Genomic DNA, 72,089 nt, shown 5'->3' with positions numbered 1-72,089 from the left:
AAACTTGTAAAACTCCATTTTAATTGTAACTTATAATAAAAAGTAAAATTCAAACTAAAATTTAAAAATAAAAACTCAAGCTAAATTCACTAAAAAAAATTTTATAACCTGAACGCTGCTAAAAAACTTCCAGAATTAAGCTTCGTATATATATAACTAACTTGGATAGAAAAAAATGAGATTTAACTTACCACTGAACAAACACTTTTACATAGAATACTTTTAAAAGATCTCTTTCGTCTTTGAAAGCATGACAAGAATCATCTGAAAAAATACTGTTGTAAACACTTGTATTGTTGATCTTCTGCTCTTAGTTTCTCCTTAAAGCTTCATATAAAAATTTCAAAAGTTAGCCTAGCATAATGATAGTATCAAATTTCAGATAAGTTTTTTTGCTAAAAAAAATTGTGTGTTTAATAAACCATTAATTTTTTTTATATAATCTTAGCTTATAGTTTTAATATTGCTAATTGGATTTGCCATAGATATTATCTGAAACATTTCTATTTTAAACACTTGTATTGTGATTTTAAGCTATTTAAGATGTTGTTTTCTCCTTAAAATATAATATCAAATTTTCAAAAGTCAGCTAATCTTAGGGCGATTTTTTGTATCATATTTAAGATAAGATTTTGCTAACAAGATTCGTTTGTTAAATAAGTAAAGTGAAGAAATGTATAACCTTAGCTTACAATTTTAAAATTGCTTATTAAATTTGCCAAAAATAAGCATGAAAAAAAGGTATAAATTTTTGTTTAACTTTAAACTATCTTATTAGATTAAAATTTCCTTTGTATTTTGATCGGTTTATAAAAAATTCAATTTACCATAAACGCTTATCAAATTTCTATGTTACTCACAGATAAACGAACTTTTAAAAAATTTATGCGTTAAGCATTAACAGTATAGAACAACGTAATGACTATTCAAATGTAATGAGTCAAAAATGTGCAAGTCATTCAAATCTGACATTAAAATTTGTAGATTTAAAGTATAAAAACCTGATAAAAAACCAAAAATGTATATTGTAAAAAGAAAAATAGTAACTAAGGTACAGAAACATTAGAAATGCAAAAAAAGATTTAAATTTAAAAAGTAAGTTAGATAAAAAATGAGAACAAAACTTATATTAGTAGAGCGTAAATTAGCACCCTCGAAAGGAAAATGGTTAAAAAAAGTAATAATTTATTAATGAGGTAAAAACAATAACAGATAGTTTATCACTACAACATAGGACTAAAGAGTAAAAAAAAAATTAACACGACAAAGAAGACAAAAACCACCGAGACTTTAACAACGCAGCCAATGCATAAATAAAAAACAATAACCATATAATATCAGGTTATCAGTATTCAAAGATACTTTTAAATTTTTTGATACTTAAACTAAATAAGTTTCAAGATTTTATGATATTTACTTAAGATAAAAAAAATAATAATTTTAGAAATATAAATGTTTTTTTTTTTTTTAAATCAATTAAACTTTAAGTAACAATTTAATGTCAAGTTTAATTATAAAATATAAAAAAGGCATACCTTAATTTCAAAAATAAAATTGTAAAACTCTATTTTAATTGTAACTTATAATAAAAAGTAAAGTTCTATCTAAAATAATAAAAAAAACTCAAGCTGAATTGCACTAAAAAATTTTTATGACTAGCAAGCTGCTAAAAAAACTTCAAGAATTAAGCTACGTATCTATATAACTAACTTGGATAGAAAAAAATGAAATATAACTAACCACTGAACAAACACTTTTACATAGAATACTTTTAAAAGAACTCTTACGTCTTTGAAAGCATGACAAGAATCATCTGGAGAAATACTGTTGTAAACACTTGTATTGTTGATCTTGTGCTCTTAATTTCTCCTTAAAGATTCATATAAAAATTTCAAAAGTTAGCCTAGCATAATGATAGTATCAAATTTCAAATAAGTTTTTTTGCTAAAAAAAATTGTGTGTTTAATAAACCATTAATTTTTTTTTTACAATCTTAGCTTATAGTTTTAATATTGCTAATTGGATTTGTCATAGAAATCATCTGAAAAATTTCTGTTTTAAACACTTGTATTGGTGATTTTAAGCTATTTAAGATGTCAATTTCTCCTAAAAACATAATATTAAAATTTTCAAAGTCAGCTAATCTTAGGGCGATGTTTTGTATAATATTAAAGATAAGATTTTGCTAACAAGATTTGCTTGTTAAATAAGTAAAGTAAAGATATGTATAACCTTAGCTTACAATTTTAAAATTGCTTATTAAATTTGCCAAAAAAAAGCATGAAAAAAGGTATAAATTTTTATTTAACACTAAACTATTTTTATTAGATTAAAATTTCCTTTGTATTTTGATCGTTTTATAAACAATACAATTTAACATAAACACTTATCAAATTTCTAATTTACTCATAAATAAAAGAACTTTTAAAAAATCTTTGCGTTAATCATTAATAGTATAGAACAACGTAATGACTATTCAAATGTAATGAGTCAAAAATGTGCAAGTCATTAAAAGCTGACATTAAAATTTGTAGATTTAAATTATACAAACCTAATTAAAAACAAAATTGTATAATGTAAAAAGAAAAATAGTAACTAACGTACAGAAACATTAGAAATGTAAAAAAAAAAATAAAATTTAAAAACTAAGTTAGATAAAAAGACGAGAACAAAACTTATAATAGTAGATCGTAAATTAGCACCCTCAAAGGAAAATGGTTAAAGAAAGTAATCATTTATTAACGAGGTAAAAACAAAAACACATAAATTATCAATACAACATAAGAATAAATAGTAAAATAAAAATTAAATAAAAAACGACAAAGAAAAGAAAAACCACCGAAACTTTATCAACGCGGCCAATGCATAAACAAAAAACAAAAACCATATAATATCAGTTTATCAGTATTCTGAATTTTTTTTAAATTCTTTTATATTTAAACTAAATATGTTTCAAGACTAAATGATATATACTTAAGATAAGAAAATCTTAATTTTAGAAATATAAATGTTTTTTTTATTTCAAATCAATTAAACTTTAAGTAACAATGTAATGTCAAGTTTAATTCTAAAATATAAAAAAGGCATACCTTAATTTCCAAAATAAAATTGTAAAACTTTATTTTAATTGTAACTTATAATAAAAAGTAAAGTTCTATCTAAAAAAAAAAAAAAACTCAAGCTGAATTGCACTAAAAAATTTTTATAACTAGCAAGCTGCTAAAAAAACTTCAAGAATTAAGCTTCGTATCTATATAACTAACTTGGATAGAAAAAAATGAAAATAACTAACCACTGAACAAACACTTTTACATAGAATACTTTTAAAAGAACTCTTACGTCTTTGAAAGCATGACAAGAATCATCTGGAGAAATACTGTTGTAAACACTTGTATTGTTGATCTTCTGCTCTTAATTTCTCCTTAAAGCTTCATATAAAAATTTCAAAAGTTAGCCTAGCATAATGATAGTATCAAATTTCAAATAAGTTTTTTTGCTAACAAGATTTGTGTGTTTAATAAATCATTAATTTTTTTTTTATAATCTTAGCTTATAGTTTTAATATTGCTAATTGGATTTTTCATAGAAATCAACTGAAAAATTTCTACTTTAAACACTTGTATTGTGATTTTAAGCTATTTAAGATGTCAAATTCTCCTAAAACATAATATTAAAATTTTAAAAGTCAGCTAATCTTAGGGCGATGTTTTGTATCATATTTAAGATAAGATTTTGCTAACAAGATTTGCTTGTTAAATAAGTAAAGTAAAGATATGTATAATCTTAGTTTACAGTTTTAAAATTGCTTATTAAATTTGCCAAAAAAAAGCATGAAAAAAGGTATAAATTTTTATTTAACATAAACTATTTTTATTAGATTAAAATTTTCTTTGTACTTTGATCGTTTTATAAACAATACAATTTACCATAAACACTTATCAAATTTCTAATTTACTCATAAATAAACGAAGTTTTAAAAAATCTATGCGTTAAGCATTAATAGTATAGAACAACGTAATGACTATTCAAATGTAATGAGTCAAAAATGTGCAAGTCATTAAAAGCTGACATTAAAATTTGTAGATTTAAATTATACAAACCTAATTAAAAACAAAATTGTATATTGTACAAAGAAAAATAGTAACTAACGTACAGAAACATTAGAAATGTAAAAAAAAAATAAAATTTAAAAACTAAGTTAGATAAAAAGACGAGAACAAAACTTATAATAGTATATCGTAAATTAGCACCCTCGAAAGGAAAATGGTTAAAGAAAGTAATCATTTATTAACGAGGTAAAAACAAAAACACATAAATTATCAATACAACATAAGACTAAATAGTAAAATAAAATTTAAATAAAAAACGACAAAGAAAAGAAAAATCACCGAAACTTTATCAACGCGGCCAATGCATAAACAAAAAACAAAAACCATATAATATCAGTTAATCAGTATTCTAAAATTTTTTAAAATTTTTTTATATTTAAACTAAATAAGTTTCAAGATTTTATGATATTTACTTAAGATAAGAAAATAATAATTTTAGAAATATAAATGTTTTTTGTATTTCAAATCAATTAAACTTTAAGTAACGATTTAATGTCAAGTTTAATTCTAAAATATAAAAAAGGCATACCTTAATTTCCAAAATAAAATTGTAAAACTTTATTTTAATTGTAACTTATAATAACAAGTAAAGTTCTATCTAAAAAAAAAAATACTCAAGCTGAATTGCACTAAAAAATTTTTATAACTAGCAAGCTGCTAAAAAAACTTCAAGAATTAAGCTTTGTATCTTTATAACTAACTTGGATAGAAAAAAATGAAAATAACTAACCACTTAACAAACACTTTTACATAGAATACTTTTAAAAGAACTCTTACGTCTTTGAAAGCATGACAAGAATCATCTGAAAAAATACTGTTGTAACCACTTGTATTGTTGATCTTCTGCTCTTAATTTCTCCTTAAAGCTTCATATAAAAATTTCAAAAGTTAGCCTAGCATATTGATAGTATCAAATTTCAAATAAGTTTTTTTGCTAAAAAGATTTGTGTGTTTAATAAACCATTAATTTTTTTTTTAATCTTAGCTTATAGTTTTAATATTACTAATTGGATTTGTCATAGAAATCATCTGAAAAATTGCTGTTTTAAACACTTGTATTGTGATTTTAAGCTATTTATGATGTCAATTTCTCCTAAAACATAATATTAAAATTTTAAAAGTCAGCTAATCTTAGGGCGATGTTTTGTATCATATTTAAGATAAAATTTTGCTAACAAGATTTGCTTGTTAAATAAGTAAAGTAAAGATATGTATAATCTTAGTTTACAGTTTTAAAATTGCTTATTAAATTTGCCAAAAAAAAGCATGAAAAAAGGTATAAATTTTTATTTAACATAAACTTTTTTTATTAGATTAAAATTTTCTTTGTATTTTGATCGTTTTATAAACAATACAATTTACCATAAACACTTATCAAATTTCTAATTTACTCATAAATAAACGAACTTTTAAAAAATCTATGCGTTAAGCATTAATAAGGATTAATTAATAGAACAACGTAATGACCATTCAAATGTAATGAGTCAAAAATGTGCAAGTCATTAAAAGCTGACATTAAAATTTGTAGATTTAAATTATACAAACCTAATTAAAAACAAAATTGTATATTGTAAAAAGAAAAATAGTAACTAACGTACAGAAACATTAGAAATGTAAAAAAAAATAAAATTTAAAAACTTAGTTAGATAAAAAGACGAGAACAAAACTTATAATAGTAGATCGTAAATTAGCACCCTCGAAAGGAAAATGGTTAAAGAAAGTAATCATTTATTAACGAGGTAAAAACAAAAACACATAAATTATCAATACAACATAAGACTAAATAGTAAAATAAAAATTAAATAAAAAACGACAAAGTAAAGAAAAACCACCGAAAATTTATCAACGCGGCCAATGCATAAACTAAAAACAAAAACCATATAATATCAGTTTATCAGTATTCTAAAATTTTTTTAAATTCTTTTAAAATTTTATTATTATTATTATTATTGTTTATTGTGCAATGTTGGACTCAGGCATCAAAACCTGAGCCACTTAAACAGGACACACAAAAAGAGAAAAAGAAAATAAACTTATATTCAAAAATTTAAGATAAATTATATATATATACAAACATAATTTAAATGAAAATACAAAGTTAAACACAATACGATAAACAAATGAACTAAATTGAAAATTCAGTTCAAAAAATTCAAATTTATATATTACTTAGTACACACAGTAAAGAAGTTTGTCTAAAATCATGGCTTATAAAACAAAATTCATAACTACAAAATATATAAGTAAACTAATAGTTTGTAGGGGGGAGGCGTAGGGAAACGAATATTTTTTCTTTTGTTACAGTGGAAAATTAGTGAATTTTACTGGTATTTATCGTATTTAAATCAAATCTTTCTAGCTTTAAACGAAATTGTTCTACCCTTTCACAAGATACTATATCCTGAGGTAGTCTGTTCCACATAGCTTTTGCTCTGTGAAAAAATGCGCCTTGCCACTGACTGTTTTGAAAATCATGTTTACATTATATTTTCAAATTATTTCCTCTTAGTTGATATTTATTTTAAGAAAAATTTAAAAACTGGTTAAAAAAACTTTTATATTTGTCATTGATAATTTTGTAAAGAATTAATAAATCAAATTCCCATCTTCTATATTCCAGTGATTTCAAGCCAAATTTAATCATTCTATCATTATATGACGTGTAAGATATGTTGCAACGACTACAAATATGACGGGTAAAACTCCTTTGCACACATTCAATTTTGTTAATATCCTTTTTTAAATGGGGTGACCAAATTTGGGTACTAAACTCAAGTTTAGGGCGAACGTATGTTTTAAATAGTTTTGTCAGAGTTGAAGCAGAATTAGTTTTAAAACTTTTCAATATTTGATAACATGTAGTTTTTGCAATCTTATATAAATAGTTGATATTTTCATTCCATTTCAAATCTTTGGAAATATAAATTCCTAAATCTTTAAAAACTTTAATTTCTGGTAACTTGATGTTATTGATTAAGAGGTCAGTTGGAGAAGATTCTTTTTTGTTAATGGTTAGAATTTTACATTTGCTAGGATTTAAGTTTAGTTTTCTTGTTTTTAACCATATGTAAATATTATCTAAAGATAGTTGTAATGAAGTATTTGACTGACTAAAGATTTTGGCATCATCTGCAAATAAGCTTAACTCACTTTTAATATCAATGTTTGAACAAATATCATTAATATAAATTAAAAAGAGAAGGGGACCAACTACACCACCTTGTGGTACTCCACTGTAGATTGTTAAAGAGTCAGAAAGCGTATTATTGATGAGTACTCTTTGTGATCTATTATTTAAAAAGTTATCAAACCAATCAATTAAGCTTACATGTAGCCCATACTGATTTAAAAATTTTAATAATCTTTTGTGTGATACTGAATCAAAGGCTTTTTGAATATCCGTATAAACTACTTTAGTAAATTCATTTTTGAGATAAGGAACTAACCAAGAATGTAAGCATGTTAACAGTTGAATGGTTGATGAGCGGTTTGGAACAAAACCAAACTGTTTGTTAGTTAATAATTTGTTATCAAAGAGGTGATTGAGAATTTTTACAGATACAATATGTTCATAAATTCTTGAAAAGCCACTTGTTAGAGATATTGGTCTGTAATTTAATGCATCGTGTATATTACCTTTCTTGTGCACAGGAATAATAAAATATGTTTTCCATTGTTTAGGAACATCAGATAGTTCTAGAGAGCAATTAAATATTAATGAAAGTGGAAAAATTATTGATTGGATAACATGCTTGATATAATAGGGTGGAATGTTTTCTGGCGTTCTTATGATTTTATCTTTTAAGTGGTTAATTGAACTTATAATGTCTTCATAGGTTATGAAAAAATTTTGCATCTTACTACAATTCTTTTGGGGTAACTTAAAAGACTGGTAACTCTCGTCTTTTTCAAAAACTTTTTGAAAATTTTTGTTAAAAAGTGTTGCTATTTCAAAATCTGAGGTTACTGTTTTGTTTTTATCATTATCATATAAGAGATGTATGGAATTATTTAACTTAAGTTTAGATTTCACGTAGCTATAAAACTTTTTTAAATTTGGGTTTTTGCAGAATTTGTTTTCATATTCAAAGTTGTATTTTTTAACAGCTAATTGATATTCTTTAGACTTGTTTTTGTATTTTATCAAAAGTGATTTATTTGTCTTACTTTTTTTGTATAGATTCGCTTTTTCTTTTAATAACTTTTTAATATGAGATGGATATTTTTTACTTTTGTTATTTTTAGAAAAAATTGGAACAAAACGTTTGATTGAGATTTGAATTGAGCTAATGAATTGATCGTAGAAATGCTGGAGATTTTCTGAATTTTTAAACAAAGAGGTCCAATTAATTTTTGACAGGAAATCATTGATGCTTTCAAAATCTGCTTTTTTATAGTCATATGAGACTTCTTTAGCAATAGGTATTATTTTGTTTTCAATTTTAATTGTTAGTGAAAGCAAGTTATGATCACAAGTGTTTGTTAATGGAAAATTAGTTGAGTGTGATATGATTCTATCTAGACCAAAATGATTGCAAATTATGAGATCGAGAATGTTACCATTCTTATGGGTTGGATTTTCAATTATTTGGGTTAAAAAATTGTCTGTACAAAAATTAAGAAAACACTCATGGGGTTTATTGAAATCTGTGCTAGGAATCCTCCAATCTATACTTGGCATATTAAAATCACCAAGAACATAAAAAGAACACTCTTTTGGAAAAACCATTTTAATCATTTTGATTACATTTTGAACAGTCAGTGCGCATCTAGCAGACAGTGGAGGAAGGTAGACACAACAAAATCTTAATTTCATCTTTTTAAAAATTACATCTACACATAGGTATTCAAAATTGATGTTGCTAGTAGAGATAGAATCGTTTTTAACTTTAATAACTTTAAGCGAATTTTTGAAAAGGATAGCAACACCTCCACCCCTACTAGACCTATCACTTCGGTAAATGTTATAGTTAAAAGGACACACTGTGGCATCGTTGACCTTATTAGTCATTTAAACTAAATAAGTTTCAAGATTTAATGATATTTACTTAAGATAAGAAAATCTTAATTTTAGAAAGATAAATGTTTTTTTAACTCAAAACAATTATACTTCAAGTAACAATTTAATGTTAAGTATAGTTGTAAAATATAAAAAAGGCATACCTTAATTTCCGAGATAAAAATTTTAAAATTTTTTTGTAATTGTTACTTATAATAAAAGGTAAAGTTCTATCTAGAATTAAAAAAAATAAATACTCAAGCTAAATTGCACTAAAAAAATTATATAATCTGAATTCTGCTAAAAAAACTTCCAGCATTAAGCTTCGTATCTATAAAACTAACTTGGAGAGAAAAAAAGAAACATAACTAACCACTGAAGAAACAATTTTAAATAGAATACTTTTAAAAGATCTCTTACGTCTTTGAAAGCATGATAAGAATCATCTGAAAAAATACTGTTGTAAACACTATTATTGTTGACTTTAAGCTCTTAATTTCTCTTACAAACTTAATATTAAAATTCTCAAAGTCTGCTGAGTTTTGGGTGATGGTTAGTTTCAAATTTCAGATAAGTATTTGCTAAAAAGATTTGTAAAATAAACTACTTAAATGAAAAAGTGTATAATCTTAGCTTACATTTTGTTGTATACTTTTGTTACTTAACACAGAAATTTATAAGTGTTCGTTTATTTATGAGTATATCATGGTTTCAACAAGTTTTTAATGTAAATTGCCTTGTTTATAAACCGAACAAAACACAAAGGAAATAGTTTTAATCTAATAAAAACAATTTTTATATTTTTTTTATACCTTTATTTCATGCTCAACAACATCCTGACTTTAAAATTTTTCAACATCCAAATGTAACAAGTCAAAAATGTGCAAGTCATTAAAAGCCGACATTAAAGTTTGTAGATTTAATTGAAACAAATCTTATGAAAAAAAAGAATTAACAATAAAAACAATACATTGTTACTAATGTACATAAACTTGGAGACTAATTTAGAAAAAACGATGAAAAAAAAATTATAATAGTAAAGCGTAAATTAGCACCCTCGAAAGGAAAATGAATGTAAAAAATAACAATTTATTAATGAGTTGAAAACAAGAAAAATAAATTATCACAACAACATAGGACTAAAGAATAAAAAAAAAATTCAAACAAAATACGACAAAGAAAACAAAAACCACCGATACTTTATCAACGCAGCTAATGCATAAACAAAACCCAAAAGCATAGCATTGAGTGGATGATTAAAACAACTAGTCATTTAAAATAAGTATAAAAACTTCAAGCTATTACTAATGGAACCATAGTATAGTAGCACTTGAACAGGACAAAAAATAAATAATACAAAAGTAAAAAAGAAAAAGGTAAACTATTTATTATGAAAATAAAAAAAATACTCAAATAGTAAGTATTTTGTTTAATATTTTTATTTATATTGTCTTACATTTTAATACTGTATTTTGAGCTTTTTATGCTTTTTTAAACTTTGTAAATTTTGTATATTTCTGTTAAATACTTTGCAAAGTAATGAAAATAAAAGAATGAGGTATAAGTTAAGCCTTGAAATCCAAAATTCTAATTGATATTTACTATGCTATTAGATGAATGGTAATTTTTCACGTTTAAATAAGTTTTAAGTTACCCTTAAAAACACAACAAAAAAAGGTTTGTTAGTTTTAAGTAGACAGCTCTAAACATTCTCGGAAATTTGAGTTTATTTAACAAAAACAACTTCTATAGCGTAATTTAGACTAAATTTTCAACACATACTTAGATAAGGCAAACTATAAAACAAACTATAATTTATATAATCACTAAAAAAACTGTTCATAAGCTGTTTTTGCTAAGTAGGACATAATCTCTTCAAATGATATTTTTATTCGATTACTGACATATATATCTCGGGTCCGATTGTAAAATAACCCGGGTTTTCCCTAATATTTGCTAAGTCAGCAATATATTTTTCTTTAAATTTTTACTTAAGTTATACCCTAATCCCTAACCCAGCTTACTTAAACAAATTAAAGTTTTACTAAAAAACAAATTTTTAATATCTTAAAGTTAAAAAATTCTGAACTAATTTTTTGCTGATTCAGCAAATTTTATGGAAAACCCGTCAGATTAGAACAAGACTCTAATATCACTCAGTAAGTTTGTTCTATTATATATGTTTGTATTTATTCAAAATTGTATATTTTTTCTTGAATTATTTCTTAAATATAGTTTAAAGTATATTAAATTCCAATTTAAATTTCTTAGTACTAAAATTTTTGATCAAAATATTTTAGACTTGTCTTTACTGCCTCTGAAAATTAAAAAAACATCTAATAGTAGCACTCGTTTTATTTAACTGCTATAATGAGCATGAACTTGGCTTGAATGTTTTTTTTTTGTAATTTCTTTTTTAACCAAACTTTAAAACCAAATATTTTAAAATAATTTAATGCTAACTTTCGATTTTTTTTTATTCTAAAGAACAGTCCTTTATCTTTATTTAAAAAAAATCCATCGAATTGGTGTTTGACTTTTTTAGTGGGGCAAATTTAACAATTTTGCGTTTTTTTTCTATTTTTTTAATTTTACAAGTTTTGCTCTAAAGTTAATATATATATTTTCAATTTTTTTTTCTAATATATTTGTTAAACTTAGTTTAAACTTGTAATTAGTTTTTTTTCAGTTTTTTTTTACCATAAGCCTAAATAATCATTTCAGAAAAATTTCAATTTTGCTCGATTTTCGATTTTTAGGTTTACAGACTTTTATGCAAAAGTATTTTTTTTTTTACTTATTTTCATTTTAACAAATTTGTATAGTTAAATTTTATGATTTAGTTATATTTGTCTCCCAATTAATTATTGTTTTTAAATATATGACCAATACAAGTTTTACCTAAATTCTTAACAAAGCTATATGAGGGATTTCTTGCTTAAGTGCTAAGAGCTTAAAACTAAATTAAAGAAAAAAACTATTAAAAAAGAATAGTTTTGCATAAAAGTCTGTAAACCTAAAAATCAAAAATCGTGCAAAGTTGAAATATTTTTTTTAAATTTATTTAATTATTTTTTTAATTTTATAGGCTCATGGTAAAAGAAAAACGAAATTGACTAAAAAAATTCAAGTTCATACATAGTTTAATAACTATGTTTAGAAAAATGTAAAAAAAACATTTTTGGAGAAATACTTGTAAAATTAAAAAAATTGAAAAAAACGCAAAATTTTTAATAGGGCTCCACTACAAAAGTCAAACCCCAATTCGATGGATTTTTTTAAATTAAAGACAAAGTATCGTTCTTTAGAATAAAATGAAAAGTTCCAAGTGAGCATTGAAGAATTTGAAAGTAATTGGTTTTAAAGTTATTAAAAAAAAAATTACAAAAAAAGCCATTCAAGCCAAGTTTACACTCGTACTGCAATAAAGGATGTAAGCTTAAGTATTTTTTGTCGAAATAGATATATACTTTATTTTGTATCGAACAACATCATATAAAAATTCAGAATTTTATTTAGGAAAACTGCTATAACATATTTTGTTTTATCACTTCATTAATCTGTACAGATAATTTAGGCTAGTTTTGATTCTTCTTAAAACTCATGATTATTTAAGCTAACTTGGTTTCTTATTAAAAAACTCAAGACAATTTTAATCATTTAATTTTATCTTAGCTAGATTTTTTTTTTACCATGATATTTAATTATTCTAGTTTCATTACTTTCATATTTTATAAAAAATATCAAAAACTTAGTTTTAAATCATTTTGGAAAGTGTTTCTAAAAAAAAAAAATTAAAATATCTTCATAAAGGATTTAAAAATCACAGGATTATAAAAAACAGTTTTAATCATTCAGGGTACTTTTTGACAAAAAGCATAACAACTATAACTTTAGAAGTAATAAAGTTAAATAAATGACCAACTTTAACTGAGTTAGTTCAGATGACAGTTTTTAAATTGTAATTGTGGAATTGTATTTAAATATTAGAATATTGAGATGACATGGTCTTTAATTGTTAAAGTATTAGATATTAAAGATGTACAGACTAAAGATAGATAAAATTTAAAACATAATGCTTAAATTTATGTCTGTACCTGCTTTATTTTATTTGAATATGAAATCTGCTTTTATATTATACCTTTTTGAAAATTTTACAACATATTTCATTTAATTTTGATTGTATTATTAAAATATTCTTTGATATGATTATAAATAAATTGATTATAGAACTTAACTGTTTTTCAAGCCGAAGTTTTACAAAGGTTTAAACATACTTTTTTTTTTTTTGATAATTTAATTTATTAAGTAAATAAAAAAATATTTTTATTATTAACAAGGATAAAAAAGATTATAGAACTTTACTATTTCTCAAGATGGACATAATTTCGTGTAGTTTTTTTTTTATCACTGATAGGCCATCTCAAGCTAGTTTGAAATATTTTAAAACCCAGGAAAACTGAAGAAAGTTTTTATTGTTTCACTTCAGGATGAATTTAATAATTCTGCAAAATCTTAGTCTAGTTTTTATCAAAACTTGGAAATCTCTTGATTTAAAATGCTTATTTATTTAAAATTTACATAAAAATTTTTGAAATTAAATCTATTTAAATGGATGTAGAAAAACTTAAGGATCACTTAAAATAATTTAAGATGACTAAAGACAGTTTTTAGTAATTAATTTTATTTTTTGCCTTAAAAGTGGGAATCCTGACTTATGTAGTGAAAAAACAACTAAAACAAAAACAACTGGTTTCTAGTTTAAGATCATATGACAGTTTTTGTCGCAATTATATGTTAAGTATCAATTCAAACTATATTATTATATAGAATTAATATCTAAAAAAAAATAGAAAAATAGAAAACTAAAAAACTAAAAATAAATAAACTAATAAAAATGCATTCCTTTTTGTTATGTGAACACCTGCTTTAATCTATCTGAATATGAAGCTGACTTTAACAAATATTTTTTTAATATTTGCTTTAATAACACAATTTTTAGATAAAAGTCATTAAAATTGTTTTCTTTATCAGGACTACAAAGTTATAAAAAAACTTTACTATTTTTCATGCAGAATATAGTTTTGTGCAAGTTTTTTTTCTACCATTCATAGAAAACATAAGCTAAAAAAAATTTATATCCCAGTAATTTATGTTTTTAAACACCTGGTAGTGAATAAAGTACTTGCACTTATATTCTTATTTGAATAAACTTTTTTATTTCAGTAAATTAAACAATATTAAAAGTTAAGACAACTAACCAATATATATATATAATATAATAAATATAAAAAAATACTGCTTTTTGTTCAATACAAATATTTTTAAGTATCGATATTAGTTAGCATTTCATACGACTTTTCCACATTTTAAACAGTATATTTTTTTTATGGTATTAATATATGTTTGCCATTTTAATTATAAAAATCCAGATAAACCTCTAAGCAGAGTATAAATTTTTTTTGTAATTTTTAATAAGTTTTTAAAATTTAAAGTTAAAGAAAAGAAATACTTTAATGGTATTTCAAATGTATTTTAGAGTGAATAATACTCACAAAAATATTTAATGTTTGATGTGTATTTGATTCATTTCCTTCACAATTTCAATTTTCTCTTATTAATACTAATATTATAAAAAATCCAGATTTCCTATAATTTTTGCTCAATATTATAACTTTTTTTTTATTTTTTGAATGGTTTTTCTTTACCAAAATTTCTAAATGTTTAAATTATTATTTTTAGGTATTAAGTTCAGACTACGTACATTATACATATTAACTTTAAGTATACTGGTATTTTTCTGAACTAAAAAACACTTTAGTATGATAAATTTTATTTGAAAACTATTAACTTTATTTAAATTTCATTATAGTGATAGAATTGCCACTGGTTTTTGAGAAATTACTTTCAGGTTTTCTGAATTTTCTTTAGGTTTTTGAAAGTACATGTTTTTAAGTCTATTTTTAGTTTAAAGTTAAGTAAAAGTTAATAAACTGTGTTAAATAGTAAAAAAACATTATAAAGATATTAGAAAGCTACATCAAATGTGTTTTTTTAAATAAATTTTTAGGTGATGACTTAATTTTTTTATCTATATGGTAAATTTTTTTGTGTCAAATTAATATTATTTACTTAACATGTAAAAATTGTTATAGTTCAAGAAGAAAAATTTTAATTTGACACAAATAATTTACCTTATATATAAAAAAAATTGTGTCATCATCAATAGATTTATATTAAAAAATAAATTTGAAGTAGCTTTACAGTATCTTTACAATGTTTTTATACTATTTAACACAGTTTATTACAGTTTATTACCTTAAACTTAACTTTTGAATAAAAAAAGACCCAAAAACATGTACTTTTAAAAACCTGGAAGAAATTCAGAAAACCTGGAAGTAATTTCTCAAAAACCAGTGGCAATCCTACACTATAATGAAATTTAAATAAAGTTTATAGTTTTCAAATAAAATTTATCATACTAAAATGTTTTTTAGTTTAAAAAAATACCAGTTAACTTTAAGCTACTATATACCGGTAGGACTTTTTATGTGTAGTATTTTATGGGTACTATTTTATGTGTAGAATTGCTGCATTCAATTGTGCCCATAATTTGATGTGATGTCATCAAAATTATGGGTAGTATTTAGATGTTGCTGCAATTAAGTTGCTGCAATTAAATGAAAAATAAAATACTGTCCAGGCCTTATATAAACATTATGGATAGTTTTTGTAGTTTTAAGTTTATAAACAAACAAATAAAATATAACTTGAATAACATAAACTAATAGTTTGATTTATTTTTGCATTTATTTGAGTTATGTTTTGTAAACTGACAGAAGTAGTGGCTAGACTTATTAAAAGATTATGGACAGTTTTTTTGTAATATTTAATAAAGAAAAAAAAACTTGAACACACTTAAACAAATTGTTTGATTTATATGTATATTTATGTAATTATTATTTTTTATACTAACAGAATTAATGGCTTTTCATACAATAAGTAATTTTGATATTGTTTTTATTTAATATTTTTAAACAAAAATTAAAAATCAAACTTGAACACACATTAACTAATTGTTTGATTTATAGTTGTATTTGTATTTATATATTTTTTATATGTAATTTATATTTAATAAACTTATAGAAGTAGAGGTTCGGCCTTATGTGTACTACTCTATGGGCAGTATTTTATGTGTAGAATTGCTTCAATCAATTATGCCCATAATTTGATGTGATTTCATTCAAATTATGAGTAGTATTGAGATGTTGCTGCAATTAAGTTGCTGAAATTAAATTAATAATGAAATACTATCTAGATCTTATATAAATTTATGTATAGTTTTTGTAATTTTAAATTTATAAACAAACAAAAAAAAATAACTTGAATACACATAAACCAATAGTTTGATTTATTTTTTCATTTATTTAAATTATGTTTTGTAAACTGACAGATGTATTGGCTAGACTTCTTAAAAGATTAGGGATATTTTTTTACTTAAGATTTAATAAAAAAAACTTGAATAAACTTAAACCAATTGTTTAATTTAAAAGTATATTTATGTAATTTATATTTTTTTATATTAACAGAAGTAATGGCTTGGCATATTAAAATTATTTTGGCTAATTTTTATACTTAAGATTTTATAAAAAGAATTAATATTGAAAACATATAAACCAATTATTTGATTTATAGTTTTATACATGTAATTTATATTTAGTAAACTAATAAAAGTAGTGGTTTGGTCTTATGTGTACTATTTATGGGCACTATTTTATGTGTAGAATTGCTTCAATCAATTATGCCATAATTTGATGTGATTTCATTTAAATTATGGGTAGTATTTAGATGTGGCTGCAATTAAATAAGAATAAAATACTATTAGGCCTTATATAAATATTATGGACAGTTTTTGTAGCTTTAAATTTATAAACAAACAAATAAAAAAAACTTGAATACACATAAACCAATAGTTTGATTTATTTGTACATTTATTTAAATTATAATTTGTAAACTAAAAAAAGTAGTACCTAGACTTATTAAAAGATTATGGATAATTTTTCTATTTAAGATTTAACAAAGAAAAAAAACTTGAATACACTTAAACCAATTGTTTGATATAAAATTATATTTATGTAATTTATATTTTTTATATTAACAGAAGCAATGGCTTGGCATATTATAAATATTTTGAAATTTTTATTTATTTAACATTTTGTAAACAAAATAAAAAAATTACAACTGAACGCACATAAACCAATTGTTTGATTTGTAGTTGTATATATGTAATTTATATTTAGTAAACTTATAAAAGTAGTGGTATGCTCTTATGTGTACTATTTTATGGGCACTATTTTATGTGTAGAATTGCTTCAATCAATTATATTCAATGGGTAGTATTTAGATGTTGCTGCAACTAAATGAAAAATAAAATATTGTCCAGGCCTTATATAAATATTATGGATAGTTTTTGAGTTTTAAATTTAAAAACAAACAAATAAAAAAAAACTTGAATACACATAAACCAACAGTTTGATTTATTTGTACATTTATTTGAATTGTATTTTGTAAATTAACAGAAGTAGTGGATAGAATTATTAAAAGATTATGGATAGTTTTTTTGTGTAATATTTAATAAAAAAAAGCTTGAATACACTTACACCAATTGTTTGATTTAAAAGTAGACAGTATCTTATTTTTACTTAATTGCAGCAACATCTAAATACTACCCATAATTTAAATGAAATCACATAAGTTAATTGAAGCAATTCTACACATAAAGAGTGCCCTTAAAACAGTACACATAAGGCCAAACCACTACTTCTATAAGTTTACTAAATTAAATTACATATATACAACTATAAATCAAACTATTTGTTTATGTGTGTTAAGTTTTAATTTTGTTTTCAAAATTAAATAAAGAAATATCCAAAATATTTATAATATGCCAAGCCATTACTTCTGGTAGTATAAAAAATATAAATTACATAAATATATTTTTAAATCAAACAATTGGTTTAAGTGTAATCAAGCTTTTTTTTTCTTTATTAAATCTTAAAAAAAAATTATCCATTATCTTTTAAGAAGTCTAGCCACTACTTTTTTTAGTTTACAAATTATAATTTAAATAAATGTACAAATAATTAAAACTATTGGTTTATGTGTATTCAAGTTTTCTTATTTGTTTATTTATAAATTTAAAACTACAAAATATATCCATAATATTTATATAAAGCAAGGCCTGGACAGTATTTTATTTTTCATTTAATTGCAGCAACTTAATTGCAGCAACATGTAAATACTACACATAATGTTAATGACATCACATCAAATTATAGGCAGAATTGATTGCAGCAATTCTACACATAAAATAGTGCCCATAAAATAGTACACATAAAAAGACCTACCCCTATATACAATGTACATAGCCTGAACTGTATACCTTAAAAATAATAATTTTAAACATTTAGAAAACTTGGTATAGAAAAACCATTAAAAAGTATAAGAAAGTTATAATATTGAGCAAAAATTATGGGAAAACCTGGAATTTTACCATATTAGTATTAAGAAGATAAAACTGAAATTGTGTTATCTATATAGTAAATTTATTGTGTTATATCAAAATTTTTTTACTTAACACGTAAAAATTGTTTAAAATTCAAGATTTTCCTTTTTTTTTTTAGAATTTCACAAATTCCAGGTTTTTTTACCCAAAATGTCAATTTTTAGGTTTACAAGTAAAGTGGCAACCCTGTTGTAAAAATACACTCTTTAAACCAAAACAAAATCACTAAAAAAAGATTAAAAATTTGTATTCATATTTTTCTGAAAAATAAAATAAATTATAGTAGAAATTAAGTTTTTGAATGCCTAATCTTTAAAATATTTTAATAATTTTCACAGGACTTTTTTTAAAAAAAGGAGGGCATAAAATAAAGTAAAATCCATCTAATATGATTTCTTAGGTAAAATTTCAAATAAAAAAAGTATAATTTAAATAAAATTAAACAAAGAGCATATTTATATTAATTTACAAGGTGAAACAGTCTTCATAAATTTATGTTTTGTTATGCATTAATCCAGCAGCATAAACAAGTTACAAGCATTATATTAAAAAGTTGACTCAAAATCAATGCAAATTATTATTGTTAATGATAAAATGTATATTATAAAAGTTTTGCCTTGTGAATAGATTAGGAATTTAGAAAGTTTATTCTTCAGCGGTATGGGACTTTTGCACAAGTATTTTAAAATTACAGCAAAAATTGTACTAGAATGCTTCTACCACAATTATAAAACGCTTTAGTTTTAAAAGTAAATTATAAACTGTTTTGTTACAGATTTTTATGAAACTTATGAATTAACAACTTAAGAAACTTATGTGTTATTTCCTTTAAATTTAATTTAAATTTTTGCACGGGATGACACTTTAGCACAGACTGACACTTTAGCACGTTGTGACACTTTAGCATGGGGTGACACTTTAGCACATAGAGATACTTTAACACGTAGTGAAACTTTAGCACGCAGTGACACTTTAGCACGTAGGGACACTTTAGCACGGAGTGACACTTTAGCACGGAGTGACATTTTAGCACGTAGTGATACTTTAGCACGGAGTGACATTTTAGCACGTATTGACACTTTAGCACGAAGTGACACTTTAGCACGGATTGACACTTTAGCACGGGTCGACATTTTAGCATGTAGTGACAATTTAGCACGAAGTGACACTTTGGCACGAAGTGACACTTTAGCACAGAGTAACACTTTAGTACGGAGTGACACTTTAGCACGGGGTGACACACGGAGTGACACTTTAGCACGGAGTGACACTTTTGCACGGAGTGACACTTTAGCACAGAGTAACACTTAAGCACGTAGTGACATTTTAGCACGTATTGACACTTTAGCACGGGGTGACATTTTAGCACGTAGTGATATTTTAGCACAAAGTGATATTTTAGCACGTAGTGACACTTTAGCACGGAGTGACACTTTAGCACGGAGTGACACTTTAGCACAGAGTGACACTTTAGCACCGGTGACACTTTAGCACGGGGTGACATTTTAGCATGTAGTGACACTTTAGCACGGAGTGACACTTTAGCACCGGTGACATTTTAGCACGGAGCGACACTTTAGCACGTAGTGACACTTTAGCACGTAGTGACATTTTAGCACGTATTGACACTTTAGCACGAAGTGACACTTTGGCACGGAGTGACACTTTAGCACAGAGTAACACTTTAGTACGGTGTGACACTTTATCACGGAGTGACACTTTAGCACGGGGTGAAACTTTAGCACGTGGTGACATTTTAGCACGTAGTGACACTTAAGCACGAAGTGAAACTTTAGCACGGGGTGACATTCTAGCACGTAGTGACACTTCATCACGGCGTTCTTTTAACATGGACTAACACTCTTTTTTATGTCTACATGACATTTTTGGTGTTGTGTTTAAAATTATAAAAACAAACTATGCAACATGTAAAATTAAAGTTAAAAAGTTCTAAATATGTTAAAAGTTAAAGCTTTAACTAAAAACCTATCTTATCTTTTTTGTAATAGTATTAAAGAAGATTAAAAAGTTTTATTAACTTATTTACCAAAACATTTTAACAAAGGCATTTTCAAAATTTTTAGTTTTTTGTTTTCAACAAACAACTATTTGTATAAACCTAGCCACATAAATAAGCTCAAGGTTTTTTATACCATTTTAGTTAGTAGATATAAATATAAATAAATGCTGATAAATAAACTGCCTTCGTTTTTTTTAAACACCGATAACTAAAAACTTCAAATGCATGTAATAAAATATTTTAATCTTGTTTTCAACCTAACAAACCATAATTTCTCAATATTTAAATTTCAAACTTCAATTAACAAAATAGATAACGTTTTTTTAAATATTTTACAAAACAATCAGTAGTATTTTCATGCAACAACTTTTAAGAGATACAAAAATAAAGTATTTATTTTTAAAGCGACACAAAACTTTTGCATAATAGAAATTTATAAAGAGAAAATTTTAGCGAGTGCTTCTTTCGATCGTCAACAGTCAAAACTAAATAGTAGTTGAAAAAACTTTTAAATTTAAAATTTTTTGTTAAAACTTATCACGAGTCGAATTTGAAAGCTTTAAATTTCCACTAGATTATTTTAGGAGCAAAAAGTTCTGATAATTTTATATTGTCTTAAAATTAGATAAAAATGTTGTGACTAAAATTTTAATATAAAAAATTGGTTTACTAAACTTTTTTGTTGTACAATTATTATGTCGTAGCTTTTTATAAGTAGTTCAATCACTAAATTATAATTCAAAAGAAAAAACTTTATAACAAATAATTAAGCTATAAAATTTTACAATTCAGAAATTCTATCACAATAGAATACAAAACAAATACACTTAATAGCTTCTTTCAGTTCAACTTCTTAAGAAAAATACCTGAGTTTATAAAATATTTTAATAGATTTTCATGTTAATAAAACGTTATACTTTTTTACCATTATTATGTTAGTTTTGCGAAAATACCTTTATCTTGTTGTCAAAAGGGATTTATGATAAATGTTAAAAGTTTCAGACCTGCTATAAGTAACTCTGACTCTTTTCTATTCTGTGTTGTAAATTCTTTTTTGTAAAGGAAATAAACACTGCCAGATATTTTTCCCTAAGCTATTATGTGGTTTGATACACTAGTTTATGATTTTGTTTTTGAAGACTTGTATTTGAGTCTTTTTTATAACTTTTACGCTACACTGTTGGCACCTAATGTTTTGGCTCGCTATCGTATTTTTTACTGTAACTGCTATTTTTCTGCTGTTGTTTCTGATTTTTTCCTTTGCTACGTCTACCTTGTTTTGCTCTATTAGCTTTTAGTTTCCACTTTTGTATTTTTCTTAACTCTTCTTCATTAGTTAGCTGCTTAACTTCGCTTAGTTTTCTAAATTGTTGTAGAATACTACTCTACAGACAAAATTTAATACTATCTTTCATCATCTCTACTTGATGAGGGTTATTAAGATTGCGATCACCATTGTTGTTAGTGTGCAATTCTTCTGTTGACTGATTAAAGATTCCTAAACCAGATGATACAAGGTTCTTGAAAGACATTGCGTGGTCTCTACTTTAACCAAATAGTTATATTAATGCTGGTTATGTTTATGTCTTAACTATGTGGTCTCTAGTAACTTATCAACTGACTGCTTTACTTACGATTAGCTACAGTAATAAGTTAAAAAACAACTATTTTCTAAGTTATGAATAAAACGCACTTTGAATAAATGCTATTTACTTTATTTTAAGTAATAATTCTTAGTTCTGAAGAGAGAAACTATTAAATAACGACACAAATAACATCTATAAAAAGTATTGACAATCGTAAAGTTTTATAGATTACTAACATCAACTCTGCGATGTAGACTTTTTCTTGATTCTCGAAACTAGTAATTAAAACGTTGAATTTAATCGTAACTTGATGTGCGGAATAACTACTTAACCAACTAAGCGCGTATTTGAAAGACAAACGCAAATATATACGTATTGAAATGAATATTAACTATTTTAAATAAACAATATTGTTTTGAGAATTGGGAAAATTGTTTTAAGAAAGCTTATTGAATATTTTTAATGTTACAAAATATCCTATATTTACTCACATGCTTTGAAGTAAGAAAATGAAATGTTAATATTATTACACTTTGTTTGTAATCTACAAAATTACAATGTGCTTAGTATCATTACATTTTTAAGTATATCCGGTCAACAAGGCAGAAACAAAGTGGGAACGGGTCTAAATTGCACGATGACAAATTGCACGAGGTAAAAAAACTGCACGAAGACAAATTTTCACCAATGGGCAATGTTAAATGAGTTACATTTTTGCACGAGAGTAGAAAAAACAGAAAAAAAAATAAAAAAAAAATTACTGACCAAGGGTAAGGGTTAGGCAGGGGTAATAGTGAAAGCAAAAATAAAAAAATAAAAATAGCTAATAAGAATTATAAAAAAAAGCTACCCAACCGAGGGTAAGGGTTAGGGTAAACACTGATACTAAAAAAAAAATATATATAAATAAAATAAACTTTAAAAAATTAACCATTGCAAAAATATCTGCTAGTGCAAAAAGTGTCTTTGTGCAAAAGTATCTTTGCGCAGTTTTATTCCCTCGGGCAAAAATGTATTCGTGCAAAGGTATCTTCGTACAAATTTATTCACTTGTGCAATTTTGTATCCTCCTGCAATTTTGTACGCAGGTACAAATTTGATAGCTACCCGTAAAAGTAATTTCCTTCTACTAAACAACGTTTGATTTGTTTTTTAAAGTTTTTTACATTTGTTTTAACTGTAGTATAAGGTTTTTTGTATTGATCTGTAGCATTATTTTTTATTAAACTCGTGGATAACTTTTTCAAGTAAAAGTTTTTAGAAAAGTTAATATGCGACAAAGTTTTATTTAACAAAACATTAATACTAACTTAAAATAAAAACTAATAACTATCATTAGAATTATAAATAAAATAAAATATTTTTTATGAACTAGTTCCCAGTATTTTTTGTAATATAGTATTACCATTTGCAAATAGGTTTGATACAAAAGAAATTAGTTTAGCTAAACCTTTTTTACAATCAGAATACCAATCAATAAAAGGTCTAATAAATTTTAGCAAACTGTATAGATTTATTTTCAAAATTATTATTTTTTTTTTATAATGATTAGTTATAATTTAGTACAGAATTAGTTATATTAATAAATTAGTTTGAAAAATTGGTTAGTTCGTCTTACTCATCTTTTTATCCGGCAAAATTTGAACTTGTTGTTTTTATGCGACTTTACATTAAATGCTAATTTTGATTATGGCCTTTTATTTTTTTTAATACCTGTTTACAAAAACTTGTTAATTTTGAGAAAATCTTGTTTTACAAGTTCTTTACAACGACGTTAAACTGTATCTAAAAGGTTTACTATTCGATATCTAAAAGGTGTCTTCGCACACCAAGTCCTACAATATTTTTATAGTTTTTTTTGTCTATTAATAAAAATATCTATTATCTTTTATATGGAACAAAATATTTTAATCTAAAGTTTAAACAAAGTTTGATGAAAAAAAATGACTTAAAATATACAAAACCCATGATTGTTTAACACTAAATGCAAATACTTGTATAAAGTTTTTGATGAACTATATGATTTGCTTGGTTATTCCGATCATAATATTTAAAAAATTTAAAACACATTAGTTTGTTCATTAGACTTCATCTTTAGTTTTGATTATGAAAATTAGAGCTCTACAATTTAATTATTTTATTAAGGTTTTAAGTTTTTTTTGTCAATACTTATGTTTTAAAAATATGTTTGCTAATGCTTCGGGGATGAGTTTACTTATAACAACTATTTAGAGGATATTTTTAATATTTTTTTTTCTTTAAATTAGTTTAATAAGGAAATTAACTGAAGAATAAAAACTTTAAGTCTACAAACTATCTTTATATAAACTGTAAAACTAAAGTGTTTATTTAAAATGTTGCCAGTGGGTCTTTTTCAGCAAAACCTTATTGTAGGATTTTCAGTTCAATAAATAATATCAGTTGCCTAGGAAAAATAGTAGAGATATAATACAAGTAGAAATTAATTCATTGTAATTTTAAACCTTAAACGAAGAGTTTAGATGTGAAACAAATATGTCAAGCATATAGAACAACATAATTACACTTTGTACTAAAACATTATTAACAAACTAGTTTAAAAAATTTAAATATTAAAAAACTTAGAATGGAAATAAACTAAAATTAACTAAAATTTAAATATGTTTAAATAACTTTATAAGTTCAAGGTTTAATAATTTTTGTTATCGGTACTGTAAAATTAAAACTTTAGATTAAAACATACTACAAATTTTTTTTGAAATAGTTTTTAATCAGCGCTAAAAAAACTTAATAACGAAAATGCACATCAAATAAACATCTAGAGAATGATGCGCAGCCAACTAGTTCGCGAGGGCGTACACAAGCCCAAACAGGTAGCCGAAAAACGAACCAAAGTAGAAAAACGTTTTAGTAAGACCCTCCTTAAAACCGTAATCCAGATTTTTACGGTTCATAACGGTGGTTGGGTCGTACAGACCAGGTTTGTTCATGTAAGATGGACGTTTCTTGTACCTGTAACAGTGGTAAGCGACCAACGGAATGTTGAGACTGAATGAGATCCAGCAACCACTTGCAAGGAAAAAAAGTGTAACGGTTGAGTGGGCAACATATTCGGGTAGAACCAGAGGGTTCATACTTCTGCAGTGGTCTATCGGGTTTTTGTAGGCAGATTTGAGCTCGTCGAAGGCAATCGTCTGGTACGCTGACAGAAATATCAGGAACATTGATGTTATAAACGCTACTATATAACAGAAGGCAGCAAATGTGAAAGCCATTTTAATACTTATTAATATTCTGTTTGGATTTTATTAAATTTAGTTGTTCAAAACTACTTCTGGTACTACAGTATTTAACTCTATTTAAAATAAGACTTTGAATATTTTATTTCAACGCTTAGGTTTTGAAGAATGGTTTCAGATAAAAATTTTTATTCATTAACTGTAATTAAAGAAAAGTGCATAAAATTAAGTTTTTATTATGTACTAAAGTTTTATTAAATTCAAAGTGACTTTTAAATATTTGTAATTTTTATTACTAAAGTCCTCATAAAATACTAAAATGCTCAAGTTTTACTGAGTCACCTTAAATTATTTAACTATCGAACATAATTAGAAAAATTCAAATGATTGGCGACTCTGAGCAAAGTTAGTAAAGTATTTATTAAAGCATATTTAGTTTTTTTGATTATTTTCAGTTTTGTATAGTAATATAATGTAATATAAAGAAAATATTATAGCTAAATAAAATCAAACTCGTTAAAATTTTAACAAAAAATTTAACTTAACTTTTAAAATTTCTAAAGCTTACCTGAGATATTCAAAAAATATGAAACTAAACAATATTAGTTGAGCTACAAATATTTGAAATATTAAATTGTATGAACTTTGACTGGGCCAACTAAAGGTTTTTTGTTTCAAACTAACCTGAGTAAGTATTGTGACAACCCTGTAAACCTTTAATTTAAATTTAGATAAATAAGTAGTAGTACTTTGTCTAATTATACTTAAGTTGTTCAATAATTCTATTAAGTTAATAATTTTGGTACTAAAATCCTAATAAATGTACTACATTTTGTTTACAATTAAAATCTTTAGTTAATTTTCCTTAATGTAAAAATAATATTATCCTAATTGTTTACTTTTAAGACTTTTCAAACTAAAAGTTCACAGATATCTACAATTTCAATTTCGTTACTAGTTTTGGATATACAAATATAGAATGTACAACTAATTTTTCTATAATCTAAGGTGGCTATTTTTACAGGTAAAATTTAAGCATGTAAATGTACAAAAAAAAATAGAATGTTATACTTTAGGAAAAACAAGTAAATTTCAATCATTAATAAAAGTGAAAAACCTAGAAGATTTAAACTAATTTATTCAAATAATTGCGAAATTTAGATTAGACAACAATTAAAACAAACAACTATTAATTAAAGAAATTAAATTTAAATTTTCAAATAAAATACTTTATTAAAAAATACTGTATTGTACCTTATAATTTTATACTATTTGTTTTTTTATTATCATTTTATTACAAAAAAAAATTAAAATAAACTATACTTAAAATAGTCAGAAAACTTAGACTTTATTTCTTAAACTACACTTCACCTTTTTTTAATAAATTTATAACAAGCTTTTAAAACAAAAAAAACTCTTCAAAATTTTAAGTAAAATTTCAAACATAAGTTTCAAATTATATTTTATTATAAATAATTATAGTTTTGATATTATAATTTAACAGATTTTTTTTTAACTAAAAATGTGATATATAATAAATAAAACTAATGAAAACATAATTCTTAACTTTTTTATTCTTTTTTTTATATAATTTAGGTTTTATTATTAATATTTATACAATGTTAACAACTCCAGTTACCTAAAGTTGTGATGATTTTTGATTAAAACATATTTTGTTATTTCCAGACTCAAGATTTAATAGCTATTTTTCGCCTAATTTTCCAAATTTAAGCTGAAAGTTTCACTCAAAATATATTTCATAAATTATATTTAAAATCTCATAGAGAAAAAAGGTTTTGTTTTAAATTTAAATATTATTTTAGTAGTCAAACTTAACTTTTGCGTCAATTATCTTTCTGTTTTATTTTTTACACCTCTCTTTTAAACAAAGTATTTAATTAATCTGAACTACTACAAAATATTTTAATTTTTAAAATGTTGTCTAAAGCAAAAACTTTTTTTAGAATATAACTTTAATTTATAAACAATTTAATAGTTCCAGACTTCCAGAGTATAAATAGTCTATTTTGTAACACTAATTGTCCTTTTTAAATTAAAAACTATAATTAAAGATAAAAAAATATTTGTTACATAAAACTGCTAAAATAAAGCTGTGGTATTACTTAAAATTTGTTTTTTATTTAATAAAACTGTAAATATTTTATAACTATTTATTAAATGTAATTAAGATCTCTTATATACTATAACTTTAGTTTCTATAATATGTTAAAATTATTTTGAATTCCAGGGTTTTTAAGGCTTTTCCATGATCTTTATAAAAAATTCCACTTTTTGAAAATAAAAATATGGTTTTACTCAGGTAAAATTTAACTAACTTTTTTAATTCTTTTTTTTTAGGTAAAATGGTTACCATAGCTGTTTACTTAAGCTTACAGTGAATTACTATCATTCTAAACTATAAATTTAAGAAAAGTCTAGTAATGTAATTATTAATATAAATTTTAACTTCTTTCAAACTTAATCAGAACAAAATAAAAATCACATAACTTTACAAACACAAATAAAAATTTAAGTTTTATTTGGTACCTCATTTTTAGTAAGAAGAAAAAAATATGAATTTAAAAAAAATAAAACTAACCAAAGAAATATTTGAAAAGTCCATAAAAGTATTTTGTCAGGACATGAATTTTGAATAAAAAGGAGCAAACTTAAAACTAATATACAAAGTATCTTGTGTGCTTGTTGAATATTTTTCTTCTTTGTTAAGTTTTAAACAAAGAGAGTGTTAAAATTTTTTAATTTTTTTTTTGGTTTTGAGCCTAGTGAGAATTTAAAAAAAATTAATTAGATGAAAAAGTCATGACCTATCACATTTCTTAATAGTCGCAAATTTAGGATAGATTTATTTAACCACAATACTACTCTAACTAGATTATTAAATTAAGCTAGGATGAAAACATCAACTATATTTTCAATCAAAAGACATTAAAGATAAATGTTCTATAAACTATATCTAGTTTCCATAATTTTTTAGTGCAGTGGGAGTACATACTACATACTGAAGAACTTACCAATTTAAACACATTTTGTTAAAATTATTAACTATACAAGGTTTCAGAACAACTGTATTTCTTAAGTTTGTTTTCAATTAAGCCTGATGTTGTGAAGTTATAAGTTTGGAGCAAGTTTGGTATAAAGCAGTGTTATATTTACTCAAGCGTGAAATTATTTTTATAAAACAAGTAAAAGTTTGCACAATTCAGTGCTTAACTGGCATGATAACTATAAGCAAATTCAACAATTGTTGGGAGTTTTCAAGTTAAAGAAACAAAATTATTAGAAATTATCTTTTATGTGCTTAAATTGTAATATATAAAGTATTCACTTACTGTAAAACCACTCTATATAAAATGTAAATATCTTTTAAAAACCAAGCTTTTATTAAATTATGATGATTTAATAAAGAACAACACACAGTGTTGATAAAATTAAGAATATTTAAAAGTTTCTGATTGCTGAATTATCTTTTATATATTTATAAAAGATAATTAGAGTCAAACAACTAAAAAATGTTTGTCTTTTGTCTCATTTTCTAAAATACTGAAAAAAGCCATATTGTACCACTTTTCTATGGGATCAAGCACCATTCATACCTACCAAATATAAAAAATAACATTTTGGAAACTATATACTCTAAGCTAAAATATGAAGTATAAAATATTATTATAGAAGTACAGTAAAGTTACAATTAGGCGTGAAAACTGAAGAAATTAGTAAAAACGGTACAAATTAGACCGTAATTAGAATGACACTTGTATTTATAACATCTAAATTTAAAATTTTTGTTTCTCATAATAAAGTTTAAATTTTATAAGTATAAAGAGATTTCACATAAATGTTGTAAAAAGTCTTATGACATAAATTTTTCGTTTTCTCAGTTTCTGTTTTTAATTAAGGTATTATTGCCAAGTCAAAAATAAAAATTTTAGATTTACTGACTAAAAAAGCTTTTTTGTTAAACATAATGAGTTTATTGTTAATGAAAATACTAGCATAAGAGAAATCACTCCAGCAAGTAACATTTATAAATTAATTTTAAATAAGAAAATAAAGTTTTTCTCTACTTATTGTAGCATGAGCAAAATCTGCATCTATTGGCCCGATTTTGGAAATTGCTTTTCCCATTTGTTTAAACATGGAAAATAAGTACAAAAAAATAGCTTCATAGCAATTATTCTGTTAGAGCAAAACACTTTTGAAAAATTTACTCAATATCTTAATTTATAAGTTTAATGCAAAAGAGTATTTTTTTTTAAGTTAGCTTATTTTGTAGAATTTATAGAAGGTAATTTTTTTTACACTTACTTAAAAACAAGCTTTTGTTAATACAAACAGCCTATGCATGTAATTTCTTTTAGTAGAAGCTACTTTATCTAAATTTCATTTTCTCTTAAAAGATAAATTAAATTTTTGTGAATCAAAGAGTTGCTTTGCAACCTTCTCAGTGTGCAGTGCATTTGATTTTATTGAATCTCCAATAGATCAAAATGGCTTAAAGTTGACCTTTTAAGCCATGAAAGAGTAGAGATAATATCGTTTTTTGAAAAAGGACCTATGAAAGTTTGCTATCAAATACACTATATTAAAAAAGTATTATTAATTAATTTTAAGTTAGTTAGTTTATGTAACACCACAATACAGGGTTTCCACCCTCTTAGTATTCTCAGGATAACTCAGGAAAATTATTAATTTATTATATATTTTTTTAAATCATTTTAATTTTTTTACTTAATTCTAACTCTAAAAAGTTTGCTCTTCTTAATTTCTATTATTATTTAATTAAATAAAAATAACAAATAAAAATGTGACACTAGATTACTTTAAAATTGTTGTTTAGAGAGAATCAAAACTTTTCTAATGAGTATTTAATTTCTTATTTAATTTATCTACAAACTTAATTTAAATTAAGTGACAAAAAGAAATAAAATAGAACCACTAAAAGAGTAAACAATAAATATTTGTTTAGTGTTGAACTTTTCTTGAAGAAACTTGAAGTATTTTATTTTAGATACTATTTCTATATAAATAACTATAATATAACAGGATAATCAGTTTTATAGGAAAAATTACTTTCTAGGTGATAAGGTGTTTTTATAGTAGGTTTAAATATTTTCTAAAATACTTAATAGTCTGCAAGTTTTAACACACCATTTTGAAGTCTGTAATGAAATGGTTTTGACAATAGTTGAAGTTTATTGATTGAATATAAGACTTAATTTAGTGATAACTATTTCAAAAATATTAAAAGTTAATTCCCTTTAGCTTAAAGTTTTTATTGTATTCATAGTTTTTTGTGTATTTTAACATTGATTTTTATGATATTTATTGAAATATTTGATACAAAGTATACCTTAATTTGATAGAGTATTAATGAGGATACTTGTTGACATTATTTACTTCTATATTATATTAGAAGTAATGAGCAGTTTATCATAAAAAACTAGTTTCATTTGCTAATATAACTTAATCTATCTTTACTAATAAAGAATTTTATTTTTCATATGAAAGAATGAGTAAATTAGTAGAAATATTTATTTTTAGTTCATATTGGCTTAGCTTAATTTTAATAAACCTTAAAAAATTACTATATAAAATCAATGTGTACAAATATTTCAGATTTTTCTTACTAATCACTACTAATCCTATAACTAATTTAAAAGACCTGTTAGTATATATTTTTATAAATTCAATTTTATTCATTATTAAAACTCATAACTTTGTTTTGTTTATCCTGGTGATAAGAATAACTCTGCGGTGAAACTTAGTAACTGTTTTTCCTAAAAATAATAAATTATTAATAAAAGTTTTTAGGAAACATTTATATAAATTACATTGAAACATAACAGATTCATAAAGTAAAGTGCAGAGTAGCTATTGTTTCAGATTAAATATTCATCCTATTATTTAAAAATTTCATGATAATTTTATGTCTATACTTATGGATCACAATTTAATATATACTATTAATGATTTCTTTTTTATAAGAAGTTTTTTTTGTTTCAGTCGTTCTATTAATGCATGTTGATAAGATTTATGATTTCCATTACAAATAGTTGTTATTTGAATATCCTTGAAACAAACTATTTATCTTGTTGCTATCAAACTATTTTAAATGCCAATTCTTGATTTCTGTTTGTTGATTTTACAATTTAATGATATACTAAATTCATTTTTTATTAAGGGATAGATTATTTTTACTTAGTCCGTAATATTTTCATCAAATAAGAAAGTTTTAATTTGATATTTTATCAAATTAACAAGAATATTCCTTTAGAAAATGTTTGCTAATTTTTCTCAACTTATTATTATATGCATAGTATGTTAGCATTATTTCAAAATACCGTAAACATTTACAATTCTCTTAACGTATTTAAATTTTGGAAATATTCCTAACTATTGACACTTTGAAAGTAGTCAACAAAATAACTCAGAGTTAGACAATGTTAAAAGCGATTTGTTTTTTTATTCTTGTTATAGAACTAATAAAAGATAACAACTTTTGTTTTAGTTTTTAAGATATTAATAAGTATTTACTTAAACTTCTAAGCTTTAAGTTAAAATATTATATAAAAAATAATTGCTAGATCTAAAAAATATATACAAAAAGAATGGAAGATTTAGAACCAACACCCGGTTTTTATGCTCAAAACGGATATGGAGACTATGAAAAGCTATTTCTCCATCATGCAACAGTTAGTATGCTTAATATTTATGTTTATATTAATGATGTAATCTAATAAAATAAATTTTATTTTATACTTTTCATTAAAGAAAAATAAACAACATTTTGGTATAAACAAATCTTTTGCATTTAATAATAGTTTAAATTATACAGTTTATATGCAGAAGTGTCTGCAAAAATTAATTGATTGTTTTTTTAATATAAACTTACAACATTACATCAAAATTTATTAGGCCCTTAGCAACTATAAGTGGCCTAAAATTAATGTCTACTTTTGTTAATCTGTCAACAGTTCAAGACAATACGAATGAAGACGTAAGTTTAGAATAACAATAACATTTCCAAATGAGTCATAAACGGTGTTAATTCATAATAACTAGCTATAAGTAAATTTTATGACCCATTAAGTTTTGCAATCTTTACTTTTTTTCTTTTTAATTAAGAGTTTTATTCTGAAAGCTTTACTTTAAGCCACGATTAAATGATCATTTGTAGTTTGTTACCTTAGCTGAACGCAGGCGAGTAAAATCTTATTGCAAAGTAGATTTTTGTATATTATATTTAAAAATAACACTTAAATAGACTAAAGACCTTGATATACTGCGAAAAGACATTTTAAACACTCACAAAGAAAGGAAGTTAGTGCTTCGTCGGTTAGAAGAAGAAGACCAGGTTAACGTTTTAAAAAACTTTGCAAGAAATAAAGCTATTAAGTTCTTTATTTTGCTGCATCACATAATGTTTTACAATCCGCAAAAAGAAGATAAATCGTTCAAGAACAAAATTGAAGAGATCAGGCTAGATGTTGACCGACAAGTTGAAGAAATGAATGATTTAATTGCAGCGAAAAAGAAAGAACTCAACAAAGCACTTTCGTCTGAGAGGATTCAACAGTTTCATCAGTTCGAAGCTGATGAGTCTCACGTAGGAGATCAGTGTCAAGTGTGTCTAGAAGAAGTCGAAGTTGGAAGATTGATGAAGCAACTAGACTGCGGAGGTCAGCATTCATTTTGTAAAGTTTGCATTGATACATGGTTCGCTGATCACAACACTTGTCCTATCTGCAGACATGTTTTTATTTGATTATTAGGCAAATTAATGTTTTAATAATGAACTAGTATATCAAATACTTTTAGTCTTTTATTATAAGTATTTTTGGTTTTGTTAAGAGCTTATTTAAAAGTGTTAATTATAGCCTTCGCAAATGCTGTAGTATATTAAAATTTTGGTTCTAGTTTAACTCCTTCTTATTTAACTATACATTAAAATTAATTCAATCATTTCTAACTGACTTATTAAATCCATGGACACACTTTTATTTCCCATCCGATCAATAATAAAGAAAATCAATTATAGTTCCAATTGATTACCACTAGTATTATTTCCAGTTACAAAACCAAATTAACCCGCTTATATCAGATTTGAAATCGCACAACTGTGTTCAGTTCATATGATGAGTATAATCTAACAGGTCAATTGCAATATATCGTAAATTTAAAAGTTATATACTAAGTCTATCATAAAAACATTATATATATATAAATATATACGATGATTGAGATAGGTAAAATTTACATTTTTGCTTTTTAATTCTTGCTCGAAGTTATTAACCTCTTTTTAGTTGTATATTATTTAGAGTTAGTTTAGTTTGTTTTGATTAAAAAATGTAGAGCTGTTATCAAAAACGTGTCAACTATATAACTATTCAAAACTACTAAAGCTTATTTTTAGAAGACTACTTTTAGTTTTTCTAGTTTAAAATTTTCTCAGCTACTAAATTTAAAAGTTTAAACTTAGCTTCACAATAAGTGATTTCTTATACAATCAAAAAAAAGTTGAAATAAAAATTTAGCGTCTTATTGTACTAAAGTGGCTATCCCTAGATTTTATGTTCCATTAAATCAAAAGCAATTAAATCTTTACTTAATGAATAACTAATATACGCTTTCCAAACATAAATTTTATTTGATGTTTTTAAAATTTAAACTATTTTTGAGAGTTTTACTTAACGTTTGAGCCCTATTATTTAAAAAAAGAGCTCATTCAAACAACTTTTAGTCATTTATTAAAAATAAAAGGTTTGAATTCGAAATTAAATTAATACAAGTTAAACTTTAAATGCTTAAAATTCCGCAAAATATATTATATAGTCTTTTTTAATTCAGAACTTTTTATTTTAAACAAATGTACTTACTTCTTTAGAAAATAAGTCAGAAATGATAATTTTACTACTAACGTGTATTTTTACAGTGTAAGTTAGCTTTGTTTTAAACCATACTCAAACTTTCATTTTCGTTCAGTAGTTTTCTAGAAAATGGTCTAGTTTAAAAGCCTTGATGTTTTCTTAGTCCGGTAGAACTACAAAAACAATTTATTCTTAACAAACTTTAAATGTGTTATAAAATTATCATATTACCATATAGTAAAAAAAAAGTTTTTTTAATTAAAAAAGCTTAATTAACGTTAAAAAAAACATAAAATAGTACTAAACTAATTGTAAAACCGCTTAAGTAATAATAATTTTATTTGACAGAATAGAATAAACAAAAAGTTAAATGAGTTTTGTGAAATTTAAAACTTTAATTTGTTTATGAGTCCGAATCACGAATTTTTTTTTGCTAGAAAATTACTATGCTTTTAAACAAGAATAAAACAAAAAACATTTTAGGTATAACATTTTATTTGGGTCATCTTCACTGCATTAATTTTATCAATATTTATCTAAATACACAAAACTTTTATTACTCATGTTAATCTTCCTAAATGATTTCTTCATTTCTTAACTAAGGATTTTGTAACCAAAAGTGGTTCCATACACTTATTTTATTGAGCCTTTCAAAGCGGTCTTTATGCAGCGCTTCATCCAAAAAGGACCTCAACTGCAACGACAAGTCGCCATAGTAAACTTGTTTCTTTTTCATAATCTCCATCGGATTTCTAAAAGCCTTGTTGCCTTGCACCATCATGTAAAGAACCAGATTTGCGCCCCAAAAGTCCAACTGTTCACCACTGTAGCGCTTAGTGTTGAAATACTCCGGTGGATAGTACAACATTGTTCCCTTGAAATCTTCAAAGTCAGCATTCTAGAAAGCATCAAGTTTTTTTAGTTTTATAGAAGTAACTCAAAGGTGCAATTTATTATCTGAGGTAAAAAAAGTTTTATTTGTACAACAAAGCTGATAAAAGGTATTTTTTTTCTTTATTCAGAATTTTATTTATCATTACACCACAATACGAAAACATAAGTAGTGTAACTAGCATAATACTTAGCTTTAGGTTAGAGTTATTTAATAATGAACTGCAATTTGTGTATAACCTACCTGTTTATAAACTGCGCAGCCGAAGTCAATGAGTTTTATATTTAAGTTTCGTGGATTAATCAGGATATTTTCCGGCTTGACATCGCGATGAAAAACTCCGTTTGAGTGAATCACTTCCAAAGTATTCAGTAACTGTTATTTATTCAAATGTAACATCTTTATTAAAAAAAAATATTTAATTTATTAAAATTTATAAAAAAACTAACAGCTAATATAAATATTTATAGTATACCTATATCTATACATCTATTACTGAAAAAACATTTAAATAGTTTTAGTAACACATGTTAACAAAGAAAATACTTACATCAACGTAAATCTTTTTAGCGTTTTTTTCTGACAGAGCCCCTTTTTCGTGGATAAATTGCTTCATAGTAATAAAGCCCTTCGGTTTTTCCATCACGATCAAAAAAAACTTTTCATATTGAAACCACTCGAATACCTTAACAACACCTTTAAAAATATAATGATAACTAGTTTAGATTGCTTAAAACCGTTTGAAAAATTAAAATTTGAATAAAAAAAAACCGGTGTATTACAACTATTAACTAACAAATGTTATTGTTTTTTTTTAAGTAGTTTAATTATTAAAAGACTTAAAATAACAAAACAAACCTGGATAATCTTTATTTGCCGTTGCCTTGCAATAATAAACCAACTCTTCTGGTAGATTTTGTCCACAGCAAACACTTTCTTTGTAAGATACCGCGTTTAAATATTTCACTGCTACTTCAAATCCAGTGGTGCGATTTTTAGCTAAAATAGTTACTATTCTAGAATATGTTTTTATTAAATTAAATATTTTGGTTTTGCTTGTTAAATATATATAGTTGTATAGCCATAACTTTGGACCAAAGTTTAAATTAATCTTTTATAAACTTATTTGTTTTAAAAAGTTGTTAAATGTTATAGATAAAACCAATATAAGACTAACCTGTGTATACACTACCCTGGCCACCTTGACCTAACTTGGGGCCCATCAGATATTTATATTCAAACTCGTATCCGTATTTCGAAGAAAGAAACCTATTGCTTCATTCAACAGTTTACTAATTTTATTTGCTTGCCCACCTAGGTTTAATTTCCTCTCGTTAGTTTGAATGGTTTTGTTGTATTTCGGACCTCTTTTCAACATTTCAGCGAAAGTAGGTTTACAAGGTTTCTTTTGTTGGTTAGGACTCCCAAACAGACATGATGTTTTATCTTGCTTGTTGTAGTTGGTGGAAAATTTTTGTGCGTGCATTTTTTCATTTGTAATTATTTTATTAAAAATTAATGCTAAAAAGTTGAAAATTTTTTAATGATTTGTATATTTTGATTACTTCTGATTAAAGTAAAATTTATATTTATGTATAAATTAATATTGATATAAAAACAAAAAGTAAAGCAATCTTTTAATAAATTTCAAAGTAACTTTTCACTAAAGTAATCAAAACTTTTCTATAAATCTATAGCGTTTTAACTTTAAATCTAACAAAAACTTATACTTAGTTTGTTAAAAAGCATATTTAGCTTTAACATTTAGACTTTCAATCATAGTTTTTTAGCTATAACTTAATCAATAGAATAGTATCTGATTTAACATAGTTTTAGATTAGTTCTGATTAAGTGTAGTAAGTACTTGTAATTAGTGGATTAACAAAAAGTACTTACTAAAACTAACTTTACATTAACTTATTGTATTAATTTTATAAAACATCATGCCAAGCCTGAGATCTTCTCATAGTTATGTTCTAAAAGTCTACATTAGTTTAAACACTGAAAACTAAGCTTAAAAAATGAAAGTATTATAAGAAAAGAAATTTAAGTAAATAGTTTATTTACTTACTAATAAAATAAAAATGCTTAAAAAATTATTATAAAGTTTATTATATATCAAGTTTAACCAGGATTTGCAAAGCTTTTTTTTGAAATCAACTGAACTTAAAAGTCACTACTTTAACTATAATTTTTTCGTTTGATTCAAAAGTAAATATATACCAGGTATTTTAGTTTAATTAAAAAGTAGCATTATGAACAAGTTTTCCAACTTATGTAAATAATTTTATTTAAAAATAGATTAGTTCTCAAGAAATTTAACTTAACTAGGGACCCTTTTCAAGTTCCTTAAATTTACTACAACAAGTAAAATTACGATAATTGCGTGTTTATGCAGAAATGGTATATCTTTAAGGCGAAATACTCATACAATTCTTTATAAATTGAGGTAAAGTAAGATAAAAAGCAGTCTATATTTATAAATCTATATTTATTATTCAAATTAAAAAAACTGAGTAAATAAATATTTTCTGACATGTTTAGTAATTTTCTAAAACTAAAAAGCTATATGAAACGATTCACAGGGAATTGTTATTAAATTAGAAAAAGAGCAATAAAAAAAAAATTAAGAAACATCTGGTGTGTTTTTAAAGTAATTATTTTAAATGTTATTTATTTAAATGTTTATTTAAATGTTACGTTTGTTTTAAGGTTAAAATTAATATCATTATTGATAATCAAGGCAAAAAATTCTTCATAATTTTAAGTTTTATTATGAATCAATTTAGCAGGAAAGAACAAGTTTTCAGATAAAAATTTAAGTCATTTGTCAAAATTAAAACAGTTAATTAAAATAAAGGCTTTACCTTTTATGATGACAAAATATCAATTAGAAAACAATTCTTTCACTTTTCCTGACGATTAAAATAGAGTTTGTTAAACTTATTTCTCTGGCTACAAGAAAACTAGAAAATATTAAATTGGCATTATTAAACTTCTATAGAAATAAATAATTTTCATTTTGTCATTATTTCTATCACGGTTTAACTTAAATTACTTTTAAAACTAAATACATAAATTTTAAAAATAAAGTTGTTTCAAGTACGTAAGTAAATAAATACCATTTTGCATAACTCATTATTCCAGATATAAATAATAAATGTAATCTGAGAAATGAACAAAAAAATTTTTTCTATAATTGTTTAAAATTCTTGATTAACTATAAAGTAAAATTCAAATATAAAAATGGAGTCTAAGCTATGTATTCTAAAATATTTATGATTTGATAACAATAGAAAAAATGTTCTTATCAAGTCGTTCATGTTATAGTAAAACAATACGTTTAATGATTAATTTATAAAATTTATATAGCTACTTTACAGTGGCTTGAATTTTCAGGAATTCTTAATTTTTAAGAAAATTATTTACCTTCCAAAAAACAATTCAAACAAAAAATTATACAAACTTAAACAAAAAAATATTGCCATTTATACTAGACTAACTTTATAGGAGTAATTAAGTTTTTGATAAGTTTATAATATCAAAGTACAATATTTTAATTAAAATTATAAAAGCTTAAAAAGTTTAACTAGTGTTAACTTACTGGAAAAATTAAATATTAAATTTTTTAAGCTTTAAAAATTAAAAAACAGTGAAAAATTATAAAAAATATAAATTTTACTTTAATGAGATAAGCAATGTAAAAAAAACTAAAATTAACAATTAGTGATACTATAATATTTTAAACAGAATTATTACACAAAATACAAAACATATAAGGTAGTAAATATTAATACTTAAAAATATAAAATACATGTATTAGTTGTTAAATGAGTTAAAAATTAAAACTAAAGTTAATGAGTTTTTCAATGACAAATAACAAAAGTTTTTTTCAAAACATAACTACTTACTTAAAATTAATTTTGTATGGTAATTGTGTAACAGTTGTTTATTTTGTATAATTAAGAAAAACAGTACTTATCATATTTATTTTTTCAAGAATTAAAAAATTAACTTATAGTATGTAGCAACTATCATTTTATTTTTCTGTAGTAAACAGAGGAAAAAAATAAACAGTTAGATAATGATTTGTGCACCAACATTGTAAAAACCCATATTTGTAATTCCTTCAGGGCTATTTTAATTTAAAAACACTAAAACTCCTGAAAAAATAATTGTATCTAGTGTGCAAAACTAATTGTGATCATTAAAAAAAACCCTTAAAATACCTCATATTTTATTTTAGTTATACTTTTATAACTTAAATTAAAAACTTAAATTTAAAATAACATATATTTTTTATACTACTCTAACTTAAAAACAAATCAGCAAATATCGATTAAAATGTCTTTACCAAAGTTCTTTTTGGTTAAAGTATGTTTACAATAAGTTATTTTAGTTTGTGGTATGAGTCACTTACAAAAACTACTCGCTAAAAATATAATAGTCTAAAATAAACAAACGCTCATTATGTATTCAGCGTTCTGTTTTCCAAGCAACAATCTTGTCAATGTTCTGGCAATCTTGTCTTGTTAAGTAATAATAACTAAACTCTAAATAACTGCTATTCTGAACTTACTTTTCTGTACTTTTAAAATGTAATGCAAATATGGACTCTTAAGATGTTGGTTTAGCTTTGTTTATTCTTAATCAAAAATTCAGCTGAAATTACCTTGAAAACCCTTTTTTTTTCACTCTAAACTTCATAATGTAAAGTGTAAGTTTCTTCTTATTGTAGCCTCTATAACCCCCCCTGTGACTTCTTTACTACTTACTATTTCTTTTTGGATCTTTCGCATACTATGGTCTCCTAAATTTCCAAATTATTTTACTTTTGAAACCTCTGAAATAGTATTAACCTAAACCTTTACCTGTAAATTTTTTTCCATAAGCTCATTCATGCGTATCCGTATAAAACTGCATGAATATGAAGTTGTCCTAGAAATTAGTCCTACTAATTTAACTCATTCTACAAAAACTGTATAAATTTAAAGCACTTATCATTTAAACTTTTTTATTATGGTAAGTAGAATACTAGCTGTGGACTGGGTGTGGAAAATGATTTATATATGCTCAAAACTAAATATTATCCGTAAAAATATCACTGTTGTTGTTTTTGTAGTTGAATGTTTTTTACAATCAATTAAGCGTGTCAATTTGAATTGAAACAGAAAAAACTTTTTTTTTCAATTTTAAAGAATAGTTTTTTTGTGTGTTATTTACGGAAGAACTGCGCTGTCTACAGTTATATCATTAGTTTATATGATCCACAAAAAAAAGTTTTTAAAAGTTATATATATACTTTAAAAAGTTAATTAATTTAAATTATGGTCGCATCATCAAGTATAATCGAAGCTTTAGTTTTAAAATGCTTAGTTCAGAGTTTCCAAAGCGCTGATAATGAAATTCTACAAGTTCCTCTTTTGTTCTTTATTCATAAGCAAAATTTTATTTATTCATTTTTTTTTCACTAAAAGTATAGTATTTAGCTTGATTTTGCATTTTATTGCAATGACCTTACATGCTGCTTAATTAGTAAATAATAAAATATATTCTTTTGAAGACTTTTCTATCTTTGAAATTGGTATTAAAATTCTTTTCAACTCCAACAACACATAAAATACTAAAATAAATAATTTTCTTTTAACGTTTAAAATAGAAAAATAAACATATTAGACGTTTTTACTGTTTTTAAATGCCTTCATTTTTATTTAAAATTTATGCCCTGTAAAAAATTCATTATCAGTTTTTTTTTAATTTTGCTTTCAAAGAAACTTTATTTTCTACTCTAGTCATTTTTTTCTTTTATTCTACAAACTATGTATATAACTACAATCTAAGTTTTTTAGTGTTATTGTTTATTTTAAAAGTTTTTTTTTACTGTGATGAAGTTAAAAAGTATTTAAAGTGTTTAATATAATTTATGTCGATAAAACACTTTTATTTAGATTAGCATAAAACTGGTATACAATAAGCTAATATGTACACTGTACATAGATTTGACTGGATACCTGGTAAATAAAAATATATACTCTTTTGAAAATTAATTTGGGAAAAAGTATAAAAAAAAAAATATTTTGTGCAAAAATCATAGAAAAACCTACTGTTTTAGTATTTAAAAGATGAAATTGACACTACAAAGGATACAATTAAAATACAAAAAAAATTAAAACAATAAAAATGAACAAGAACCAAAAAATATTTTTTTAATTAAGGTTGGCATTTTTTTACAAATATACGGCTAGGTATACTTTAAAAGGATTTTAGGGTTTGCCGCGTTTGTGAAAAATAAAAACTAACAATATTTATTGTTCAACTTACAATGAAATAACCATTACATAGATATAAAAACTGAGCATAAACATAAACATTACTTGAACTAAGAATTAGTTTTTTAAGTTTAAAAGAAAATAATTTAGTGCTGATAGTTGTTTGCAAAATATTTTCTGCTTTGTGAACTGGACACAGACTGTTGTTTGCTTAAAATTTAACTGAGACGTTTTAATTTGTTTAAAAAAGAATAAAATATGTTTTTAATCCATAAAAGATAGAAATAGCTTCTTTTAAATGTTTGCTTAATTTTATTTTTACATAGTAGCAACTAAAAAATCTTATGTTATTTCAGAAGTTAAGAGACCTTTAAAACTATTTTATTTTTACAGAACGGAATTATTAGAAAATAATGTCTCTAAAGTATTACAGCAATTTAAGATGAACAAACTGACTCATTCAAGTATAAACAACTGGTTTCTATTTTTAAGTTTCCTTGGAAAAAAGTATATTTTATAATTTTTTTAGTTTTAGTTTTTTAGTTTAAGTTTTTTAATTTCATTAACTAAACTTAAATTTAGGCAGTCGAAGTAAAAAACACAAAAAAAAAAACATGTTGAGTTAATATCAAAATTTAATCATTTTAAACGTTAAACTGCTTCTATAAAGGAATGAGTTTAGTATAACATCCTTTTTGTTTTAACTACTTGTAAACACTATTTATTTATCACTTAATTAAACAAGTTTTTAACACATTCAGTTTTAAAGTAATCTTATTTTAACTTTTACTTCTAGTCAAAAAATATTTAAAAGGAAAACTAAAAGTGTGCTGTGAAAGATTACTATATTTGATAATCTTTAAATTTATTTTTATTTTTATATTTATCTAATCTTTTAATACACGTAGAAGAGACTATAAAAAACAGGAAACTAACTTTTTATCTTACTTGTGATATCATAACAAACATTTTAAACCAATTTATTTTTTTTAGTTATATACAACTTATTTTGTTTATCTAAAAACTGAGACAAGTAACTAGTCTTTATATTATTTGAGTATTAAACCAATTTTTTTAATTACTTAACTTATACTTTTCATATATTTGTTGTGTTTTTAACTGCATAAACAGTTTTGTAATACTTATTTATGTTTAAAAGTGTTGAATTTTAATAGAACAAATTTTATATCGTTAAAAGATTTTTTTATTTAGCTAATTGATATAGCTTAGACAAAACTTAAAATTAATTGACTTTGTACAAATATATTTAGCGAACAAGCAAAAATTTTTGTTACAAACATGTGTTATTTAATTTAAATCATTTTTTAGTAAAGTAGTTTTATTCTATAATTAGTTTTTAGTAGTATGGGGATTTTAAATATTAATTAAACAAGTTTTTAGTAGTATGTCGATTTCAAATATTAAATTAACAAGTTTTTAACAGTTTTAGCTTCATAGTACTCTTTTAAAACTTTTACTTCTCGTCAATAAAATAATTAAAAGGAAAATTAAAACTGTGCTGCGAAATATTATTATATTTCAATAAGTAAAAACTAGTTTTTGTTGTTATCTTATCTTTTAATACGCGTAGCATAGACTCTAAAAACGAAAAAATAACGTTTTATCTTACTTGTGATGTGATAAGATAAATTCTAAAACTAATTTATCTTTTTGGATGGTAAACAACTTAATCAGTATATTTAAAAGTTGATATAAGTAACTAGCTTCAAAAAAGTATATCTTTATAATATTAAATCTAATTAATTATATACTGTAATTATATATATAATGAAACTAATTTATCTTTTTCGATGGTAAACAACTTAATCAGTATATTTAAAAATTGATATAAGTAACTAGCTTCAAAAAAGTTTATCTTTATAATATAAAATCTAATTAAATATATACTTAACTTAAACTTTTCATATATTTGTTATGTTAACTACTTATGCTTTTTTCTTATTTATTTTAAAAAGAGTTTGATTGTATTAAAAAAAATTTCATATCACAAAAACGTTTTTTTTAGTTTATTGCTATAGCTCAGACAAAACTTAAAATTAACTGACTTTGTTACAAACTTATTTCACGAACAAACATAAATTTTTGTTACAAACATGTGTTACTTAATTTAAGTTATTTTGTAGTAAATGAAACTCAATCTATTTTTAGTTTGCGTAGTATGGCGATTAAAAATATTATTTAAACTTAACAATATTAACAGTATATGGAAATAAAATACAAGAGCATTTGTACCATAAAACAACGTAATTTAAGAGTAAAAGCTAAAATTACATAATGTACTCTATTATTGTTTACATGATCATTTCGTTATTAATTGCTTCAGCATGTGCATTAGAGTGCGATCCAAGATTTTCAGGTAGTGGGGATTTCTTCGAAATTAAAGAATTCAAAAACTTTTATAAGTTTACGACTACAACTCCTGGTTTGTTTTAATGAAACTACAAAAATATTATACAGTTATTAAAAATTACGTTTAAAGTGTATAAACTTATTTTGTAGACTTTTAAAACAAAACTGGTAAATCGATTAAATAAGTCTGATAATACTACGTACTTTTCACTTATATATGCTTTGTCTTCAATAAATTTTTATATAAATAGATTAAGTTCTTATAAGAAGTTTTAATTAAACTAATATATTTGTTTAAATATTACATACAAGTACTTTATACAGCTAATACTGAATTTTAGTAAAAACTATTACCAAAAAATTCAATGGTTGTAAAATACTTTCATTGCTATTTAAGTCTTAATTTAATTAGTAGTGTTCTTTAAAATTAAACTTAAAATGTAAACTATTTATTTATATTGGTTTTTGTATTTTTTTAGTTACAAAAAAATCTAATAATTTTTTTATTAATCCTATATGTACAAAAAGTAAGACAGTATTAAAGTTCAAAATCAATAAGTCTTTTTATTCGGAATATGAAAAATAGTTTAATCTTATATTACCAGGTCTTGTAACCAGATCTACTTATGTACATCATGTAAAACAAACATACGATGTACAAAACCATATAAAAGAGATATCCTACAGAGATTCATCTGTTAAACCGTACAAATTAAAAAGCTCTATAAACTACAAAGAAAATCGTCGGTACGATTTCAATTGTAAGTCGAACCAAACTTTAAAATTAAGTTATAGTATGAAGTTTATTAACAAATATTACTTTTATTCTACATTAAAAATTGTTTCAGTTTTAAAAGATAAACAAAATTATTTTTGTATTGTTTACAAAACTTCGTTAAATATATATATTTATAAGTTATTCAATTTTGTGTATAAGGATAAAATACTAGTAGTACTAATAAGTGATTCTTATATTAAAAAATCTTCCTTTAAGTAAAATAAGGAGTTGATTTTAATATTTTTAGTATTTTGATAAAGTTTGCTTGTAATAAAATTTAGTAGGTATAATTATTGTATATTTTGTTTTGTTAGTAAAAAAGTTACAATTATTTTTTTTCAAAGATCAAAGCAAAACTGAAAAGTGCAAAATTGACTATATGACGTATAATGAATCAACAATTTTCCATCATAATTTTTCTATGAACAATTTGGATAGCACGGAAGGATTTTTTCTAAATAGGAAATACCCTGCTATAGTTTTAAGAGTGAGCATTCTCTTTATTTTTACTTTATTTCAATATTTTAATAATTCTAATTGTATAATATGTAATAAAAACTTTTAAGTTTTTTTTTACAATTTATTTCAATTATTGTCATTTTATTATTTTAAATATGTTTATTTAATACGTATAAAATTTCTCTAATATAAAATATTTGAAACAGCAAAAAAGTCAAAACTCAAAAATAAATGAAACGGATGAAAATGAGCACTACTCTATGTGTTTTCTTTCCGATGACAAACACGTTAAATATAAAGTTGAACTTGAAAAAATGAGCATTTCCAGTTCTCACATCTTAAATATTGTCATCCAATTAACTGTAAGTTTACATTAGTAGTTAAGAAATTTTTTTTTTATATACGAAAAACTTCTAAAGTTATTTTTTTTAAAGTTAAAAATAGTAAAATAAAAAAAAAATTCACTTATAAAGTATCTGAAATGTGTCAACGGTAAAACATGGCATTAACATAAATTATGTTATATAATCATACTTATTGTAAAAATTTTTATTATTTTTGTGATATGCGTTATAGTGATTAAAGTAAGGCAATGATAAGTATTAAAAACTATTCTTTGAATTCTAAGTTTCTTATCAAATAAAAACATTTTGTTTAAATGATTTAAACGTATTATTTTTTTTTAATATTAAGGTTTAATGTTTTAAAGCAATACGGATTTCGTTAGTCATAAATTGACAAATATGTTTGGTATCTTAAAAGTAACTAGTTTACTGTTCGACAGGTAACGTTTGAAAATGGAGGAGATAGATATTTAAGCTACCTACTATACGACTTCTCAACTTACAAAGAACACGATATAGGAGAACCTTACAAAGTTTTGTGTGAAGGTAAAATACTCAGTATTTCAAAGTTAAAAGTAATTTCGCTAGAAAACGGTTGATGATTTTAAAACAAAATTGTTTTGATGTAGTATAATTAATACATATTAGCTGGTTTGTACGTAAACATATAAACAAGTATCCACAAATACTTTTATTATAAAACATAATATCGAAAGCTGTCCTAAATAACTTTTCTTTTTATAGGACTTAAAAATTGTAATAACCATGTCAATTTTTGCTTAGAAGCAGAAAAAAAACAGTTTACAAAAATTTGTAGGCAGAAGAGAAAGTGATTATCCGAACATAAGACTGCCACACCAGAACAGTGGTAAGCTACATTTATTAGCAAGCGAAATTTTAACGGAAGAGAATTAAGACCGTCACTGTCTATTGACTTTTACTTTGACAGCAGTACACAATTGTTTCGCTTAGATGTTGATTCGGACACTGAATAGTAAGTGATAAACTTTTATGATAACCATAAGTTTTACATATTAATAGCCTCATCATAGTTTTGTACTTAATACTAATCTTTATGATATTGTTTATAAATAAAAGATAAGATAAAATAAAAGAGATAAAGTAACCATTACTTTTTGTATTTTGTGAATTTAACTAAAATTAAAACAATAAACTAAAATTAACAAATAAAAACAAAATATTTTACAGTGTATACGACCCCGTTAGCCAGATTTATTACAAATATTCAAAAAATAAATGTAGTGTTTTAGAAGAAAATCAAATGTTTTATGAAGAGATTTTTACAAAAACCGATACTTTTGTTAGTTTTTTTATGTATACTAAAAGTGAGAAAGTCATTTAGTTTACAACTAACACAGTGATCTCAGTTGTAGATCAGTTTAACTATTAAATGCTATGTATTATTATATTTAGTGATAACATTTGAAACTAACTTGAATTAAAGTTATTTAATCATGTAAGTTTAAATAAATGTTTTACTAAAATAAGAATAGATTTATAATTTTATAAAATACACTTTCTTTTTGGAAACAAGTTTAGTTTGTAAATTTTATATTTTTTTAATCTAATATTTGTACATAATTAAGTTAACAATCATTTTTTTTTGCTTACTGCAGTATTTAATGTTATATATATAAATAACATGGTTGTGCGTTTTTGTCAGTTTTCACCCTACGGGTTGGTAGGAATACTTTTGTTTAGAAATTACGTGTACGCAAACTCCCATAAAGAACAGACACATAACAGTATCGTGGAACACTATTATATTGAAAAACAAGGAAGTAAACAGGTAAGCTGTTTTATAATTTGTTAAATAAGAAACTAAATATGTAAACTTTTAATTTTGTTTATTTAACTTTTAGGTGAAATATGTTTAGAAAATATACTATAACTATATTCATCTACCGACTTATTCTACAGCTTAGTTTAAGTTAGTAATTTTTCAGTATATAATAATTAGCGTACTTCACTTTAGATCAAAATGACCCTTCTCTTTTATTTTCAATCACATAGATAATTTCTATTTCTAACTTCAACAAATTTAGTTTTTGGGTTTTTTGTTTTTATTTTTGTCTACTTGTATCTTTTCTAAATACAAAAATATTTCAGCCAAAAACTAAGTTAGGTGTTTTAAAGCGTTTGTACATTAGATTAAGAGTCGGAAGATTTCATAAAACAAACTTACTAGTAAAATATTTTGGCGTACTTTCTAGGAAAAAGATAAAAATTTTAAAGGTCGGCATATTAAAAAAACATTTACAATGTTTTGTGTAACTACTCATTACAATATAAGCATAATTTTAATAAAATGATCAAAAATTAGCATTACTGTTTGCATACACTAACTTAAAACAAAAGCAAATATAAATCCTAATGATTAAAAAAATGCGTAGTCTTATTTATTTTGAACAAGTTGTACAGTAAGATAAAAATACGTCGCGGCGAAAGTCTCTAATTTTGCGTAATTAGATTCGGCCGCAGAGCGTAGGTTGTTATATATTAATATTAGTCATTTAAATTCACTGCAAAAAACTAAAAATAATGTTTAAATGTTTATATTTTTGGATATTTTTTTTTTGATTAGTGAAGTAACGGTAAGTTTTATTTAGTTTGTGTTTCGTTTAAATTTAAGTACACAGTTTAATGACTTTAAACAAACTATTGGTTTTACATAAACCAAGTAAAAGGTTTTGAACAAAGTGAAATAAGCACTACTTTAAATATTTTTTACTTGCATAAAAATAAGAGTTAGTTTTTGTTTGAATAGTTTGAAAATGTTATAGTAAAAACACAAAACCGGTGATTTAACAATAAATTAAGTAATCTAAAATAACTTAAGATACATTATTTCATTAACAAGTAAAATCTTTCAGCAGAAACGCTGGACAGAAAACATATTAACTGTGAAGCAAGATGTTAAAACTAAATAAATCTTACCAACACAAATCGAACACAGAATGTATTACGACATTGATGTAAGAACAGAAAAAATATTAAGCTTTGTTATAAGTAAAGTGTTTAATTTAAAACGATTTTATAAAGTCCTACAAATAATTTCATATTCCTAAGTTAGCTTTAAAAAGTAATAAGAAAGTATTATCTAACTAACTAAAAGTTTTATAGTAGTGATTTTTTGACGTTATTTAATTTATTTTTATACTTTAATTTCAGAAGTACAATTCTACACTAGTACTTATAGAAAAATTCGACTCAAACGTAAAAGATGAAGACTTTGACGTTTCAAAGTGTTATACGAACGTTACACCAACGAACTTTACTGTTGAATTCGATAAGGTTCCACACGAACAACTAGAAATAGTAAAGAAACAATTTTCTTTGTTTAAATGTTATTCAAGCGGAGATTGCTGTGAAAGTTTTCTAGAAAACTTAAAAGTAACATTAACTAAAAGTAAACTTTAACAAACCCTTAATTTTTTCAAAATTACTAAATGTTTATAAAAGTTTTGTTAAAGTTCTAAAAAGTATAAACAAAGAACTTTAAAAAAGAACTATATTTAAACTTTAAGATACTTGGGATTAAATACTGACTTTACTTTTTACAGACTATTTCCTTGATAAAGTAGTCAGGAAAACAAACATTTCCCGTTTGCGAATTGTCAACTACATAAGTTATCACACTAAATATGACAGAACTTTGTTTGTTACGTTTTCAGTATATCCGCTGTTTTCAACACCACAAAATATTTCATCAACAAGTAAGTTTGTATGAGTTTATCGCTTTTTTAACTAAAATTTTAATAAAGTTTTCAGTTAGCAAATTTCAAAATAATAAGTTGCATAAACGAACGTATTATCTGTTTTTATACTGATAGTTAAATTTTCCATAATACTAAACAACATGTTTAGATAAAGTACATTTTTTTAACCACCTTATTTCTCTTGGAGGATTATTGATAATATTTTTGATAAAAACCGCTGAAAATTTCAATAAAATATTTTTATCGCAAAACTACGTCATAATCTACTACTCACGCCAAATGCAACATTTTTATCAGTAGTACGTGATATGTTTTACAACCATTTCTTAACTAGTACAACAAAAAGTTTTATTCTTAATTTTGTTTGTTTGATAAGTTAAAACTGATATAAATAAAGCTAGCCTTATAATTTTAATTTTATACTAGATCATTCTGAAGTACTTAACAATTTATCCGTAGCAAACTTTAATAAGATATTAAAGGATCTGATACAAACAAGAAACTTTACCATTGAATACAGTACCAACAACAAAGTGGAATTTAACTTGTTGGTTTATACATGAAGTTTTAAAGTGAAAAAATGTTTTGTAGATGTTAAATAAAAATGTACTTTTTTTCTCAGAATTGCAGAAAAAAAAATTCAATATACTCTAAGTATGCCAAAATAATTTTTTTTTTTTTTTCGACATTTTTAGTAAGTACTGAAATGAAATTTTGTTTCTGCAAGTATTGAATATAACAAAATTCATAAAAAAAGTTTTGTAGAATTAAAATACAATTTGTTATATCAACTTTTACATTTTGGTTTTATTTAGAATATCACCCTAAAGGCTGTCGTCTTACATGAAAACGATTTGAAGAACAGTTCAAAAAGCAACAAAAGTATTTCATGGATACTTCTTATAACAACACTATTAGTAATTATTATTTTGTGTGTTGTTTTTAAATTTAGGAAAAAAATTCCTCTGTGTCAAAAAGTTGATATCGATCAAATTAGACTTTTGCTAACAAGTGATAGACGTTTTGATTAAGATAGTCTTTCAAGCAATCTAAGCCTTTGAAACGTAGTAAAAAACTCTTATAATTATTAAGTGTAGTATTTTAATGCTTTTTGAACTACAAACATATTAAGTTGAAAAAAAAAGTTAGTTTAACTAATAACTTAAAAATTTTTCATCACGAAAATTTATTTTAAGAGGTATATACAAACTAAATTTTATTTTGCGAAAACATTTTAAAACAATAATAAAGAGTAACTTCGAAATATCTAATGTGAAATTACAGTTAAACTTGCTTTGAATTAGTTTTTTATGCTTTTACTTTTGTTTTTAATATTGCTTCATTTCAACGACACCTGTAGCTTTTCAATGTTTACTAAAGCATACACTATCAAAAAAATTCTTAAAACTACAACATTTTTGCTTTTGTTATGTTAACTACATACTTAATCACTACTTAACAGAAACTTCAAAATAGTTGCTAAACTTAAACTATTCGAAAAACGCAAATCAGAAAAGAAAACAATTTTATTTATATAACTTATCCTTTATTTAACGTACAGTACAATAAGCTTTAAAACATTTAAGTAAACTTCTTGATTATTGTTACCAATACTGTATAAACTTTTTAAGTTTATAAATTAATCTCAATCATTTACAATCAAAAGTACACCTTATCGTAATAACTTGATGTATTTTCAAGCAAAGTAAATATCTCGATTACTTTTCATAATTTAATATATTTAAAAACTAAGACGAATATTGAGGCTATAAAACTAACCATTTAGTAATTATAGTTTATAAATGTTTATCGTGTAATAAACTCTTTTAATAAATATATTTTAAGAAATAGTTTAAACAAACATCTGATTTGATTGTGTATTTAAAAAATATCAACAGCTTCAAAACTTTTCAAAACAAAACCCATTAAACAATTTTATAACAATTTTAACTACTTATCAAACTATTTGAAATAACTCGTGTTAATTTTCGTATTAGTATTACACTTTATCCATAGCTAATTAGACAACCACTTACTTTAGCAGTACATAAGCCCATTAAATAAACTAATTACTTTTTTTTTAAATCTTAAATAGTTACAAAACTTAAGCAACAGTACTCTTGAGTTTATTAATGTTCAGTTGAATGATTTAGATAAAAGCTGTTCTACTAATCGGTCTACTAATAAAATCTAGTTGTTTTCTCAATCCGGTTTGTTAATCCTCAGAATTATTTTGTTTGAAATAGCAACGACTTTAGTTATATTTTGACACATAAAACAAAATAAAATAATCAAGTATGTCTTAAAGAAAATACTGAAAAAAAACACTTTGAATCAGCAACAAGTGTAAAACTTTTTTTAATACGTTAACAAAATATTCCGGTAGAGTCTAAAGTGTTAAACTGAATAAAAACTAAAAAATATTATTTAAACTGAGTTGAGTTGTGTTTTGCAGAAAAAAATGATTTAAGATAGTTTGCCCGGCTTAGTTTGCCTTTAAGGCTACTAAATGTTGTTTATTTTGATTTATAATACTTTTGTTTCTTCGATTGCTTAGCAGTTTATTTATCATATTACACACTCAGGCTAAACACTGACTTTCTGTAATCTAATTGAAGAAAAAATCCTTAGGGCATTATGGCACATAATATGTTATGAAGCAACAAACTATTTTTTTTAATACTTTTTTCACTAACCACATTGATTAAATCTCTTCTTTGTAGAAATGACACATAATCAACCCCATATCGTCTTTTGGCTGATTTCGTGCTCAAAGTTATACTATACTATTTCAACTGTTATTATATTTTCTAGCTTAAAAGCTATCTTCTTATCAATGTGAATTGTTCGCACTCAAAGCTTAAAGTTAGTGTCTTCACCGTAAAGCAAACATTTTTTTTATTTCCGCTGTACGTCAGTATTTCTTTAAGTATAAGAAAAAATACCCTGTAAAGCACCTCATTTTGCCGTAGTAGCACTTATTTTTATTCTGTTTTTTATTTACTTTTGATTTGTGCTTTCGTACAACGGTTATTTTTCGGCAAAGGTTATATTTTTGCACCAAGGCATTATATTGGCTATCTTGTAATTCAGAGAAAAACTCCCTAAACACTTTTTATCTACCCCCGAAACAAAGGGTCACATAGTTATTATAAGTTTAGTTTGTGTTTAGTTTGCATTTGCTTGTACATTAAACATTACTGACAGTTACAAAAGCCCAAATAAATTCTGCTTTTATACTTCAAACAAATTTCTTGATAAAACAATTTTGTTTCATTTGTTTAAACTTACAGACACTGAACTACTTTTAAACAACTTGGCTCTATCGAAAATAAACAAACTTGTTGATTAAGCGCAAAATTTGTGTTTTTTAATCTTATTTTTTCAATCATTTCTTTTTTATTTTTGATGTTAAAGATTACAAAAAGGATAAATTTTCAGAAAACGATAGCTAAAATATGTTATGATTAGTTCTAATACTACCACCCCAAAACATAGAAAAGAAATGTATTAATCTTTTGTAGAAGTAAATTTTATACTTAAAAGTAAGTAAGAATATACAACTGTTAAAAAACTTAAGTTAATTTAATTTAATTTGATGTAACATAAAAAAAAAATACTTTAAAAAAAATTTAAATATTTTACAATTTTCTGATGTATTATATCAACTAAATTAATTTTTGAAGTAAAAGGTAAATAAGTTAATCGTAAAGCAAATGTACAGTTACATATTTAAAATTAAAATAATAGTTTTTCAAAGTCAACAAAAGTTTAACTTTAAATGAACAAAAAACTGTTTACATAAAACATACGTAAGTAAAATTCAATAACTGCTTTTTTCAGTTATTCACAATAATAAAGATTATCTTTATTAAATCTTCCAATATTTATTAAATTGATAAAAAAAACTATGTACAATTTCTAATAATCTTAAATCAAATAAAGCGATGACTAATCGATTATAACTAAGCTTTTATTTTAAAAAGAATGTAAAAAACACTACCGTATATTGGAAAAAGAAAATGATGACTAATTTCGCACGAGTATGAGTTCATACAAAAATAAACGACTTCTAATAAAAAAGTATAAGATCAATAAACTTAAATTTCAAAAACAATTTAATTTCAATTATAATTTTAACAGTTTAATTGAGTTAAAAGGTAACTTACGACAAACCTAATAAAATAAAAAAGCGTTAAAGCTTTCGTAAGTATGAACTAATAGAATTTGAAAGTTTTGAGATGAAAAAAATTAATATTTACGTTTTTAGCTGCCAATTGGATAAAAATTAAAATTGTTGAGAAATCAAATTATTAATAAATAACATTGCAGCAAACTAAACAACTTGTTTGCAGAAACATCGCACAAAAACAAGTGAATTCATTAACAAAAAACTTTCCAATTGCCCGCAATACACAGCGCAAAACTGAAAACGACCACAAAAAGCCGGCGCCAAGCTGAATTGAAGCAGCGTTAAGAAATATTCAATGCAGATTATAAAGTTTGTAAGAAGAAGCGGTTTTAACGAGCTTATTTCTGGATTTTTTATGAATGGAAATAACAGGGAGTAATTCAGAATGCAGTGTTTTGATTCATTTTTTGTTTGTGTTACTTTTCTTGCTTTTTTTTTCATTGTTAGCTTTATTTAAACTTGTTTTGAATGTTACATAAACATTAGCATTTATTAAAATAATATTTCAAGTTTTATAAAGTTATAAAGTTAGTTTTATAAAGTTTTTTTTTTCAAATAACTAGTTTCTGAGTTTTTTTTTTTTTTTTTGATTTAATAGTAAAACAACTGATACAATACATCAAAGTTATAAAAGTTTATAGTTTTAATTATTTATTACTAACAATTTTTTATACATTTATTTTTAGTTTTACTTTTTTTTCTGTTTAACACTTTTATGTGAAGGTGAGATTAAGTTGTGTTTGATGTTTTATCTGCATATTAGAAATAACTGTAATAAAATATAACAAAGTATAATTTGTTTGATAAATATTATTTAGTTCGTACTTTGCTCTAATAAAATTTGTTTATTGAAATAATTGAGATTTATATTTTTGTTAATAAAAAGTTCATTTACTTACTATGTAAAATTTTTAATTACTACATTAAATCTATTATAGCTTTTTATCTTCTGTTTAAAAGTTTATTTTTCAGTTTATACTTTAATAATTTTTATGAGTAAAATTTTTAATAGACATTATGAAATTTAGAAATTAAGATTATATTTTTTTATTAATAATAGCACTTTATAAATTTACTTTTGAGCTCTACAATACAATCTTTTCTGTATAGCATTTTTATTTGGCAGTCTACTATTTGTGTTGAAAAGTTTTTAAGGATATTTAGATTTATTTTCTATAAAGTTTTAAGAACAACAACAAAAACTTGTAGTTTGTTCATTAAGTTATATACTTTTTAATTATTCTAATAGTTTCTTTTACTTAAGTAATTCAGCCTAATGCTCATGTAATCTGCCCTTTTAATATATTATGTAAATCGTTTTACTTACTTTAGTTTGAACCAATCAAAGTCATCAATAATTGGCAAAAGATAAGATTAAAAACCTGATAGATTTTACTGCCCTACAAAGCAAGCGAGCGAGCGAGACAAAAATCAATACACTTTTTTCGTTTCTAATTTATAAAGTCACGCAGAATGTTGTTGTTATGCGTATACAAAACAAGCATGCTACGTTTTATGTGTTTTATTTTTGTATTGTATAATTTTTATTGCTCTTTATGGTAAAGTTTTTTTCGAAGTCTTTGCTAATGTCATCGTAAAAAAGTATTGTATTGCTGTTGTTGAACTTTTTCAGTTAAATGTTTGGTGAGCGAATAAGTTTAATTTTTAGAATAATAGCCGTAAAACTGGCCTTAAATTATACTATTTAGAGATAATGTAAGGTCAAAATAGTTTTTTTTTATGTTTTTACATGAGTTAATTAATATTTATATTTATTTTGCTTTTTATAAACACAAACAAATACTTACATAAATTTAATTTAATTTGATTGTTTATATGTTCCGTAATAACACAATTTAAAAGATGTTTTTTTTTTATGTAAAAAACTTTATAAAATTTTGCTCTTTGAATTAAATAAATTCCAAATAATTTTTTCTATTAGATGTTATAATCTTCTTACAACTAAATGTCTTTTATCGGTTGTGTTATTAACAAGACTTTATTTTAAGTAAATGTTTATAATACTAATGATTTCATTACATCGAACTTTTACTAAAAGTTTTACGAATCAAAACGTAAAAGTTAAAACCAGTCTATCACCATTTACTTCTGCCAAGAGGCTTGGTTTACTTTCAAACAGTATTCGACTATTGAAAATCTATCTTTGTATTTGTTTGGGTATTTTGTCAACAGTTAAATGTCAGCTTGGTAGGAAAAAAAATGGTGAGAGTTAAATCTGCAAGGTTTAAGGTTATTTTCGTTATTTATTTACTTAACAGCTTATTTATATTTATTCTGATGTTTATTATTTTAAAACAGTATAGAGTTTTGAAAAGTTTGAAACAAGTGAAACTACATTTTTAGTGATCGTATCATTCAGTAAACATTATTTAAACTTTAGAACACGGTTCGATCTTAATTAGTTATTTATGTTTTATGTACTTGTTTCAATTTGATTGTTTTTCAGTTTAAGATAGTAATAGTTTTAAATAATTTATAGACTTTAGTAGGTTATGAAAAAATCTTGTTTTGCATGATTAGATTTTCGAAAGTTTACACGTTTTGAGTAGACGTTATGATGATTTTTAGTCTAATATGTTTTATCAGATTATTTATTATCATTTATTTACTAATATAAAAATTTACTGAATTTAAGTTTTTAAATTTTAATGATAGTTATTATGTCATATATCTTTTTCAAACTTAACAAACTGATACTGATTAAATTTACGTTTTAAGTAGATGTTATAATAATTTTTAACTTAATATGTTTTATTTATTTATTATCAAAAGTTTAGAAAATTTAGGTGTGAATTTTAATTATAGTTAAGATGTCAGATGTTTTTCTAATCTAAACAAACTGATACTGATTAATTAAAACCAGACTATCACTATTTACTTCTGCCAATAGACTTGGTTTGCTTTCAAACACTGAACTTGTAAAAGAATCTATTTTTGTATTAATTTGTTTGGGTATTTTACAAACTTGTAGTGTCAGCCTGGTACAAAAATTAAAAACAAAAAAGTTTAAAAAAGTTAAATTTGGATCTGCGAATTTAAAAATATTTTCGGTAGACATTTACTTGAAAGTTTATTCTACTTATTTCTAGTTCAACTTTTTTATTGCCTATGTAAAATAAAAAATAAGTAAAATCATAAATTTAATGATTATTGATGGTTTCAGTCAATAAAGTTTATTTAGTTTTAGCATTAAAAACAATTAGTTTTTTAATAGTTGTATTAGTTTAAATCTATTTTTTAAACAATTTATGAAAGTGTTTTAGTTTTAAAGTTGTTAAAATTTTTATATTTACTAAACTTGAGTACTAAAAATAGTGTGTTTAGCATTGTTTAATTTCAAAATTTTTAACATTGTTTCCAAATAGACCTTATGGTATTTTTTGAACTAAATATTTTGCATCATTTGTTTTAATTATAAGACTTGATAATAGTAAAATGTTTAATGTTTTAAAGACTTATTATATCAGATGTGTACATAAAGCTAAACAAGTTGACACTAAATAGTTGATACCAGACAGACTATCACTCAGCTTCTGCCAAGAGACTTGGTTTACTTTCAAACACTGAACTTCTAAAAAACTGTTTTTTTTTGTTTTTTTTTTGTATGGTTATTTTATCAAGTTATAGTGTCAACAGTTAAAAGTCAGCTTGATGCATTAAAAAGCAAAAACATAAGAGCCTAAAAAAGGTGAAAGTTTAGTTTGCAAGTTTACGGTTACTTTCAATAGGCATTTACTTAAAAGCTTGTTTATAATCTGAAATTTTGTTGTTCAAAGTTATTTGATATGAGTTTAAACTACGTTATTATTGATAGTACCTATCACTAGAAGTAATTTAATTTTGTTCTTTATTTTTTTTTATATTAATTAGTTTTAAGTTTTAATATTTAAGGTTTTGTTATCTTTTACTTTACTATTTAAAAATTATTGTTGTTTAAAACTTGTTTAAAGATAAATTAAATTACTTAATATAAATTTAAAACTTTATATACATAAAAAGTCGTTATCAAAATTTAACTTTTCAAGCCTAACCTTAATCATAAACATTATTAAAAAAATATACAATAAAACATATACTACTGTCAAAAATGATCAAGCCGTTATTATTTTTAAAATATAAATTTGTTTTAAACAGTTTTAAATTTTTTTTCTCATTTTAATGTATTTTCTATGAGACCTAGCAAAACTAAACTTTACTCAGTTTTGACAACTTTTGATTTGTTTTTTCCAATTGTTAAGTATCAAAGTAAAACACAACAAAGGCCTTTTGGCTCAAAAGTTTTATGTTGTCTGAGGAAGTTTAAAAAATTTACAATAAATCCGGATTTGCTTGTTTTAAAAACATTTTACTATTAACCAGTACTAAATATTTTTTATTAAAGTGTTTTTCGAAACTGTTAAGACATTTTAAATCAATGGTTCTTTTTTACTTCTATCGTAATCTTTTTCTTTTTAATATTACCTACTTTACTAAAGTAATACTAATTGAACTAATTAGTCTGTATTTTCTGTAACAAATCAAAAATCTAGAATTTTTAGTAAAATGATTAAGCCTTCAAAAAGGGAAAATAAACATTAAAATGCTCAAATTTACAGCAGCGTTGCTTGTATTGATTTCGACAAACGCCGCCGAGTATCCATTGCAAAATGGGACTAACATCACAAACGAACATTATGACGTCATAACAGTTAGTTCCGGATATGACGTAGCTTTGAAAAGTTATAATGCCACTAACAACACGGAAGATAACACTAATAGCTCATCTATTCAATCAATTGCAAATGCAGATAACTATATGACATTTACACGAGAAAAACATTTTACAACAATGAGCAATGACTTATCTGGAACTAACAGAGTCTCCAATCTGACAACTAACAAGGATAAAAACAATTCCACAAAAGTTAATAAAAATGTAGAAAATAATATAGACAACTCTAAAGTTGGCTTAGAAAACACAACAGAAAGTAAAGAAACTCTGACAGAACAAAGAGAAACGTCACAAAAGCAAAAACCGAAATCACAAATGGACAAACTGGAAACGTATTTTGAAAAACTGACGCTATCAGACGTCAACATCCAAGTACTTTACAGCAATAGGACCGACCCGAAACTCCTTAAAAAAGTCCTCATGCGGGCTTTCAGCGACTTCTACCTGAAAAATATCAACCTCAAAAACCTCACCAAGAAAATCACCTTCAAGATGGTCGACTGCCAGTCAAAGAAAATACCCTTCTTCATGTCGGACCTAGTGGCAATGTTCAAGAGGGCCACTTTGGTCGTTGGGCCGGTGTGCGATCGACCGTATCAACCGATCGGGCTGCTGGAGAAATTCTCCTCGGTCGTAGTAGTTCCGGGCGATCAGGTAGATTTGTTATTTTAATAAAATTATTTTTTATCATTATATTAAAACTTAATATTATGGAAAGTTATGTAAAATGTTTATATTGGTTTATGTTATTTTCTTAAGCTGTTTACTTAATGTTTTTCACAATTAAAGCTAACATTTTTTGTTTTTTCTTCGGTGGTTCCCGTTGATCAGGTGGATTCAAGGTACGGGACCACTAGACAAAGGGCGGTAGAGGGGGAGTTGAGGGTGATTCCCACTTTGCTAGAAACAGCATACAACATCAGGAACTTTCAGGGACGAATTCCTGCAAAGATGACTGTAATGCTTGCCGAGGATAATCTGAAGAATTTTGGTGAAATGAACAGGTTCAGTTTTTCTAAGTTAAAAATTTGTTTAAATAAAGCTTTTACGTATTGTCCTTAAAGTAGAAAAGAAGCAAGTTTCAGAACTTTTTTTTATATAAAGTTAAATTGTATTCATTATTTTGGTGATTTAGTTTTTTATTAAACAGTGTTTTTTTACTAACTTGAGCAGTAAATAAAACTGTATAAAATATTTGCTTTTGGTGTCTACTTACACAGCTTGGTTAGTTTCTTACAAATTCAAGGCACTGCTACCACCTGTCGGAAGCAATCTACCACGAGTACGACAGAGGGACTGTAAAAGGTTATGACGTAAGTGAGTGGAACGAAAACAATATAGCGGGTAGGCTGCTTGAAATTAACAGATTGAAGCAGGTTCGCCCGCTTGAGGCTTACGTGAAAAACAGTGGAAATTTTTTTCTGGATAAACAGGCTGATACAGGTTTGATGATAATTGTTTAAATTTGACTAACTAATAAACTAAAAAAAATTTTAAGTAAGCTTTACATCTAACATATTTGGTTTTTACTATGATTTTATTAGTTTATTTTTTAAGATATTAACCTAATGTTGTTGATTACTAAATTAAACATTAACAAAACGCATGTTTAAACTTACTATAAACATTTTTTAAATCGGTTTACTTTAAACTTTACTATATCATAATAGTTATTTTAAAACTTTATATGTGAGGTAAAGTTAATACAAATAAATTCCCAGCGATTTCTTAATAGTATATAAAATGTGGACATAAGTATATTTTAGCGATAATTTTATAAATTCAGCAATTTCAAAATGTAACATTCTATAAATATCAATTTTTATTAGTTTACACTTTTTGTAGAGAAAAGTATCAAATATTTTTTAAGCAATCCCTTTTGTTTATTGTAGTGCTAATAACCGTAATCAGTAGTGCTAAATCAAGTTAAACTTTGATTTAGCTTAATTTAAACTTAATTAACAATTGAGAAATAAACTTACTTCCCAGCTTCTTGTGGGTTTTAAAGAGTGCTTTGAATTTTTTTTGTCAAAACCTTGAAAGTTATTTAGGTTTTTTAGTTTTTATTATATATCCAATTTTATATATTAAAAAATTTCGCATAATATGCAAATTTATAAGTAACATTTTTAAATAAATTCTTATACTACTCGTTGGTTTTATACCAGCATTGTATATTGCTTACTAGCCTTTAAAAAAAAAAAAAAACTTTGTGCAGCCTTGAACAAAATTTAATAAAAAATATTTTTTTTACCAGTCTACATACTATGTGCATCAAAGGAAAAGACAAAGCAAATTTTGACGGCTGCAAGCAAACTCAAGTTGAACGATTGCAGCAATTTCAAATGGCTTATTGTTGATTTGTATAATAACCTAAATTTGCAACAAATTTACTCAAACAAAGGTTTGAACTTTTTTTATTGTAGTCATTAATAAAATGTGGAGTTTATAAATGTAAAATGATAACAATAGTTTTATAAGATTTTTTTGAACTAACTTAAAAAAATTTTTTATAATAGAAAATTTAACTAAATCCAGTTATATAGATTAATACTACATTATAAACTTTCTAAGTTGTTTAACAGAGAAAATATTTAAGAAATGCGTTTGATTAGATTAAAAAAGCTAATGTATAAATCATTCACAGAAAGAAACAATGAGCAGGAATATTTATGGCCAACGGAAAGCAGAAAAGCTTTTGATAATGCCATTGTGTTTACTCTAGCCGACATAACAGTTGATAAAGAAAATGAATATCTAAAAAAAAATTATCCAAATATAGTAAAATAAATTTATTTCATTCTCAAAAACATTGCAAAAAACCACTTTCTTTGTCTGATATATATTATAATGCAGTAATATTCCTATAAGTCCGCACTTATAAATAAAAAAAGTAGTTTTTTAAATGTAGTTTTCCATTTAAAATGCTACTTCTTAAGTAAAGTTTTTCTTTTAAGTACACATTATTGGTTTGTGTTTATGGTGCATACTCAAGAAAACAAGTAATGCAAATTGTTATAAATTTAAATTATAAAACGTGGGGTGCTGGATATATTTTAAGTTTTTATTTTAGTAGAAGAAAAATTATACATACATACTTAAACAAAATATATTAATAAACATTTTAAAACCAACCAAAATAATTTGTTATTGTTTATTAAATATTAAAGAACGATGTAAAATTTAATAGGACTATTATCTCATTTTAAAGTTCTTAAATAACTTATTTAAAAAAAAAATTCTAAATTTAAAAAAAAAAATCAGTTTATTTACTTGAATTGCAATAACTTTTAAATACAGTACGTGAAATCTGTGGAATACTTTAGAGACGCGCTGATTTTGTATTCATACGCAATTGAAAATACATTAAAATCTGGACTGAAAATAGTTAATAGAAAAAACCTGTTCGATTATATGATCAACACCACTGTTAAACGTTAGTGTTTGTCATTATTTATACTAGTTTTACTTATAAATTATTACTTTTTAAGTTTATCTGTTTGATTTGTTAGGAAAATATAGATTAATAAATGTTTATTTTAAACAAATACTTAGTTTTAGTATTGTTCAGAACATGTTTTTTATTTATTTAATAAACTTAAGTAAAAATTTTTATAAAGGAAAAGAGAAAGAAATAAGCATTGATGAGTTTGGAGTAAGAAAAGAAAAGTACCAATTGGTATTTCCATCTGCGATCTCGAAAAATAAGAAAAATGTTTGTTGTTTAAGTTTTATGTTTTAGTAAATGCATCAAACGAAAATTTTAAGTAGTTTTATTTTGTTTTGAACATTTGTGTTTTAGAACAACTTTTGTTTTATGTTAGATGTAATTAAAAAAATAAGTTTGTAAGATAAAATAAATTTATCTAGTATTTCCGTCTGCGATCTTGTTATATAAGAGAAACGTTTGTTGGTCAAGTATATTTTTGTAATTAAATACTTTATGAAAAATATATAATTTGGAGTTTTTTTATAAAACGTATGTTTTTTAGTAGTAAAAGTTAAAAACACTTATTAGACGTAGTTTTCAAAACAGTTAGTTTGCTAAGTTTAAATGTTTTGCATATTTGAGGTATTTTTTTTTATCTTGTAAGTTAATAAAGTTATAAAAAAATAAGGTAATATTTTAATTAGGTTTTACGTATAAAAACTCAAAAAGTTAGCTATAATATTAAACAAAAAATAAAAACTTTGTTTTATGTTTTTACAAAATACCGAACTAAATCCACAATCAATAAATGTTCACATATAAAACATTATTCGAGTATTAAAGGTCAAAAGTTTTTTTTTTGTTGATGCGACCTTTTACGATAAAAAATTTAATTTGAAATGAAACTTTTTATTTAAAATATCAAAGTGGTCGAAAAAATCTAAAATTTAAAATTTTATTCTGTTTCGATTAAAAAAAACAAAAAACAGCTTAAAACATACTTGAACAAGTTGCCAGTTTTAGCTTTAAAAATATGATTGTTTTAATTTACTTATACAAATAATATGAAAATAAACATGTTTTAGATAATTATGTTTCCTTTTAAGAGCTCTTGAGAATCGGTATTTTAAGTTCCGGGAAAAACTGCTTTAATTTAAAATTTATTGATTAATCAAACTTTAAATAAAACAGTTTTATTTTTAGAATACAAAAACACCTGAAAGTGCACCTAAATCAATATGTGAGCACGCTGCGAAAAAAAAACAGGTGCATTACAAAGGAACAGAAAGAAAAATGCATGAGTTTTACAAACGCATAAAATGTAAGTTTGTGTAGATTTCAGTAAACTGGTTTATTTTTAAAATAGTTTAAGTTTGAGTTTTGAACAGTAAGACTCTATTTGAGTAAGAGAAGAGTTTATTTTTTACTGAATGGCTCTTTGAGCTATATTTAGAAATTAGCATACAAGTTTAGGATGTACAACTATATTTGTTTGTTTAAAAATATTTTTAGCCTTTTCCGTCATCAAACTGTTATAGAATAGTTTTAAAAGTTCCATTAAACACTTATGTAACATAAGTTCTAGTAAAATTTTCAGAAACTTTTTTAACTTTTTGCAAATTCTAAGTTAAAGCAAATACTTTGAAGTCAAAGCAATTATATCAAAAATAAAAGAGTTTTTAAGTTAATTGCGTTACAAGAATGTAGAAAAACACATTTTTGCTTTTGTGCTTGCGTTACATAAAGATTAGTAATTAAAATTTTGATTTTTTCTTGACAAGAACTTGGAACTTTTTAAATGTTAACTCAGAACTTTATGTAACATACGACTTTATCAGCTTTTATCAATTGGTGAAATTTATTTTCTAATTAATGCTTTCTTTTTATTTAAGTTAAACTTACAATAATAAAATTTGATCTCCCCCGTATAATTTTTTAAAACTGAAAAGTTTAAAAAAGAACCTTAAAATTACAAAACTTTAAAACATTGTGCGCTTAATTGCTTTAATAACTACGTGCATTTTAATTTATAACTATATGGTTGTTTTATACTCAACTAAACTTGAAAAGTAAACCTTTTAAAGATGGAAATTCTTACGGAATTCCTCGTTTAAGCGAACTACGAAGAGAATTCAATGGTTTTTCCAATTACAAAAAATATGAATCATCTAGCAGTTAGTTTAATTACTGAAAAACTTATACTTAAAGGTCGCAAGTTTAGGCCTCGTATTTCATGAAACTGTTTCATTTAAGTATTGTTTAGTTGAAACTTCTAGTTATCATATTTTCCCAAAAAAGTGTTTTTTTTTAACATAATTGATTTTTATTTACTTAGTAGCTAACAACCTAATAAACACATTATTAAATTAAAAGTAATTAATTCAAATTTAATCTTTTTATTTTCTTCGTTCTTTTTATATTATTTGAGGTTTTTTGTTTATAAAAACTAAAAGCTACTAATCTTAAATTTTTACTCAAATAATTTTTTATACTTATAGTAACAAAAAAATTGTACATTTTTAAGGTAACTTTGAAGTAGATTCGGAGGTGAGAAACGAAATAATTTTTATTTCCATCATGTCTGCTTTTGTAACCTGTATTCTCATTATTTTCCTGCCTCTAATAGCCAGGTTTGTTTAATTAAAAACAGAATCAATCATGTTTATCGGGTTAAAGTTTTATAAGTTAACCATTTTAGTCTATTATATATGTTGTAGTTTACTCAGTTTACATCATATTTGTTTTGATAAAAACGTTTATTAGAATAAAAATTTTCTAATTAAAGTGCATGTCGATAAGTTTTTAAGTTTTCCTTTTAAAAAGCATTTTCATTTGTAAAACTACTTTCTTATCTTTGTATACTTAATGCTTAATATAATAACTTGGTTCGAACTAAACTACAAATCGTAATAGCAATTATTTATTAAAAAATTGACCAAAAAGCACATTTGCTTACCTTAAAATACTTTTAATATTCTTTAAACTAAAAATATAAAATTCAAAAATATGTTGGTATTGACAAAACGAAAAATGTATTGAATTATACAAAAGTATAACGCGTACTACATTTTTAAATGCAGCGATAACTGATTTCTTTTAAGTAAATGAAAATTAGCAAAAAAAAACTTTTATTCTCTAATTCTAGTAGCTGTAAGTTGTAATATTAATAGACTATCTTTAATTTTACCTTGTTAAATGTTAAAAAGAAAAAAGGTTAGGAAAGCTAAATAGCTATTCGTAACTCGATAAATCTAATTTTGTTATGCTTTCATTTTAAATGACAATTTTCAACTGTAATATGTTTTTGTAAAGTCTTTTCTTTTTCAACAAAAACTAAACATAAAATAACATTAATAAAAACAAAACATAATTTTTAGGTAAACTTAATAATATTCACCACAGAATGTACAGAGCGAAATTCACTTCTAACCATCTTGTCAAGTCAACCGAATCGTCTACGTCATCATCCGAGGAGAAAACCCCCTCAGTAGAGGTGAGAAGAAAGAAGGTGCTGAAGCAGGAGTCCTCGGCCACCCGGATGTCATTTCTCCTCGACTCCGAAGACTCATCATCCTCATTCGCCTCTAATGAAAACTGACCAATTAGGAAAATTGATTTTTTTTTGATTACATAATTATAAAACAGTAGTAAAATAAAACTCAGTTTTAACTATTCACAAAAAGGTTTTTAGTATTTAAACTAAAGTTTTTAAGAATTCAAATTTTAAGATTTAAGACACTAATCTGAAATTTTTGATAGCTAACTAATAAATTGGAAATCTGAAGAATAGCTTTTTTATAAAAACAATTTACTATTAGCCAACTATAGCCCCAGGGTTTACTATAATTTCTAACTCGCTACCATTTCTAACCTGATCATTCCTAACCCGATCACTTCTAACCCGATCATTTCTAACCCGATCACTTCTAACTCGATCACTTCTAACCCGATCACTTCTAACCCGATCACTTCTAACCCGATCACTTCTAACCCGATCATTTCTAACCCGATCACTTCTAACCCGATCATATCTAACCCGATCACTTCTAACCCGATCATATCTAACCCGATCACTTCTAACCCGACCATTTTTAACCCAATCATTTCTAACCCGATCACTTCTAACCCGATCACTTCTAACTCGATCATATCTAACCCGATCACTTCTAACCCGATCACTTCTAACCCGATCATTTCTAACAAGATCATTTCTAACCCGATCATTTCTAACCCGATCATTTCTAACCCGACCATATCTAACCCAAAAATTATTTAGCCGATCTGTGTTAATTTATTAATTTATTATTATTTTAAGTTAAGTATTTGTTTTAAAAACAAATTAATCTCAACCAATTTTTGTTTTGTTTTGAAGTATAGTTTATATTGTTTAAAATAAAACTTATGTTCAGATAGCTTTTGTTAAAATATAATTGTTGATATTATTTGGTTCATTTATTGTTTTGACAATAAGGTTTAAATTGTAATATCAATTAAGTGTAGTTAATTAGTTTTAAAAAGCATTAGGAAAGTATAAGTCTTTTGTATTTTATAGTTAAATACTAAGTTTTGATAGTCGTCAATGTAAGAAATATAATGAGTATCGCAGCGGTTAAAGTCTATTCTGTATCTTATTAAATGATTCTTTATGGTTAATATATAATTTTTAAGTGTAGAAACCAGTTTACCAATTTGCCTCCAAATCTAGGGAGAATTTATATGAAATACAACTTTTTAAAAATATTAATATCAGCGTTTATGAAACTTTAAATAATACAGTTAATAAAGTTTTGTAATTGTAATTATAATGGTGGTTTCATTTAGAATTAATATCATTAAATCATAAGTTCTTTAAACGAAAGTGTTTACTGTTTAATACAAAACCAAAAGTAGAGATAGAAGGTTTTTTAAATAACCAGAACTTGTCATTTACTCGAACTTTAATTTAATTTTGTTTATTAAATCAACTGGTAAATTGTATATAAAGATTAACTGTAATTAAGTTATAATTACAGTAGACTACCGCTTAAGTACGCACTTTTTTTGGTACGCACCCCGCCTTAAGTACGCACTTATCCAAAAACCCAAAATGAATTTCTAAATTTTTTATATATTTTTTATAATTTTTTTCACTTTCACAACTTTTAAACTAGGGTGAGTAATCCTGAGTAGTCTAAGTGGCCTGAGATTGTGACAGTCCTGTTATTAAATGTTAATAAACTAAATAATTATTTAGTGGTTGCAGAAAAGTGAAAAGAATAATGATATTTGAGCTGTAATTCTATAAGATAAATAAATCTAGATGACAAAGTTAAAAAAACCTACAAATACAACATAGTTAAGTTATAATTTAATTTAAATGTACACACATTGATGTTTTGAAATTGTTTGGTAAACACAATGTAGTTTGGTACTTTCCCTCTAACAAAACAAAATATGGAAAATATGGCTTAATATTCTTTTTTATATCATTGACTGACATTGACTTTCTTTATCAAATGTACGTTTTAGTTATGTAAAAACTTTTTAAAGAAAAATAAATCACTTTAAAATCTATTACAAAAAATTTCAGATTAGAATTATGTATTAAACTTTATTTAAAATGAAAAGACTTGTTTGTTTAACTCAATTATTTGGTGGCTAGTTGTAAGAAAGAAAATACATAATTAAATTTCATATTATACTATGTCATCAAAAAGTACGCACTACCCGTGCTAAGTACGCACTTTTTGGTCGGGTTCAATTTGCGTACTTAAGCGGTAGTCTACTGTAATTAAAATAAACTTAACTATGAAAGTTTAGTGTCGAAAACTTATTACTACGCATTTTTTTCTTTTTCTATTAAAAAAAATTTATGTAGGGCAAAATAAGTTTACATTTTTCATAAAAAATTAAAAGTTTTCAAAATTTAAAAATGCAAAAACACGATCATTCTCACGATTGATAGTAAATATTTCTAAAATACTTTTCTTGATATCTTTTAAAAGTTATTGTTTTACAGGTTTTCAAAAACACAAAAACTTTAGATTATTTAGCGATCATTATATTTGAAATGTAAATATAAATTATTAGATTAAACTATATAACTTAAAAAACTTATAACTAAATAATAAAATTAGTTTGTATTATGAAACCTATTATATAGGTTTAAATTTTTAAAAAAGAAAAAACTCATCATATTTATAGAAATTTAGAGGTGCAAAAAACCACCGAGAATAAAGTCTATAGACTGAAAGCTGGCTTTACTGTAATGAATAAAAAATAAATATGTTTTGTGTAACAATCGTCTGGAAAAATATTTGATTAAATGAAACAAAGAACTTAATGGAGTTTTTATAAAATTATGCTCTCAATTATACTTGATTTAACTATAATTAATTTATTATTCTATTTCAAAATGTTTTATTTTTAATACTTTCTTTGTTTATACTTACGTTATTTCAGCTGCTCATAATAAAGTAATTTTAAAGAAATGTTTGTCAATAAAAGTACTAATTTAAGTCACAATTAAAACATAGGCGAGATTTAATTACCCTCGAACTTGTTATACAAATAAACTTGTCTGTTTAACTATTAGTGTTAAACAATTTTTTTGTTCTAAAACTAACTACGAGTTTATTAATGATGTAAAATCTAGACGGTCAATCAACATAAGAACTTTTGCGGTTTAGTGATATGACATAACTGTTTTAATAGCTAGTTTCTATTAAAAACCATGCTTTTCCACTTGATATAACAAAAGTTTTTGAATTGTCCTAATGTTTGTTTGAATTCCATTATCTTAATAGGCCTATGCAAGTTGCATAACAATTTGTATAGGTTATTAAAATGAAACTTAAAACTACCCTACTATAAAAGTTTAATACATTAGTAAGCAATAATAAAACATTTACGTCAATTTTCAATGTAGTTTTTAAACCGTGATATAAAAGTTATTGTATCTAATTATTACAATTGTAAGAGTTTACTTTTTAAAATTTGCTTATGTTAAAACTATTGTAGTCACGTTAATTACAATAAGATTCAACTAAAAAATAATTTTCACTGCTTATTTCAAAATCCTACAAAGAAGAGTTCAACATACTTTAAATTAAACAATTTAGTAAATTGTATATGATTAACGAAAAACGTCTCTTAAAGTATATTGAAAAAACAAAAAAAAAAAACTAAAATTATGTGTAGGATAAAAAATTAAAAAATAAGGTAATAAAAATATATTCAGATTATGTTAAGTTAATACTAAAATTAAAATTTATACTAAAAATATTTTTACGTAACACATTAAAATCATTATGTTTTATTTTTTATTGTTTTGATAACTACATTAAGACTAGTTTGTTTTTGCATGAAATCCAGATTAAAAAATAAAACGGAACATAAGTAATATTGGTTAGAAACGATCGGGTTAGAAATGATCGGGTTATAAGTGATCGGGTTAGAAATGATCGGGTTAGAAATGATAGGGTTTAATTGAGTTAGAAGTAATCGGGTTAGAAATGATCTTGTTAGAAATGATCGGGTTAGAAGTGATCGGGTTAGAAATGATCGGGTTAGAAGTGATCGGGTTAGAACTTATCGGATTAGAAATGACCGGGTTAGAGGCGATCGGGTTAGAATTGATCGGGTTAGAAATGATCGGGTTAGAAATGATCGGGTTAGAAGTTATCGGGTTAGAAGTGATCGGGTTAGAAGTGATCGGGTTAGAAATAATCGGGTTAGAAGTGATCGGGTTAGAAGTGATCGGGTTAGAAATGATCGGGTTAGAAGTGACCGGGTTAGAAGTGATCGGGTTAGAAGTGATCGGGTTAGAATTGATCGGGTTAGAAGTGATCGGGTTAGAAGTGATCGGGTTAGAAATGATAGTGGGTTAGAAATGATCGGCTCCCAGCCCCAGAAATCTCAAACAGCTAAGATCTAATTTTTATTTTATAAAATATTCTTTTAGTTTTTGTATTGGAACTTTCCAACCATTAATGTTTAATAATATTGTAGAAGTTTTTTGTTTACCAAGGATTACTGAAGCTTTAGTAGTTTTAATTTGTGGTTATCTCAAAAAAAAGAAAACTATATTATATTTTATTTAAAAAAAATTAAGGTAATTGCAAACAAAAACAAAATAAATCTTTGTCTATTATTCAGCAAAATTTTGTTATTTTAACATACTACAAATCTTATATTTAAAATAAAAACATCAGTGTAAATATTATAACTATAAATTTATGCTATTTTCGTTTAAAATGAATTAAAATATATTTCATCGAGTTTAATGTTTCTTGTTTTTAGCCTTCAAATAAATATTATTGAAGTTTTTAAGTAAATGGATGTTGAAGTAGTTTTTTATAATAGATTTTTAATATTTTTTTTAGAATCTTGTAAAATATCTGTAATCGCTGTGAGTTTTTTAAACAATAAAGAATTTAGAAATATGCTCAAAAATAAAATTAAAACAACCCCGATTTATTGTTTGTATTATTATCTTTCAGAAGATTTTTGTTAAACAGCCAAAAGTGTTTAGAATATTTTTGGTCATATTTTTAGAAAAATTTGATTTTTAAGCAGAAAAAAATATATATCTATTAAACTTTTTAAACTTAAACTTTTAAGTTAAAAACAAATAATTTCATCTGTTGAATTTATTACTTTATAAAGAAAAAGTAAAAACAGGTGTATAAACCGAAAACATACACTGTTTATTATAACAAAAAAAAAAGAAAAAGGAAATAAATAGACATCATTAATCCTAGGTACAATTTTTTTATAAGCTGTTTAGAATAAGCAATTTACGATTATCAATATTAGTACTACTTCAAAGTTAAACAGAAAATCAACACAAAAAGAAATCTAATTAAAATGTTTACTCATAATAATGGATCATAAAAAAACACAATTCTGATTTAACAAATTTACATTTTGTGAAGTAGGAGAGAAGGACTTCCATGGGATGTATTGGCCAATAAATGTTGGCTTCCAATATATGGATGTAATAAAACAACTTGATGTTCGTTGTAATGACACATCTGGAAAAGGTGAAAACCGTCGACTTCATTTTCACGAGTGAATTAATGTGAGGGATGTATGTTAGAAATTTTATTGACTAAGTTTCCACGTTGTAACCATTTATTTTTGATTAAAAATATTATCTTTTATCTAAAGTTACTCAAAGGCTTACTTATATTTTCGAAAAAAAGAGATTCAAATTGCCCGACGAAACATTGATATTTTAAGACCACTTAATAGGCTACCCAAGGCGACATTATCAATTTGTCTTTAAATAAAATTGTTAAGTATAAGTACAACATTCTTTACAGCCATGTATAACGTGCTCTTAACTACTTCTTTTGGGAAAATTGGTGGATTAAGGTTTGAGTTGTAAATTCCTTTAATACAAATTTTAATCGTTTTATCAAGTGGTATAAAGCTTTTAATATTAAAAGAACACATTTAGTCTGATGAAATAGAGTTGTAACAAAGAGTTTCAACGAGTTGAGTATTTAACACAAAATTAAGAAAACTTTTTAAAGATTTGATTTAAAACAGAAATCAAAAGTTTAGCTAAATTATACTGGGCAGAAGTTATCATATCTAAAATAGGACTGTATGGAATACCTTCCTTATTAGTTTTTTGAGGTCAATATAATTTTGGGCATTGTGATCCAGTTAGTCTAATGGGCTCATTTAAATTTTAGGAAATATAAGTTTTAATATTACAACCTCTCAATTTTCGTTGAAAAATTTTTTCTACTTTAAAAATAGAATCATCTTTTAAATTGCTTTTGATTTTTTGCTAAATCTAACAGTTGTTGAAAGAATATCTCAAATAATGTCTTTTTAAACCGCGAGTAGAATGCTTTATTAAGATTATTGTACGCTAAGAACTACGATTTTAAATTTTTTTAAGAAGCGGACAAATGTCAGCATAATTAACGGTAAAGGAGGATAATGAGCCAAAGGCATAAAGTATTTATAGTTTAATGAAACTATTTATTTTAAAACGTAAACAATAAACAACAATAGGCTTTTTCCAAAAATATTTTAACTATTTTTCAAAACAGTTTTGTTTATTCTAAGGATTTATTAGTTTACAACGGATATATATCGGCGTTCGCTTTTCGAGTGGGGCCCAATATCTAGTGCATTGTCGCTACCGGCGTTTATTTTTATCTGTATAAATTTGTTAAGTAATTCCAATCGTTTTAACTTGGAGTTTTGACGCTTGTTGAAGCGAAGTAGGAAAAACTAATCCTCTCATAGCAGATACGCAAAAGTAGTTCGCCAACGTTACGGAAGTAAACGAAAAGTATTACCGTTACCTATATTTTAAATAATTTTAAGATTTTATTTAAGCGGTTTTAAAAATATAATTCAATCAAGAACTGTAAATGTTATAATTTTATTTCACTGTCAGCTATCGTAGTTATAGAATTGTGTTCACTTTTTACTTAACTTTTGAAAAGAAAAAGATTATACTAAATAACCTAGGGTTCTACAATTATAGTTAACA

At 24.3% G+C, this 72,089-nt stretch overlaps 1 protein-coding gene and 1 pseudogene across 1 annotated transcript; both read right to left on the bottom strand.

Moving 5' to 3' along the window:
* Nucleotides 1-25,098: 25,098 nt before the first annotated feature.
* LOC145829050 (protein cornichon pseudogene) lies at nt 25,099-25,533 on the bottom strand (annotated as a pseudogene).
* A 9,450-nt stretch (nt 25,534-34,983) lies between these two features.
* Nucleotides 34,984-36,500, bottom strand: LOC145829049 (serine/threonine-protein kinase pim-1-like). The gene is made up of 5 exons (XM_082936788.1): nt 36,455-36,500; nt 36,136-36,276; nt 35,828-35,973; nt 35,521-35,652; nt 34,984-35,283 (listed from the first exon to the last, which is right to left on the bottom strand). Exons 1-5 carry the CDS (start codon nt 36,498-36,500, stop codon nt 34,984-34,986), a joined length of 765 nt encoding a protein of 254 aa, XP_082792914.1.
* Nucleotides 36,501-72,089: the final 35,589 nt, after the last annotated feature.

Source organism: Thalia democratica, chromosome 2 (genome assembly GCF_965202585.1).
Source record: "Thalia democratica chromosome 2, ktThaDemo2.hap1.1, whole genome shotgun sequence".
NCBI lineage: Eukaryota > Metazoa > Chordata > Thaliacea > Salpida > Salpidae > Thalia > Thalia democratica.
This window is presented reverse-complemented; position numbering and strand designations above follow the sequence as displayed.

What these genes read in the sequence shown, in the direction of transcription:
- LOC145829049 (XM_082936788.1), bottom strand. Translation starts at nt 36,500, where the DNA reads ATGGGCCCCAAGTTAGGTCAAGGTGGCCAGGGTAGTGTATACACAG. An exon ending in CCAGGGTAGTGTATACACAG is followed by an intron (nt 36,277 to 36,454) that starts GTTAGTCTTATA and finishes TAACTATTTTAG; the next exon opens with CTAAAAATCGCACCACTGGA. An exon ending in CTAAAAAGATTTACGTTGAT is followed by an intron (nt 35,653 to 35,827) that starts GTAAGTATTTTC and finishes AATAAATAACAG; the next exon opens with TTACTGAATACTTTGGAAGT.